The following is a 72,089-nucleotide window of genomic DNA, read 5'->3' as shown; positions in this document are numbered from 1 at the left end:
TCTCAGAAGGGCACAGATAAAATTCACCATGAAGGCAAAGCTTAGTCCATTTGTACTTAAAATAATGAAATCATTTTGTTGGTTTGATGTTATTCCTGATCGAGCTGAAGTTGTTTTAAATTTACTTTCAATAAAACAGAAGCATTCAAGTTGCAACACATGAAAATTCACCATTTTCAATGTACACATCAATGAATTTACTGTTCTATGTGAGAATGAAACCCAGAGAGAAAGGCATGATTTCTTCAATAACACAATTTGCTCCATGTAACAATGAGAAATAAATAAGAAAGGCATTTTTTGGGGTCACATTATTAATAAATAAATTAACTCCTCTGAAATGTGCCTTGGAGCACTTTTTAAACAGCTAATTATTAAATTCTACTTTTGTGGTGAAGCTGTCAGTGAATCCAAAAGTGAAACAAGTATTTTAGGTAATTTTGTGACTCCAATGGATCCCAATTTGAGCTGAAGAGAGAAGCTTACTGTTGCATAACTCGACATTCTTATTTACCATCAACAATTTAAAATATTCAGCAAGGATTGGTTGACATTAACAAATCTAGCATGCTTTTACATTTATAATTATGAATTTGCAAGTGTGTGTGTATCCATATCTATTTATCTATATCGCTATGGGAAATGGTAGAAGCCATTAAATGAATTTTCCAGTTGCTTGAGATTGTGTGTTGAATGGTTGGATGCCATCTGTAGTTAGTAAGGGATTACTTAAGGTGGTATGTGAGTGAGGAAAAGTAAGGTTGAGAACCACTGCTCTAAATTAAAAATGCATATACAGTTTTGTCAATCAGTAAAAAATAGTTAGGTGAGGAATTGAAATAGATGGAGCTGGCTATATTTTTCAAGCATTTATTGTTAGCTAATCCTAAAGAAAGTTTCTACAAATCAAGCATGATCACAGACCTTCCTCTGGGCATGATAGAAAAGCAGCAGCGATCATCAAAGATCCACAGGACATGCTTTGTTCTTCTTGCTACCCTCAGGAAAAAGGTACAGGTGCCACAGGACTTGTATCTCCAGGTATCCTTCAACCATCAGACTCCTGAACAACAGGCAGTTCCATTTCACTTAAGGACTCTTACCCTGATCAACATTTATTACTAAATATTTATTTTGAATCAAAATATAGTCGATACTTGCCTTATTCTAATGTATCCTAATTTCAAAGTATCATCTTCCAAAGCATAAGCAACAATATTCCAAATTTAGGTTTCTTTAATCCAACAAATCAAACTGTAGTTTTAATTCATTGATAAACATTTTGCATAGCATCACATTAAGATGTTCAAAATGATGAATAATAAAGTATTTACTGTATAATGATACAATTATATATAAAAGCTTTTAAAGAGATGCACAAACTTTGAAGAGATACAAGAAGTATTTAAAGAGACAAAAATTCAAAGAAAAAATGCTCATGCTCATGCTTCCTTCACATCTGGTTGAATAAAGAACAAGTCTTCAGTATGAATCTTCCCTTTTTAGCTTTAACCTGCATGAGAACTATTGAGAGGGTTTTATCACCAGCCCCAGTAAGACTGTTTGTCTGAACTGAAGCTGAAACATACCTTTTGCCAGTGAATGAGGCCTGAAATACCTTAATAGAGTCTTCTTCTAGCTTTCTAGTTGAAGCTGCTTCTTCTTCTTCTTTGGCTACTGGCTCCAAGCTCCTGTTAAGCATTGTTGGTCTGCCTTGCTGGCTCAACTCTCAATCAAACAGTTCTTTGAGAAGAGCTGTTTGCTCAAGATCTTTAGCCTGATAAGACTTCTTCTTATCCATCTTGGGTTCTTCACTCTTCAACCTGGCTTCTCCTGGTTCCTGGGAACTGTAAAAGATTTTTTTTTGTATCTTACTTTGTCCCTTTAAGAGAGTTGCTGCTGGCTGTATTTTCTCTGTGATTCTGCACACAAGTTTCCCTTTTCTTCAAAGGTAATGCTATACAGTAATGACCTTCAACAGGTTTAACAAAATTTGAAACTAAATCCAAGAGCTGCTTTTCCTCCTTTGAAGGTTCTTGAATATCTGTGAGGCACTCAGGAAAATCAATTTTAAACTGTTGTTCCCACAGATCATTAAGTTTCACAACTGAAATTCAGTTGACATTCACGTTCAATGTCTCCTGATCATTATTCATATTTCCTCCTAATGGTCCATTATCGTCTATTCAAACAACATTCCCACAGCATAAGGTCTGTGGTTTTGACTCCTTATTACTTTGAGGTTTGAGAGCTTTTGGTACATCTAATCCAATTAACATCTTAATATTGGCATCAATCTTGGGTAAGCAAACATCTTTTAGATGACCCCACTGTTGGATATCATCCTGATATGGAATATTCTCCTTATTCACAGGCATAGTTTTCAGAGTATATACACTTGGAAGATCGCAAAATTCATTGCTATTTAATCCAGCAATCTGTAAACCTGAAACTATATTAGTTTCAATGTTCCTTTCATCTGTCTTCAATAAGATCTGTGATCTTTTTCGAGTTTGTTTGCCTTTCAATATCTTGTATACATTTCTTTTTTCTTGAATACCGTTCACGGTTACTAGTAATTAGAAATTCTGCTTGGCTTGCAGGAAGATTAATCTCAGGGTTGTATGTGATATCATGTATATACTCTGATAATAAATTTGAACTTTGATTTTGACCAGCAACCTTTGTTTCTCAGCTGGCGAGTAGGCCATAGTCTTCTAGTGTAGTGCAGCACAGATCTCACGGAAAGGTTTTGATCATTGTTCGAGCCCCCATCACCTGGCTGACAGACTGTTAGATTGACTGTCGCTGAAAGTTTATGAAAGACTTTAGAACTCAAGATTACTTGGAACTATCGAAAAATATTAAAAAATATTAAACAGTGAAAATAATTTTTTAAGTTTTAAAAAAAGAAGCACTTGCACTTAAGATAAATTAAAAACAATGACCTAACCAAGGGCTCAGGCCAAAAACAGTTGTTGCCGTTTTACTTATTATGGATGTTGCGTTACCTGCCGAGTTTGTGCATTGCAGTCAACCCCAGCACCTGCAGATTTTCCGGTTCCTCAATAATTAAACTGACTTGTTTTTAAGAAACAAAGCTCTCATTGATCTTCTGCCTGGCACCCAATGTCTAGATTCATTTGAATGGGACTGCTGCATGTGTTAGGGCAACAAACTCAGTTGACTCCCCAGCCTGCGAGCTAAAGAGGTAGCTGAAATTTGCACTGATCCTTCAGGCTTTCATTTAGGTTAAGACTGTCAGCCGTAAGAACAGGAGGCACAATGGAAGATATCACTGCTATCTAGGGCTCATGCTTGTGCAGAATCCAAATCTTCCACTTAGAAGCTTGGTCCGTCCTGATATATGCCCTGGTGCCAAAGAGAAATTCATCAAAATGTGTTTGAAATATATAAAGAAATACAAAATGAATTAGTAATTTTTTTTTATATATATAAGTGAAAAAGCAATTTGGCCAAAAACTAAAGCTTGATATATTTTCAAAATTATTCCAAAGATGTTAAAATGTACTCAGAATAAGTATTAAATTTACATGATGAGAGGATGAGAGTCCTTCATTCAATAGCCTATAGAAACAATTTAATTTATATTGTCTGTTTCTAATATATGTTCTTCTCATTACTAATTATTTTTACAATGAATGTTTTGGCAGCACTAGTAATGGTTTATGCAGCACTAGGGTTCGAATCAGCCACTATCGGTATGGAGTTTGTACATTCTCCCAGTGCCTGCCTACATGAGTTTCCTCTGGGTGCTACGGCTTCCTCCCACTCTTTAGAATGTACTGAAGTTGTGGGTGATATTGGACAGCAGGGGTTGTGAGCTGGAAGGGCTTATTTCTGTGTTGTATGTCTAATTTTTTTTTCGTTAAATATGCTTCCATCTGCAATCTCTGCTTTGTCCTTTGCTAGGGCCATCTGATTCTTTAAGGGAGCAGGGTCAAATTTCTGCCAAGTACAATAAATTAACCATTAAGCCTCAAGGCTAATATTCTAACCTAGCAGAACAAATTTTATATGCAAACACGATTAAATGGATGACAGAAAATGTTATGGAGAAATGTATCATATTCAAGATTCAATTTATTGTCATAGTAATAAAACAGTGTCCTATTACATGAAATTCCCTTTTGCCTGTTGCAAGGCAGACAGAGTTGTCACTGGCAGGAATTACTTAGGCATCTCTTACAGACAGAAGAAAAGCAAAAGAGAGTCCCCCCAGAGTTACCTAGTGTCCATAGGTTTGGCTCCAGTGCTTCCACATCCACCTAGAGTCCAGACCAAACCATTGGCAACCCGAGCTCCAGATCTGAACCTCTGGTTCCGATACATAGTACCCCTCCAGTCAGTTTGAGCCAGTCTCCAGCAGTCCACAGCCCAGCACGAGTCTCATGACAGCAGTTCCCAGCAGTCTACAACTTCCATGGGTTCCTCGCATCCTCAAGTCTCCAGCAGCTCACCACATGCACTGGTCCCTCAGCCTTAAAGCCTCCTCACTGGTCTGCCGTTGTGGTCACTATCCCCGTGGGTCATCTCCTTTGCTTCTCCCTCTCAGACAGGGGGTGGTCTTCCTGTCATCTGGTGTCCTGCTTCAGTCCTCGGCTTCCTCGGTGTCTGCAGCCCCTTGTGGCTGCTGCCGATTAATAGGCGCCTCTATATTGGGCACAGATCCATGGTCACGAGATTTCAAATAAAAAAACCCCACCAGCTCCCTCAATGGGCTGTTCAAAGCTTGTTTGGAGCCAATGGCAGTTGACTGGGTGGCTGGACCCCATGGAAGCACTACATCTCCACTCCCCATGGGTCTGCACAGCAGCAGCGCTACAGTTGTGGTGGCTCCAGCTGTGCCGCTACCTTGATTATGCTGCCATCAGATAAACAGAAATGCATTGAGATAAATGTACACGTGAATAAAAAAATGGAAGATTGCAAAAACTAAAAAACACAGAAGTTTCAAGAATCGATTTATTATTGTAGTAATAAAACAGAGTCCTATTACATGAAATTCCCTTTTTCCTGCTGCAATGCAGACAGATTCGCCACTGGCAGGAATTGCTTAGGCACCTCTAACATTTCTTAGTCAGAGGGAGTGAAACAAAAGTGAGTCCCCCAGAGTCACCGAGTGTCCATAGATTCACCTCCAGCACTTCCACAGCCACACAGAGTCCAGTCTGAATCATTGGGAACCCAAGCTCCAGATCCAAACCCTTGGCACCCTCAGCATTTCTTCACATCCCAGTTCCGATACCTGGTACCCCTCCAGCAAGTTAGAGGCAGTCTCCAGCAATCCACAGTCCGGCATGAGTCTCCCGACAGCAGTCTTCAGCAGCTTCCATGGGTTCCACACCTCAATTCGACAGAGCCCTCTCACTGATCCACCTCCCTGGTCACAGTTCCGCTTCTCCCTCTCAAACGGGTGTTGGTCTGATGTCCTGGAGTTAAGCAGACATGTACCAAGGAAGCAGATGGAAGACAGAAAAAGGGAAAGTATTCAATGTTGTTTACATTGAAAATGCCATTTTCATGATAGAAATGGGGGAAAATCACGATCAATTCCATTGACTTTCAGAAAAAAAGAAATTGAATTTTGATAGCATATTACAAATGAAATAGTTAATAGAAATACCTGGCTTTTGTTGATTTGGAAATTTAAAACACAACTACAAGACACTTATTGCTGGTCTGTTCACATGCACAGACTGACAGTTTGATACAAAATCTAACTATTGTCAAATATTTGTAGGTGACATTCTTTTTCAGCTTCGTGCCCACAGTTGGGAAAGGAAGATATGGCTACTTCTGCTGAACCTTGTCAAAACATGAAATTGTGGTTTATCGTTACGATGCTGCCAATCATTTCATGGCAGGTCTTGCTGTAATCCTGGAATGTCAGGGGACAGTCTGTTTCAGGAGGTTATGTTGTTAACTAGTTTAGTTTCAGATTGCCAGTCTTATCTGATGACCCATGAGATACATTTATTCATGAACAATGATAATGTGTTGACTCATTGTTTAAGTATCCCAATAATCTTGGACTAAAGTAAGGAGAATTACATTCTTGGAATACTTCTGAAACATAAGTTATTGAAAACATTCCTTCTTCACACAATTGTGTAATTTATATTATGATAATTTGTCTGAATATTGTATTGCTCTTGGCAGAATACGATGTGGAAACAAATCAATATGGAATATAGAATTAATTTGTTATTGCTAAACCATAACTGCAGTGTAACAAATAAGTGCTGAAAATATGCATTTCTGAGGTGAATTTGCTTTTTTTCCTCTCTTGGGAATACTTAGCAGTTACTGTAAAAAAAATTGTTCAAGCTACCATGTAACGAGTTACAGGAAGTTTGGTCCTACGTGAAGTTAAACATCTTATGATTGCTGGTCAGATTAGAGATGAAAGTTGTTAATAAATAGAAATATTCAAATCTGACTCTTGCTTTTCTTTGGTGGATTTTAGCAAATATAGTTGGGAAAAAAACATTGATGACAATTCTTGGTCTATGGAAGGGACACAGTTGTTTTATTTTATCTACTTAGATCAATGATAGTATGCAGCTCTGAAATGGAAGATGATGGATTTTTGCCCGTAATGCACGAACTTCGGGTGCACTCAAACAGAATTTTAAGACAATTTCATTCTGGAGATGCTGGTCTAGAAACTCAATTACAAGTCACATTTACTTATACACTTGATTGAATGTTCTTATTCATCTAATTACAAAACAAAAGAAATTAAGAGAAGTAGTAAGGCTATTCAGCCCTTCGAACCTGCTCTACCATTCAATATAATATGGTTGATCATCTAAATTCAGAATTATTTCAACCTTTTCCTTATAATCCCTTGATCTCTTCAGCCATTTGTCTGATATTCATCTTTAATGTAGTTAATAATCTCTCTTCAACTGCTTCCTGTGCTTGAAAATTCTACAGGTTCATCAGATTTTTGGTGATGTAATTTTTCCTCAATTCATTCTTAAATAACTTGCTCCATATCCTAAGGCTGTGACCCCACCATTTTTTTTTCATCTAGCCTGACAAGTTTCATCAAGATGTTACAAACTTAAATGAGCTCCCTTCAAATGTCAGTCCTATGTCATCCAGGTGATAACTCCTAGTGAACCTTTGCTTTTGTCCCTCCATCACAGGAACATTCTTCCTTTGACAAGGTATCCAAAGTTACACCTAATATTCAAGGTATGCTATCACCAAGGCCCTATAAAATTGCAGCAAGATACCCTACCCCTGCCCTCATTTGCTCTTGCCTTAAGCTTTCTTAACTCTGGCTACACCTGCATATTTTCACTAACTGGTGCACATGTGTGAAAGCAAAATCAGCTCAACGGAGGCATCAGATGATGTCATCTCATGCCATGGATTGATGACCTTGACCCCTAGTGCAATCCTTGGTGTCTGCAGATGCTGGTGTTGCAATCAGGCAAGTGTGAAAGGGGTAACTGCATTGTGGGTTTGAAATGATCCAAGTTTTTGCATGAGTAAAGGAAGAAAGGATTAAAATGAAGGTATAAGCTTTTCGAGAGGAAAGTCGCAATGAGGAGAGAGAGAGGAAATAAATAGCAATAAACAGCAATAGTGGACAATTTTTAAACACTGTGGGAAAATTGGTAGCGCTATAGCCCACAATTTATAAAGACTATGAGGGAAAAACAATGGCGGACCTGACTTCACAGAATGCCATGCGGCAGAGAAACCCCTCTATGAATAGTCCATGTATGCAGCCGGGCCTACAGCCGCATGGAATTCTAGGAGGGTGGGTCCGCCATCGTTTTTTCCGCAGTATTTATAAATTGTACACAATAGCGCTACCAACTTTTCCACACTGTTTAAATTGTACACAATAGTGCTATCAACTTTCCCACCCTGTTTAAAAATTGTCTGCTATAACTATTTATTGCTCATTCTTTCCCACTGTCCCTTATAAAGGTTTATATTGGTTGGCATTAATAACACCAGGAACTGAAGGGCTCATACTGTGCTGTACATAAAGCTTAATTATGTTATAATTAGGCATGATTAATTTTGTTCAAATATAAGATCATAATGCATTGATTAGGATTTAGGGCAGGTTCACCATCACTCGATGCATCATGGCATCACCAGTAGAAGTCAGAACAGTCCTAAACTGGGGATGGCTCCTTCCAAGTGTGAAAGTGCTCAGTGTCAAGTGTGAAAACATTCCATTTCCTAGCCCAGGTCATTGAACAGCCAATTTACTGGGATGCAAGTGTGAAAGTGGCTTTAATCTACCTTACAGTAGAATAAAGAAAATATCAAATAATATCACATTTTTTTCTTTTACTACATGAAAATAAAATATTCTTGAACCTATTTGGAAGCACGGAACACTGATGTCAACTAAACTGATATTCTCCTCAAGGATAATTTGTATATTTAATTGTAGTCATTTGTTTAGTTTATATTTTTAATTTTGGATGAATCATTTGGGGATAAAAAAACAATGCTTCAAGTCACATGAGAATTAAAGAAAGCACTTTAAAGTTGTCATGCAGTTTGGTAGGTGAAATGAAGAACCATGTCTATTGAAGGCAATTCCATTCAGGCAGTCTTCCTGGTTTTGCTTAAAGGGATGAAAAAAAATATCAGAACACTGCTTTGGGGTCCCAAAAACTCTTTATTTGTTGTGAGAAAAAAAATATAACATTTTTGTAGTTCTGAACTTTCTTAAATTTTTTTGGTAGATGTTTTTATCCAATCTACACTGAATTGAGAGGTCTAAATCAGACTGAGTTCAAGAATGAAAGAAAGACAAGATGCAATATCTTAATCAATTTAACATTCAATAAGATAAAGATCATCAATTATCTGTGTGGAAACTTCAGTCTTAAACTAGGCCATTTGAGACGCTTAATACAAAGTCTAATGAATACATTGCCCCAGTTCAACTTCCATGTCATATTTTCAAACAAAAATTACCCATAATTAAAGGCTTCAGAAGGAACTAATAAAGTAAAATAGTATGTGTTCTTTGTAATGATCACCTCTAGCTACTTCACTTTGATTTAACATTTGTTGGTTCAAACTATGTTTAAATACACTTCAACTCTGAATCACAGTCGGAATCAGAATCAGGATTTATTGTCATGAACAAGTCATGGAATTCAGTGTTTTGTCGCAGCATCACAGTGCAAACCTACATATTATAACTATCTTACTACAATTATATATTAAAAAAAATAACAATAATAGTGTACAAAAGTAACGCAGTGTCTTTAGTTCATTAATTATTCAGGAATGTGATGGCAGCGGGGAAGAAGCTGTCCTTGTGCCACCAATTCCTCATCTTTAGGCTCCTGTACCATTTCCCTGATGGTAGCAGAGTGAAGAGGGCTTAGCCTGGGTGGTGGGGGTCTTTGAGAATAGAGGCTGCTTTTTTAAGACACCGCCTCATGTAGATGTCCTCCATAGACTGAAGTCTGGTGTCTGTGATGTCACAGGTCGAGTGAACAATCCTCTGGAGTTTATTCTTGTCCTGAGAGTTGGCAACTCCATACCAGGCAGTGATGCAACCAGCCAGAATGCTCTCCACAGTACACCTCTATAAATTTACAAGAGACATACCAAACCTCCTCAGACACCTCACAAGTTATAGCCGCTGGCGATTGCATCAATGTGGAGGCTCCAGGACAGATCTCTGGAGATGTTGACATCCAGGAAATTGAAGTTTTTGACCCTCTCCACTACTGAACCATCAATGAGAATTGGGTTGCATTCCTCTCAATTCCTCCTGAAGTCCACAATCATCTCCTTGGTTTTGCTAACATTGAGTGCAAGGATGCTATTGTTACACCATTCAACAAGCTGTTCTATCTCCCTCCTGTATGGTTCCTCATTGTCATTTGTGATTCTACCGACAACTATGGTGTCATCGGAAAACTTATAGATGCCTTTGGAATTGTGCCTGGCCACACAGTCATGGATGTATAACGAATAGAACTGTGGGCTAACCACGCATCCCTGGGGTGCACCTGTGTTGATCAGTGAGAAAGAGATGTTGTTTCAAATTCGTACTGACTGTGGTTTTCCAATGGAAAAAGTCAAGGATCCAGTTGAAGAGGGGGGTACAGAGGCAGTTTGTAGCTTCTAGACCAGCACCGAGGGAATAATAATATTGAAGGCTGAACTGTAATCTATGAAGGGCAGCCATATGTATGAATTGCTTTTATCAAGGTGATGCAGAGCTGAGTGGAGAGCCAACGATATTGCTTCTGCTGTGGAGAGATTGTGATGATAGCCAAATTGCAGTGGGTCCAGATCTTTACTTGGGTACGTGTTAATTCTGTCCATGACCAGTCACTTGAAGCATTTCATCACAGTACAAGTTGGTGCTACTGGGCAATAGTCATTGAGGCAGCTCACACGACTCTTCTAGGGTATCGAGATGACTGATGCCCTTTTGAAGCTGGTGGGAACCTCTGACTGCAGCAATGAGAATTTGCAATATCCATTAACACTCCATCTAGTTGGTTGGTGCAGACTTTCAGCGCCCTGCCAGGTATGCAGTCAAGGTCTGACATCGGCCTCAGAAACAGTCATTGCTAATTTCAAAACTCAGAGAAAAGAACAAGCTTTTGAACATTGGTTTGCATAACCACTTTTATCTGAAGTATTATCCCACATACTCAAAGATGATAAGAAATCATTTTGCTTTATTTATTCTAAAATAGAATCACAATCAATTATTTTTGAAGTTGATGTTTCTATATTTATGTGTTATTAGAATTAAGCATTTTTGCAAGAAAGATTCCATCAATGATCAAGAGAAAGCTTTGCAGCCTTTACTAATTTACTAGAGAAAATAATAAAAAAGTATTTAATAGGCCAACTCAGTTCTAATGGGCAAAGTATGGATACATATTCAACAAAATATCATTGTTAGTTGTCCATCACAGGTCAGTTAGAAAGGACCATTTGGACCCATTTGAAAAAGATGAGGAACAATGCATTTCCTTAATAAGAGCCATTGTTCAGTGCAACTTATTACATTGTAAACTGCTTTTGAGCTCACAACAGGAAAAAAATGTGAAAATATCAATATTCTGCAAAAAAATTACCACAGTTGTAACATCAAGCTAGAAAGAAGTATGCAATTTTGTGCTTAATGATAAGAATGTGATCATTTTTCCTGATGCATGTGGTTGATAAGACTTGTACTGCTCCAAATGATTTTAAGGTTGAAATTGCTTCATTAAGAGCTTAGCCTTCCATCCCACATGATAGAGCAAGCCAAGTATAGCTGAAGGAACATAAAATTAATCACCATGTTCTTCATGGTTCCAGTCATAATTGTGCTCCTTTACTTCAAGAATGTGTTCAGTTTTATTTTTGCTATTTATTTTGGCAAATTCTGTCCATTTATCCACAAAAATCAATTGGAAGAATGGAAATAAAATCCAGCAGAAGTGCCTGAATCACCTTAATTGGAACATTGCATAAGTATTTGATAGCAAGTATTTCAAGGGAATGGATTGGATGATAAGGTAAACAATGTTATTTTGTGGCAATTTCTGCCTGGTGTAACCCATGCAGATTTGGCCTCTGCATTTTAATCCAATTATGAAGGTTTTGTATTCCACCTTCATAAGCTTCAGCTACTGGGTGATTCCCCTTTGAAAGGATCCATTGGGTCACCGAGGACCTTTTGAAGATAATGGAGCCACCTATCTCTGGGCGACATGATATTCTACAATGGATTCCAGTTCTTTTATTTTGATTATTTTGTCAATTCTGTCAATTAACACTGGGATGATCTGGATGGAGATGAAGCAATATTGTTTGAGAAATCTTCTAGTGAAAGGGCCTTGGGGTGTTTCTTGTCAAATAAAATCATCTGGTTCATTGTTTTAGACCAATCTACAACCAAATATGCATATGCCTCATCCACCATGGTAACATTGATGGTAATTTATTGAACCAGAAACAAAGTCTGGATACCAACTATGAGAGCTGGGAAGTTAAAATTTTGATTAAATACGACTAATAAAAGTTTATCTATATGAGATTATGTTATTACAGAAGTGCTTCCAATATCCTTCTGTAAAAGAATTCTGCCATCTGATTACATGTGACTCCAGACACATAACAATATGAAACAAAACTTGCAGGTTTTTAATTTTGGAATTTATGGATAGAGAAGTGTTGTACTTCATGCCATCCAGTTTCAGAAATGAGGTGCAAATATGGCAGAACAAGTGAAGCAACGAAGTCCATTGTTGTCCATTTATCCAGTATTATAGGCAAAGTGCTCAAGCCAAGTGACAACTGCATAATGATGCTAGCATTTTTTTTCCATCTTCATATATTATTATCGTTTCTCCCTTATATATTAAGTGCTGTGTGGTCTTTATATCGCTGGAAAGCTACAGCAAGCAAGACTTCCATTGCATCTGATCATTGCACTGAAAATAAACTTCATTCATGATTCTATTCTCATTGCAAATCATTTTTGTTGTATCTGAGAAGTTGTCGCACTGAGTGAAGGACATCAAAAACTCAGAATTCAAAATGTAAAAACTCATAAAGAGAATGTTTTATTTCTAACTATCCTGCCTGATTGTGAGCAGAATAAATCTGGTTATCTTGAGGTAAAGCAAAGGTTGCCTTTGCTCTAAAATGAGAAGATATACAATCACACATGTAGTATTTCTTGAAATGGATCTGGAATCCACTTGCTAGAGTTTCTGCACCTGGCATAAGCTAGATTGTAGTCAAATAAACATTTACTCTGTGTGTCGGTCAAGTTGAATGGAAATTTTAAACGAGGGGTAGGCATTCTATGGCCTAAATTTATCTGGGCCGCCACCCAATGCAAAAGTACCATGTGCACCAGCCCGCCAATACAAGTAGTGCAAAAAAAGTCAAATTCAAGACTTATTGATTCAAATTTGCGTCATGTTGTATCAAATTCATGTCTCATCAAATTTGCGTTGTGTTGAGCTGCGTCATGTCAAGTCAGAGTTGAGTTGCTTCGCGTCACGTCAAGTCAGAGTCTGCTTGGCAGTACATACATGTCTGAACGAACAACTGTTCTCAAAAATGAAGTATATCAAGAACCACTTGAGAACAAATATGATGTGTTCCCATTTGGATGTCTTGCTATTGGCATCAATAACTATGTCACCCAATATCGAAATGCTTTTAAACAACAAACCAAATCAGGGTTCCCTCTGATTGAGCTGCTGTCTGTTTTGGGTTTAATTATTTTCTTTTCATTGTGACTCATTTTTCTTCTTTTTGACTTTTATGTTTTTTTATTGTGTAATTTTAATGACCAACTCATGATTTTTGGTGCATTTCCAAATTTGAAGATACTTTCTCTGACTTAAAAGGCATCCTTGTAATTTTTTGGAAGGAATATAGTTGATCTTATTGCTTATACTTTTTCTATGGTTTTAAGATAAATTATTGTTCATATATTGTTCATAAATTAATGTTCATATATTGCACATTACATACTTTAAGCAGAGACAATCAAAAATTTAAATTACATAATATCTGTGTTTCAGTATTTAATACATTTATTGTAGCATCAATGTAGCCCAGTGTTCAACCATTTAAAACATACTGTCCTCAGCCTTACAATTTACGGGAGATTATCAGTAATTCAAAATATCATCTAGTGAAGTGACAGTTAGGTTTATCATAATTCAGGTCTGCAAAATACTGAATGGAAGGTTTTAAACTCATGTTGCAGACTGAGAATTCCTCAGCAGTAAATGTTTGTGGTATGCCAAATATTATTGATAGATTCTGATTTCAGATTTAATGTCAGAGTACATACATGACATCTCATACAACCCTTAGATTCTTTTTTTCATGGGCCAGGCAGAATTACCACTTCTTGGTAGTGCAAAAAACAACTGTACATAATGTACACATGTGAACAAATAAAGAAATGTAAATAACAGACTGCAATACAAAGAGTCAAAATGCAAACAAACAATAAAGTGCAAAATTAAGAGTCCTTAAATGAGTCTGTACATTTTGAATGTCCCTTTTGCAGGACTTTACACTTGGGAGTATTAGTGTTTCCATACCAGACTGTGATGCAGCTGGTCACCGCACATTCCACCACACCTCTGTAGAAATTTCCAAGGGTTTCTGGTGTCATAGCAAACTTCCACAAACTCCTGAGGTAGTAACAGCACTAGTGGGCTTTCTTCATTATGCCATTAGTGTGCCTTTGAGATGGTGACTCCCAATAATGGAAATTTACTCACTTTTTCCACCTCTGATTTCCCCCAATAATCACTGCATCATGCACATCTGGTTTCCCTTTCCTAAAGTCAACCATCAGCACCGTGGTTTTGGAAGTATTGAGTATGAGTTTATGGTTGGTGCACCATTCAGCCAAGTTTTCAGTCTTCTTCCTGTACTTTGACTTATCACCTTTCTTTATACAACCTACTACTAAGGTATCAAATTTGAAGATGGTATTATTGTCATACTGAAGCACAGTCGTAGGTGGAAAGTGAGTAGGGAAGGGGGATAAGAACACAGCCCTGTGGTTCTCCAGAACTGATGGAGATTGTGGAGGAGATGTTCTTCCCATTTCTCACTGATTGTGATCTGTAAGTGAGGAAATCAAGAAACCATTTACTCAGTGTGGTATTGAGGCCCAGGTCTTGGAATTTTCTCATCAGTTTTGAGGGGATGATGGTGTTAAATGCTGAACTGTAGTAGATAAAGAGCATCTTGATATATGCATCTTTGCTGTCCAGGTGTTCCAGGACTTTGTGTGGAGCCAGTGAGATGGCATCTGCCACAGATCTGTGCTATGATAGGCAAATTGGAACAGATCTATGTCGCCGCTTAGACAGGAGGTAATATGTTTCAACACCAGCCTTTCAAAACACTTCATTCTTGATGTGTCTCTGGTCGACAGCCATCCTGGCAGGTCACCACACTCTCTGAAGGCACCTGCATGATTGACGCCTGTTTGAAACGGGTAGTACCACATCCTGCCTGAGTGAGATGTTGAAGATCCGTGAATACATAGGTAAATTGGTCAGCACAGAGTTTTAATATTTGGCCAAGTACTCTGTCCGGACCAGATGCTTTACGGCAGCCCACACATCATCCTTGGATACAGACAGTAGACGATTATCTGGGGGCATGGAAGTGAACAGTGGTGATTCTTTCTTGAATCTCATTTTCAGCAAATGATTTTGAATTGATCTGAATAGGCTCATTAACTTAAGTTCACAGCCTCCTATAGCATACATACAAATACCTTATTACATAGGTGTGCCTAATTTTGTTGAGTGTGACATTGGGTGCTTTGAATGCTTTTGCATAATTGCTATCACATGCCAGGTTCATTCTGTGTAAAGGTTAGACTTTGTATATCTGATGTTTGAGATATTAGACTTTATTTATAGATCAATTTGGTTAATTCTTGATATGCACATAAAAATATATAACAAATGGAATTATCAATTAATTTCTGAACTGATTCCTGTTAACAATGATCACATTTAAAAAAAAATCAGTCTATTTTGTCAGCTTTCTACATCAGTTCATCTACAAGATGGAATAACAGAAAAGCTATCAGCAGATTATTACAATTCTAGCAGTATTTTTGATGAGTGCATTTATGCAGTAAAAGTTGAAAATCCAGAGGTGCTACTCCTTCATAGGATTTTATTGAAAGATTTGCAATGTAACGATCGATATCAAATTAATGAATCAGCACGAAATTCAATGTGTGCAAAATATCCTTTTGGTTCAGCAAACTGAAAATGGAATGCTCCAGTGAATAAAATGTAACTAAGTAATTAATGCCATATGATGTGGTACAATGATCAGTTCATGCACAGCTGGAAATTGGGAGAGACACAGAGAACTGTATGGACAGGAGGCTTAATAGGGAGACAGACAGGAGACACTCAGGAGATTGGAATCTGAAGCTTAACACTCCCTGCTGGATAAACTTGTCAGGTCAATGTTTTGAGTCAAGGCCAATTATTGAGACTGGAGGAACATAGGAAAAAGCAATGTAAAAAGGATAAGGTGGGAGAGTTGCAACATGGTCCCAACATTTGATTGATAAACATGATGGGGATGAAACATGATGGACAGAGGCAGTATTGTAGTTTGGCAATTTCTATTGTAGACAGAGTGAAGATAGTCTACAAAATGGTCTCCAAGACTACATTTGGTCTCACTGTTGTAGAGAGCTACATCGGGACCACCAAATGTAGTAGGTGAGGTTAGAGGGGTATTTGTGTATATTTGTCTCATGTTTGGGACCCTGGATGGTGGTGAAGAGGTGTAAGTGCAAGTGTTACACTTCCTGAAGTTACAAGGGATAATGGAAGGTAGGCGGGGAGGGATGAGTGGACAAGGGATCACAGAGAGAGCATTCTCTGCAGAAGAGGGAAAGGAGTGAAGAAGGGTAGATCTGTTGGGTGATGGGGTCAAGTTGTATTTGGTGGAAATTAAGTGCTGATTGCAGACAGTGATGGAGTAAGCAGAGAAAATCCAGAAGTTGGTTCTATTGAGGGGAAGTCATGTGGCATGAAAAATAAACATTTCAGATACCCTGGAATGGAAGGCCTCATATTAAGAGCAGATCCAGAGATGGCAGATAAACTGGGAGAAAGGGATGGTACCCTTAAAGGAGACCAATTGAGGGGAGATGTCATCAAGGTAGCTGTGAATCAGTCTGTGGCGTTTGTCACTTTATAGCATGTCTCCTGAGATGGTGACAACAAAATCTAGAAAGGGTAGAGAAGTGTCCAAGTGAATTTCAGAGCGGGACAGAGGTTAGTAGCAGAGATGATAAAATTGGTGAGTTGTTTGCAGGTGCAGAAAGCAGCTCCAATGCAGGCACTGATGCAAAACAGCTGGAGGGTGACGCCAGGGAAGGTTTGAACAAGAATGCTCCACACAGCCAATCAAAAGGCAGGCATATCTGAGGTACCTATTAAAGCCCAAGGCTACAATTATGAATTAAAGTAAATGAAAGGTGAAAACGGTGAAGCTACATAGAGGTATGGATCATCTAAAAGTGGAAAATTCATTACTAGGATTATGGCTGTCCAGAAGGAATATGATCTGTTTGTATTTGGGTTCACCCTGACAATGGAGGAGGCTGGGGATAGGTATGTCTGTGTGGGAATAGTGAGGGGGGAATTGAAATCGTTGACTACAGGGATCCTAACTGAAACCCATAGACTGAGTGCGGGTGTTCAGAGAAAAAAATTGTTCCAGCTTTCCATTCATTTTACAAAGATAATATTTTTTTTAAGCTTATGATTCATTTTGAAAAGATCTTTTTACAGCATTTCAGGTTGTACTCTATCCGAGTGCAAGGCCAAAATTATTTTGCTAGGAGTAAAAAATGTCAAATGGAGAACATTTCAAATGTTTTATTTCTTTGCTCTTTGACAGCAATCCAAAATATTGCTCAGCCAGCTTGAACCTGAATATTCAAAATAAGAAAGAGAAACAGTAATAAGACATTCTACCTACCCCCTTTATATTCTGAACGAATAGTCAAAACGATTCTGGCTGATCTTTTACCACAGCATTGCTTTCCTGCACAAAGCCCAGATCCCTTGATTCCCTGAGAACATGAAAATCTATCATTCTGCATGACAGAACCTTCTCAGATAAGAATTGCAAAGACTCACTACATTTTGGGTGAAGAAATTTCTTATTCATTTTGTTATGCATGGACAAATGCTCATTTCAGACTGTTACCTCATCTTCAAACATCAACATCATCCCAATGGAATACATTTATTCATTTCTATGTACCATTGCTGTATTCTCAGGCAATCTTCTGATTTCCAGGTTGACATTATACATTTTTTTTGCTACAGCTAAGACTATCATCATAAATCTTTTTTGTGCTTCATCCAAATCAAGGCCAAGTTCTTTACTTCTTATATTACTTAGAAGAAAGATCTCTGGATTTTTTTGGTATGTTATTTTTTGTGATTTTATTTAATACCTGATTTAGATCTTCCCAAAACTTTTCCACTTTCTCACATCCCCAAATTGCATGTACTGTTGTTCCCGTTTCCTCTTACAGTGAAAACATCTATCTAATACTGTTGGATCCCATTTATTTAACTTTTGAGGTATGGTGTATAGCCTGTGTAACCAATTATATTGTATCATGCGTAACCTCATGTTTATTGTATTTCTCAGTTCTGGAGCATAGCTTTTCCCATGTTTCATTTTTTATCTTTATAATTTAAGAAATAACATCACAGTATTCGAACAAATTTGGGAACCATACATGGAACACAACAGAGAAGTCCTACCGTGGACCACCACCACCTAAAATGACAGAATGAGAAGAAGACGAAATGAACTGACCCAGTTTGTAAAAGTAGATGTCTCAATTTTCTTGTTTATTTTCATTGTGTGATGACATTTTTTTAATGGGTTTGATGTATTGTATATGTTGAACGTTTAGTGGGTGGGGAGGGGGTGGGAAGGAGGGAGGGAAGGGAGGGGGGAAAAGAGGAGAAAATGACACTGTGTATATTTAAGAGGGAAATGTTTATGTGTATTTTGGTCAATATGGTTCATAGTGCGAAAAATAAAACATTTAAAAAAAAAATCAACATCATCCCAATCAGGCAAATCACCAGGTCAGGGTGCATCCTGTTAAGCCCAGTAAGAATTTTTACAATTTACTCAAATTTTCTTTCATTCTCCTCAACTCAAGAGATGCCTCAAAAAGGCAGCCAATATCATAAACGACCTCAACAGAAAAGTCTGCAGATGCTGTGATTGTAGTGCAATGCAGAAAAGTGCTGGAGAAACTCCGCAAGTCACACAGGAAATAATGTGTAACAAGGTATCAACGAAAAGCAGGTAGGCACCTGAATAAAAAGGTGGGGGTAGAAGAGGAGAGGAAGGGGCAGAGAAAAGTACAGAAGAAGAAGTATGAGGTGATAAGTGGATAGAGGTGGGAGGGTAGAAGAGAAGAAAGAGAAAAAAAACGGTCTCCCTTTTTCTTTCCCTCTGTCTCCTTTCCTCTAGCTCCCCCACCCCTTCTTTCTCCATTCATAGTGCTCCCCCTTCCCCCCCTATCGCCCTGCCCTCTGAATCTCTTGAACAGATTTTGCTTGATCTTTATTCGACCATTGCCAAAACATCTGAAGTTCTGCACTGCAAAATTTTCTCCTTAACCTTAATACATGACACAACAGTTGTAACAATTGAAAAAAAAATCTTAATTGTATATTTAATGCATAAGCTTTACATTTATGAGCTTTCCTGGAGTTCTTGTTGCTTGCAATCAAAAGAACTCAGACAAATGAAAAAAAAAATGCTTGTTGCTCCTCAGAGTTTGTCATGCAGAACTGCACCATAAGGATTCATAGCATTTCTTCCAGGGTGGCTCAGTGCTTAACTGGATCAAGTATGATGCTTCAGCATTCCTGAGGATGATGTTGGATGGTATTGATTATTATTTTAGCAAAACAAATGTAATTTAATTTAGAGACACAGCATGGTAACAGGCCTTTCCAGCCCAGAAGTTTATGCTCCCAAATACACCCATGTGTCCAATTAATCTAGTAAGCTGTGCGCTTTGGAATGTGAGAAGAAAGTGGAGTTCCCAGAGGAAATGCAAATAGTCATGGGGAGTATGTCACACAGACAGTGCCGGATTTGAACCCAGGTTTGTTTGTGCTGTAATAGCCAACACACAAACTGACATGGTCTGTTAAAAAATGTTACTATGGTGCGCTGTTAGACAGAATCCGACACACACAAGGTAAAGACTGTACAACAGGCTTTAATCCACAAAGACTTCCACAGAGCCAGGCTGACTGTGGCTGCAGCAACTCTGTGTGAGGCTTCGGGAGCCCGGTGCAGGCTTATATCCCAGAGGGTGATTGACACCCGACCAGGTGGGGCTTGATCCATTCAGGCCAACTGATAGACAGCCGGCCAGGTGTTGTCCTGTCCCCTTACACTCCTGCAGGTACAGAGGTTGCCCCCTGCAGTAGGCCGGTGGTGTACCACCACATTCACCCCCTTCTTTAAAATTGTCCAGGAGGAGGGGGGCAGTAACAAGGAATCGCACCCACTATGTACAAACAATATTTACAGTTGAAACGATTCGGCGGCCACCAGGGTCTCTGTGACCGTCGTAGGACTGGTTCCTGGTCACTGATCAGAGGGGAAGTGGGGGGGGGCTGGAGGCAGGGGTGTGTGTGGCTGGTGTGGTGCCAGGGAGGCCGGGGTCGACGTATGCAGGTAGTATTGCATGGGTGAGGGGGCGGGTTCATTTCCTAAGGCTGAAGCGGGCCCCTGGTGGTCAAGGAGGCCCTGCATGCCCCATAGCTGTCTCGGGACAAGGATGTATGCCCATTCAGCATCGTCCTGGGTTGGAGGGTGGCTTGGTGTGGTGGGTGCTCCTGCTGGTGCCAGGCCCCTGGTTGAGATGGTGTCCTCCCTGTCACTGCTGAACCTAACGTAAACGTAGTTATGGTTTGCATGAAGAAGGAAAATCTGCTCTACCAGGGCTTCGGCCTTGTGTGTCCGTACATGCTTGTGCAGAAGCACCGGCCTCGGGGTTGTGAGCCATGCTGGGAGTGACATTCCAGTTGCCGACCTCCTGGGGAATGAGAACAGACGTTCGTGAGGGGTCTCATTGGTAGCTGTGCACATCAGTGACCGAATGGCATGGAGTGTCTCAGGCAGGGCGTCCTGCCAGCACTCAACGGCCCACCCTTTTGACCTGAGAGCCAGCAGGACTGCCTTCCAGACCACCCATTCTCGCGTTCCACTTCCCGTTGCCTCTCAGGTTATAGCTTGTTGTGCGATTGGTCGCAATGCCCCTCGCCGTCAGGTACTGGTGCAGATTGTCATTCATGAAACTAGACCCCCCCACCAGTCACTGTGGATAAAGGTGGGGTAGCGAAACATGGTGAAAATCTGCTCCAAGGTCCTGATGATGGTAGCCCTGGAGGTGTCCGGACAAGGGATGGTAAAAGGAAAGCGTGAGTACTAGTCCACTACCGTGAAGAAGTAGATGTTTTGGTTCATGGAAGCCAAGGGCCCTTTTAAGTCCATGCCAAGAAGCTTGAAAAGCCGAGTAGCCTTTACAACATGGGCCTGGGGGGGGTTTACATTCCACACAGACCCGACAGGCCTCGGTCATGTCCCTGACGTCCTTGATGGTGTACGGCAGGTTTCGGGACTTAATGAAATGGTACAACTGGGTGACGCCCCAATGGCAGAGGGACTCATGCAATGTCTGCAACCTGCCGTCGTGCATAGATGCGCAGGTGCGAGAGAGGGCATCAGGGGAGTCGTTAAACTTCCTGGGGCGGTAATGGATGTTGTAGCTGTAGGTTGCCAGCTCGACTCTCCAGCACAGGATCGGGTCGTTCTTGATCTTGCTCTTGTGGGTAGTGTTAAACATGAACGCCATGGCCTGCCGGTCCGAGAGGAGCATGAATCTCCTACCAGCCAGGTAGTGGCGTCAGTGGTGGACCGCTTCCACAATCACCTGGGCTTCCTTTCCAATAGCAGTGTGCCCTAGCTCGGAGCCGTGGAGGGTCCTGGAGAAGAAGGTGATGGGGTGCCCCCCTCCCCTTGGTTGAGGGTAGCAGTGAGGGTCACCTTGGAGACATTGCTCTCCACCTGGAAGGGGGAGTCCTCATCCACAGCCTGCATTGTGGTGTCCGCGATGTCTTGCCTGATGCAAGTGAAGGCTGTCTACGCCTCAGGTGGGAGGGGAAAAGTTGTGGCTTGGGCCAGTGGGCGGACCTTGTCCAAGAAGCGAGGGACCCACTGCGAGTAATAAGAGAACAGGCCCAGGCACCTGTGGCGGGCGTTTAGCTTGGGGGGGAGGAATAACTCCATTAATGGGCAAATACTTTTCGGATTTGGGCCGATGACTCCATGGGCCACAATATACCCCAGGATGGCGAGTCGGGTGGTGCTGAACACACACTTCTCCTTGTTCTAAGTGAGGTTCAGCTCCGCAGCCATCTGGAGGAATTTTTTCCAGATTAGAATCATGGTCCTGCTAGTCGCGGCCCCAGATAGTGACATTATGCAGATATGGGAACGTCACCTTCAGCTTGTGCCAGTCTACTATGCGATCCATCTCCCACTGGAAGACGGAGACCCCGTTCATGACCCCATAAGGAACCCAGTGGAACTGATACAGGTGCCCGTCCGCCTCAAAGATGGTGTAGGGCTTGTCCTTCGGTTGGATAGGGATTTGGTGATACACCAACTTCAGGTCATTTATGGAGAAAACCAGGTAGCGACCTATCTCATTGACCATGTCGGCGATCCTCGGCAAGGGGTAGGCATCCAGCTGTGTATACCGATTAATGGTCTGGCTGTAATCCACAACCATCCTCGACTTACTTCCCCCTTTGACCACCAGGACTTGGGCTCTCCAAGAGCTGTTACTTTCACCTGGAGTCGCCGCAGCTCTGCCTTGATGAAGTCCCTGTCTACAGCACAATAGCGCCTATTTCTGGCAGTGATCAGCTTGCAGCCTAGCGCCAGGGTGGGGTGATGCGCAGTGTGACTGGAGGTTGGGGCCCTCCGAAGGCAAGGGTGACACTCTCCAGGTGGCACTGGAAATCCAGGCCCAGGAGGAGTGGTGCACAGAGTTTGGGCATGACCAGGAGCCTGAATCCCGTGCAAGTCTTCCCTCCCACCATTATATTGACTAAGCAGCGTTCGAGGGTATCAACACTCTTACCCTTGGTGGTGAGGGTGATCGAACAGGTGGTGGGGTGGACCTTTAACCTTAGGGAGTGGGCCATGCTCGGGTGTATGAAGCTCTCAGTGCTGCCACTGTCCAACAGGCACTTTGTTACCTGCCCGTTGACTCGCACATCCATCATCGAGCACCCGAGATGGTGAGGTATGTCCCTGGTCAGCATGGTGGCGGCCAGGACCATCTCAGAGTCAAAGTCATTGCTATCTGGAGAGATGGGGAGCGTCGGTAGGGCAGCCTGGTCATCGCCCGTGTTGACCACGTTGCCGTCGGTCACTGGGTGTGGTGTGCGGCAGCTGATGGCATCCAGAGGTGAGGGGAGCTTCGGTAGGGCGGCCTGGTTATCGTCTGTGTTGACCACGTAATTCTCAACATTGTCAGGGGCCCTCCGTGACTGGCGCTGCCTGGCCCAAGATGGCGGCGGCACATGGGAAGCCGCTGCATGGCTGGCCTCCTTCCCCAGCCATGTCTGCTGCGCTGGGGGAGTGACGTCATCATGGCCAGAGACAGTGACGTTGTTACGTCAGCCAGAAGTGACATCACTGTAGTTTTCAGTGAGCGGTGCCGGCGAGGGTGGGGGCTGGTGCAGATGCTCGTGGCGCACACTGTGACGGTCGCTGGTGGGGCTGGATGTTTCATGGTCGAAGTCGGGGAAGGGGGAAGTTGTCGTGGGGACAATGGCGCTGCCCGGCATTCGTACATGGGGCGGTCCGCTGGGAAGGTGGGGAGCACATAGAGGGCCGCTGAGCTGCTGGCAGGTTTAGAGAGGCAGAGTTTTGCGAAGTGGCCTTTCTTGCTGCATTGGGAACCATACTAGTTCCTACCTGGGCAATTTTGGCGCGATCGTCAATCTGACCCACACCAGGACCCACAGTACTTACAAGGGCACCTGCTGCCTGCTGCAGCGACGTTCTCCTCCCCGGTTTGGCCTGGGGCTGCAGCTGCAGTGTGAGAGGGCCATGAGGGAGCCTGGGTGAACCTGGAATTGAAGGCTTTGACCAGCAGGGCTGCTGCTTCCAGGGTTTGGACCACTTCCACAGTCCTGGTTAGGCCATAGATGTTGTCTTCCAGCAGCTTCTGCCGGATGGCCCTCGAGCATAGCTCTCGGACGAAGGCATCCCGAATTAGCCTCTCGACCTCCTCTACACCTACCCCGGGTTCAGCCATACACGGTCGGGCCAACTCTCGCAAGTGTCCCAGGTAAGACTCAGCCGTCTCCCTGGGTTGCTGGGCTCGGGTGTTGAGGAGGTACCTTGCACAGACCACATTCCTGGGGGGCTTGTACAAGTTCTCGAGAGTGTCCATTGCGCTCTTGTACGTGGAGCAGCCTTTGGTTACCTGGAAGGCGCGGGGACCCAACTTTGACTGGAGTAGGACCAACCTCTTCTGATCAGAGTCCAGGACATCGCCCTCATGTGCCTCAATGATTGCCTCGACTGCGTGGTGCCAGATCTCGAAGCATGTCTGGGCTTCCTGGTGGCATGGGTTGACCTCGAGGCTCCCTGCGCTCAGGAGATTTTCCATGGCAGCCGCAGGAAAATTTTGTGGATTAAATTGTGGTGCGCTGTTAGACAGAATCAGACACACACAAGGTAAAGACTGTACAACAGGCTTTAATCCACAAAGGCTTCCACAGTGCCAGGCTGACCGTGGCTGCAGCAACTCAGTGTAAGGCCTCGGGAGGCTGGCACAGGCTTATATCCCGGAGGGTAATTGACACCCGACCAGGTGGGGCTTGATCCATTCAGGCCAACTGATTGACAGCCGGCCAGGTGTTGTCCTGTCCCCTTGCACTCCTGCAGGTACAGAGGTTGCCCCCTGCAGTAGGCCGGTGGTGTACCACAACAGTTAGCTCTAATAGAGACATGGCCAAAACTTTCAATCTCTCTCCCCCTACCTACAACTCCCATTTTCCAATTATTTTTCACCCCCTCCCCCAATCCCCATCTCCTTTCCTCTATTTCTGTCTCTTTCTTCCTTTTTCCCCTCTGTTTCTTTTCACAGAGCCATGGTTATTTCTTACTTTTCATCTTGGCATATCCAATTAACAACTTTTGTTTGTTGGTTTGGACTCCTACCCCTCCCATTCTTTCCGCTTTCTCTCTCAGTCTTTATTTAAACAATTGCCTGCATTTTGCTTAAAGCTGGAAGCAGGGCTCAGCCCGAAATGTCTGTGTATGTCTTTGCCTTCGATGGACGCTGAAAGAATTACTGAGTTCCTCCAATGTTTACTGTATGCTTTATTCAAAAATTCCAAAGTTCCCTCTTCTTATTTCACAGTTAACTCTCGTTTCCATTTGTAAACAAAGGGGCATGGAGCTTTGAGGTTGGCCTGCAATAAAAGAGGTAAAAAGGAAATAAAGTTTGTCTTTGAAGTCATGTTTGAGAATTTACGTAATACATTAATCGCCAATGAGTATTACAGGTCAGTATTTAATAGATGAACTCAGAAATTGCTTTCCTGCTGAGGTAAACACAAGACACAACTTACTTTTGTCTCAATGCCAAGTCATGACTTAAATGCTCTCTACAAAAAGTAGTCCTCCAGCACAATCTCTTTCCTTCATTGCATAAGCATAAAAGGTTTGAAAATGTAACCATGATAGACAGCATCTGCAGAGAGAGAAAGGGAGTTAGGATTTTTGAATTTCCTTCAGAATGATGGTCTTGTATCAGAATGGTAAACTTATTTTAATTCTAAATAAGGATAAACAGCCTAAAATGTTAATTTGGTATTTTTCTCCATGAATTCCACTTGGCACTTTTCATTTCAGATTCCTATCATCTGTAGTTTTTGTTTGCCCTTTCCCTCACTGATGTTATAATATATTAATACTAAGAAAATGTTTGATCTTGGCAAATATAATTGAATTAGCATAATTGGGATGAAAAGCATTGATGGAATTCAACAAGAAAGTCTGTTGTGATTGTAGTTGAATACACAAAAGCGCAGGAGAAATTCAGCAGTTGATGCAATGTTCTTTTTTAGCAAAGTTATGTAACCAATATTTTGGGTCTGAGCCCATCGCCAAGGTATGAGCAAAAAGCAGGCAGGTACCTGAATAAAATATACACAAATGTGCTGGAATTCAGTCCCATTGTAAAATTTTAGAAACTAACCCACTTGATGTTAAGATATTAAAAATTACACTGGACAACAAAAGTGACATCAGGGCAACTGGAATCCGTCAAAGCTGGCCAACTATTTATGGACACTGACATCAGATGCTGAGTACAAATGAAAATCTGCGGCAAAACATTTTTAGGCCAGTTGTACTAACGGAATGTGTCAACATCATTACATAATTAAACATGCTAAATTCAGCAAAAGTTAATTTAATGTTTCTCCAAATTTCTACGTGATGCAGAAAATCCAAAATTATATTTGTGTTCATTCAGCTTAAAATTGTTTATCATAATTCCCATTTCTTTTTCTGGAAGCAAACTTTTTCGGGGAAAAACACCCAGTGTTATCAGTGAACAAATTTTCCTTTTTTTTGGAAAGTAAAAGAGCATTTAGTCCAGCCATTCTCATTTTTTTTGGGCTAAGGCCCCCTTAAAACACTGCTCAAACTTTATGGCATTCCTTCCCTGTAAAGCAGTTAAGTTTTGGTTTATTCATTACTTTTCTCCTACTGACTACATAATTTAAAAAAAATCTATTTTACATGAGGTGAAAAGACTAGCCTTTTACTTAAATGTACTGTGGCCCCCATTGAGAATGGTTGATTTAGCTTGTTAGCTTCACAGAATCAAACAGGTTAACTTTTCCTACAAGTTCCTGTTGGCCTTGGAAAGAGTTAATCATCTAGAATCATTCTCTGATCCATTCTGCATGATGATAAACTATGGAACCATAAATGTATTCCTGTCACTTCATTTCCTTCATAAAGGTTCAGTTTAAGTTTAACTTTATTTGTCACAAAATACTTAATGCAGTGAGAAGTGTTCTTCTGCTAGTGGACTAACAGGCCCTTTTCACACAGGCTAACCAGTAAATTGGCCGTTCAGTGAACCAGTTAAAGAAGCCGTTCTTGCTGTTCTCACTGGACCACTGTTAAATGGTTCTCTGCTTCCTTTCACACAAGGTACCCCGGGAATATGGGATTATATCCTCCACCAGTGACATCTGAGTGACGCACCGAGTGTTGGTGGACCTGCCCTAAATCCTGATTAATGTATTATGATCTTGTATTTAAACAAAATTAATCATTCTTAATTATAACATAATTAAGCATTATGTACAACACAGTATGAACCCTTCAGCACCTGTTGTTATGCCAATCTATATAAATCTTTATAAATTTATAAAAGACCTTGGGAAAGTTGTAACAGAAATAGCACACAATTTATAAAGACTGTGGGAAAGAACAATGGCGGACCTGCCCTCCCAGAATTCAGTGTGGCAGAGAAAGGGCTATATGCACGGAGCACTCATGGTCTTTCATAAATTTATAAAAGTTTATTTAGGTTGACGAAGTATATACCTTCTTTTGAATCTTTTGTTTCCTTCACATTCTTGCACTCATGGAAAAATGTCATCAACGTGTCACTACTTTGACCCAGGATAATCCATGTCCCTTTCACACTGGGATAATCGACACATGGGCATCAGATGACCCTGGGGATTTAACAAATTTCCAAGATGATTCATCCCTGGGATGATTTGATGCCTGTGTGCCAATTAAGGAGCCTTCACACTGGACCCTTAACCAGTAGATTGGCCATTAATTATTAGGACAAGGTGCCAGTATGAAAGAGGCTAAATAGTCATACAGCTGTGTAAAGAACACAATCATAGAGTACAGGATTGTAATAGAAAGGAAAATCAATTAACATCAAGCAAGGAGAGCATGATAGCATTTTTATGGGGTTTACTCAGGAGACCGTTGTGTGTGAATGAAGAAATTTCTTCACCTAATGAGTTGTAAGTCTTTGCAATTGTTAACCTAAGGTTGAGGAGGCTCAATCATTCATGTTCACACTTTTAAGCCTCTCTCCGATGGGAGGAGGGAGAGGAGAATGTGTCCCGGGTGTGATTGGCCATACAATATGTTGGCAGCCTTTCCTCTGCAGAAGGAAATTTAGAATTTGTGGAGGATCTGGTAGTTAAGTGGAAATTTCTGTTAAATCTCAAACTTCTGTGAACAATTTCCTTTCCAAGAATTTACCAAAATATCAGCCACATTCGTTAGCATTCAATTATCTATCATTCTGATTCATACTCTAATTCCCCAGCAACCATGTTTTCTTTACCTTTCTCAAATCCCTTTTATTTGAGATGATACCTGCTTTGCAGGTCTTATGCTTTTACTTGACTAGAATTAGCTCTCTTCTGCATTAATCCTTATTACAATCTATTTGCCATTCCTTATCCCACCTACTTCATTATTCCTGAACCCTTTGAGTACTATAAATCTGCCAAGCAATTGTCACTGAGATTGATATTATCAGCATGTAATAATCTATTCCTAAAGCATTAAATCTAGCTTGTTAATATTCTATCCCTGGACTAACATGAAATCTAGTTAGTTAATATTCATTTATCCCTCTAGTCATTTTAGATATAGTATATAATTTTTAATGGATTCAGTTTCATTGTAAACATAAATCTGTTGATTGTGCCAAAGTTTTACTAATGAAATTTGGTAATTTATATTGATTGAGAATCTTAATATTTTGTTTCTATTTCAAGACGATGTATTTTAAAGGAATAATTGTGCCCAGAACTAACTAACTAGAATATTTAAACATTGCAATATTTGAATGTGTTTTTTTAATCCAAAGGGTCTCAAAAAATACTGCACTAATCCAGCTCTGGGTTGAGATGGATTTTTTTAAAACCTTGTTTCCAAATGTAGGTAACACTGATCAGATTAGAGACACGTGAGAAAGTGCAGATGGCTGCAATCAGGAGCAAAGCATAATCTGCTGGAGGAACTCAGGCCAGACCAAGCAGCATGATGGGGAGAAAAGGTGGTCACGGTTTCGGGCAGCACGGAAACAGGCCATGTCAGCCTGGAGAGATAGTTGGCTAATGTGGACAGGAGACAGAGGGAGTTATGGACAAGGGAGGGGTGAAGGATAACAGAAGCACCTGAGAAGTGGAACTTCCATCACGTCTGTGGTGTACTGGATGGGAAGCATGTCAGAATTGTTGAACCTCCAGAGTAGGCAGTGTCTACCGCAACTACAAAGGCTACTTTTCCATCATCATGCTGGCGTTGGTAGATGCTGACTATAAGTTCACGAACCTCAACGTGGAGACTCTTGGGCTGACTCAGATGCTGGCATCTTCAGGGACTGCAGTTTGTTCAAGGCACTGGATGAAGGTCAAGCCAACCTGCCACCTCCTGAACCCTTTCCTGGTGGAGATCAAAATATCTCCTACTTCTTGGTTGGTGATGATGCATTCGCCCTGAGGACATGGATGATGAAGCCCTACTCCAAGCGCCAGATGACCCATGCACAGAGAATCTTCAACTACAGGCTGTCGAGGTCCAGACTTATTGTGGAGAACAGATTTGGCATCTTGGAAAACAGGTGTGCAGCACTTTATTATTTTTCTTTTCCTGCCTCACAGACAGTCATATTTGCCAGACTGTAAACACAGCAAATACAATGACTTTAATTTTACTTCTATTCTTTTCTTTCCGGATTCAGATGCTTCCACACCATGATGATGAGGTGCCCACAGATGGTTGAAAAAGTGGTCCTTACTGCCTGTACATTCCACAACATGATGACAGACATCAGACTCTCAGCTGACAGAGAGGACCCACACACCCATGAAGTTGCCCCTGGAGAGTGGAGACAGCATACCAACCAGTTGGAGGGGATGCAGAGAAGAGGAAGTAACATGCCGTCTGTTGCCAAGAACCAGAGAGAGTACCTGACTCAGTACTACGCTGGGGTTGGAGCTGTTCCCTGGCAAGACAAGATGGTGGGGCCTCTTCCAAGGCAGTACAAGGAGCAACAGCAGCAGCAGGAATGAGTACCAGGTGATAAAGACCTTGACCGGGATGTACCTGTGACTCGGACCAGGAGTGAAGGCATCTCGATGATGCCAGCACACACTCAGTCACGTGGTCTCTAAGTCAAGCAGCGTCGCGGAGATGTCGCCGCATCATCTCCACAACATCTATTCAGTCTCCAGCAGGTCTCAGAGATGTTTCCCCAGTCGCGGACAAAATTAGTCTCCGCGACATTGCCGCAACTGATGGAGACGTTGTGGAGACGTCTCCAAGACTGGAAAAAGTCTCCAAAAAAATCTAGCATGTTTGAATTTCCCGTGACTCCCTGGAGACCCGCCTAGTCTCCAGGAGACATCACAGAGATGTCTCTGCCATCAGGTCGCCACCTAGTCTCCAGGCCAATGAGATAGGCCCTTAAGTGTGAAAATTGATGACAGAAAAATAATTTTATTTATATGTTAAAAAACACAAGAGATGAGGTGGAAGTGAAGTGGAGTGATGTATGGAGACAAAATCCAGTCTGCAATCTGTTAAGAACGTGATAATTGTAGCATAATGATCACTGTGAAGGAAGGGCAGTCAGGGAAAATTCCTAAAACATCCTCATTTTGAACTATCATAATATTGGCTTAAGATGGAACTGATTATCTCAATCATTCATGACTTTGTTGTCAAGTCATTAATTAGTCTTTGGTGTATTCCTGTCAATGTTAGAAATCCCATTATCTGAGGAATGTGAATGATTGCATCCTCCAGGATGCTTCAGCTCTAATTAACAGCACTTCAGCCAGAGAGCAATTGACAAAGGTGCTGGAGAAACTCAGCAGGTTGTGCAGCATCATTAAGAAGTAAAGGTTAATCAATGTTCATCAGGTACAATTGAAAATAGGCAGGTGGGGGTATGGGGTGAGATGAGAAGAGACGGGGGTCGGGGCACAGGTTAACAGGTACAAGGACATAGGAGGATACAAGTAGGAGTGTGGAAGAGAGAGGTGATGGGAAGAAGGTTGAGGGCTAAGAAGTTAGCTCTCTGATAGGAGGGAAAGGGTGGGGAGCTGGACAAAAGGAGATAGAGAAGGGGAAAGAGAAATTGGGGAGGCAATTAATAGAAATTAGAAGTCAACATTGGAGACTGCTGAGATGGAAGACAAGATGTTGGTCAGAGACGCCACCAAGTCCCTGCTACTCACACACCCAACTGACCATCAATTGACCCTCAGTTCCACTTGGGCCTGATCCCTTAATTGATGATCTCCAAACTCGCTGCTGCCAGACCTGCTGATCCCCTGACTCCTCAAGTTGCTGACTCTCTTTCTCAGACTGAGATCTAATTACCACCCCTCCCTCAAAAGATGATAACTGAGCCCTCAATGTCCATCATCACCATTTCTCCTCCCCCCACCCACGGAGACAAAGCAAGAAAAATGGTAATTAGCATTTTTGATGAATATGTCCGTGTTGGAGCCTTGCGTTTCCACAGCTGATTTGTGTAATCAATTCTGAGGACATTTGTGCAGAGTAAATTATCAGCAAGGTTAACTTTGCCTCTAGGTTCTTATTTTGGATGTGCAGTCCTTGCAGAGATGAATTTTTACTTGACTATTACTGGACAATAATATACAAGATTATAAACATCACATTTGGATGACCATACACACAACTATGACCACACAAGGCAAGTAGACTAATAGGCAGATATTGTCATCTGGAGACACAACAGAATACATATGCTGGAATTTGAAGTGAAGAACAACTTGCTGGGGAAGTGCAGCAGATTGAGTAGCATCAATGGTGATGAGAAGATCACATGTTTCTGCTCATAGTCCTTCTTCAAAACAGATTGAGGAGAGTGGAAGTAGCCAATATAAAAGAGGAGAGCATGGTAGGGGGTAAGGTAGCGGACAAGATGGGTTTGGTGAACCAGGGAGATGTGATGTTTGATCGGCAGATGGAGAGCGTGAGGGTAGTTTGGGGAAACAGAGGTAATTAAGTGATGAGAGAGACACACACATCAGGAAGTTTTGAGATCTCCAGTAGATGGTCTTCCAGCAGCAGTTGATATTTCAGCATGTAAAGTCAATGTTCAAACTTGTTGTCAAAGTACATTCTGTGAAAGGGCTGGATGGACTTGAGTTTGTAAAATGTGTGCAGGATTGTTTTTTTTTACAACAATAGGTAGAGGTACCAACTAGAGAAGGGGCAGTGTTGGATCTACTGTTGGGCAATGAGGTAGATCAGGTGACGGAGGTATGCGTTGGGCAGCACTTCAGGGCCAGTGATCATATTGCCATTAGCTTCAATGTAATTATGGAAAGGGATAGGTCAGGGCCTAGGGTTGAGGTTTTCGAGTGGGGGGAAAAGCTAGATTTAAGGAGATGTGAAAAGATTTTAGAGGATTGGGATAATTTGTTTTATGGGCAGGATGTAGTAGAGAAATTGAGGTCTTTTAAAGGTGAGGTTTTGATGGTACAAAATCTTTGTTACTGTTAGGTTAAAAGGCTGGGTCAAAAGTTTGAGAAAGCCATGATTTTCAAGGGAGATTGGAAATTTGGTTGAAAAAAAAAAGAGGGAGACTCACAATAAATATAAGAAATAATGAAAAAAGATGTTTGGAGCTGTTGAAGAAAAAAAAGATGGATAAGTCTCCAGGTCCCGACGGGATTTTCCCCAGGACATTGAAAGAATCTAGTGAGGAAATAGCTGAGGTTCTGACAGTGATTTTTCAAATGTCATTAGAGATGGGTATAGTGCCGAAGGATTGGTATGTTATACTTGCGGTTCCTTTGTTTAAAAAGGGTTTGAGGAACAAGACCAGAAATGATCAGCCTGTAAGTTTGATGTCTGTAGTAGGTAAATTAATGGAAAGCATTCTTAGCAATTGTGTTTGTGTGTGTGTGTGTGTGTGTGTGTGTGTGTGTGTGTGTGTGTGTGTGTGTGTAAAATACTCAACATGGATTTTGTTCAATTTTTTGAAGAGGTGACTAGGAATGTTGATGAGAGTAGAGCAGTGGATGTTGTCTATATGGACATCAGTAAGGCCTTTAATAAGGTTCTGCATGGAAGGTTAGTTAGGAAGATTCAGTTGTTGGGTATTAATTTTGAGATAGTCATATGGATTCAACAGTGGCTAGAAGGGAGATGCCAGAGAGTCACAGTGGATAACTGTTTGTCAGGCTGGAGGCCAGTGACAAGTAGTGTGCCTCCAGGATCTGTATTGGGTCCTTTGCTGTTTGTCATATACATTAATGATCTGGATGATGGGGTGGTAAATTGGATTAGTAAATATTGCACATGATTCTAAAATAGGTGGAATTGTGGATAATGAAGAAGATTTTCAAGGATTGCAGAGGGATTTGACTGCTTAGATGAGTGGGCTGAAAGATGGCAGATGGAGTTTAATGCTGATACGTGTGAAGTGCTTCATTTTGGAAGGAATAATCAAAACAGGACATGCATAGTAAATGTGAGGGCATTGAGGAATGCAGTGGAGCAGAAAGATCTAGGAATAACGGTTTATTGTTCCCTGAAGGTGGATAGGGTAGTGAAGAATGCTTTCAGCATGCTGGCCTTTATAAATCAATGCATAGGATACAGGAGTTTGGAAGAATTGTTGAGACTGTTCAAGGCATTGGTGAGGCCAAATTTAGAGTACTGTGTGCAGTTCTGATCACCGCATTATAGGAAGGATACAACAAGGTAGGGAGAGTGCAGAGAAAATTTATAAAAATGTTACCTAGGTTTCAGAATCTAGATTACAAATAAATATTTAGCAAATTGGGTCTTTATTCTTTGGAGCGGAGAAGGTTGAGAGGGGATTTGATAAAGGTATTAAAGATAATGAGAGGGATTGACAGAGTTGGTGTGGATAGGTGTTTTCCATTGAGAGTAGGAGAGATTGAAACAAAAGGTCATGAGTTAAGAGACAAAAGTTTCAAAGTAACATGAGGAAGGACTTCTTTACTCAGAGAGTGGTGGGTGCGTGCAATGAGCTTCTGGGAGAAGTAGTGGTGGCAGGATCAATTTTTCATTTAAGGAAAAATTGGATAGGTATATGGATGGGAGGGGAATGGAGGGTTATGGGCATTGTGCAGGTGGGTGGGACTAGAGGAGATTACTTAGTTTGGTGCAGACTGGTGGGGCCAAAATGGCCTGCTTCTATGCTGTAATTGTTATATGATTGTTTACTAATATGCATGTATGTGTGTATATATTCTGGGCTATAGCTATTACTTTTTTCAGGGTTTTCTGCTCAAGCCTGTTGGTGTCCCTATATGAGATCATAATGCAGCTGGTCATTCTGCAGAATTTGCTAGGATTTCTAATGTCATACCAAACTTCTGCAATCTCCTGAGAAAGTATAGACAACTGACATGTTTTTGGTCCAGGAAAGTTCTTCTGAAATAGTGACTCCCAAGTAGACCTGTTGGTACAATAGGCAAATTGATACAGATGCCACTCAGAGAGGAGCTGATATACTCCAACACCAGCTTTTCAAAACATTTAATCACTCTTGATGTGAGTGCCACTGGTCAATAGTAATTTAGGCAAGTTACCACACTCTTCTTGACAATGAGATGACTGACACCTATTTGAACCCGACTGGTACACACCCTGTCAGAGTGAGATGTTGAAGATATCTGTGAATATATTGGCAAGATGGTTAGCACAGAATTTTAATACTTGTCTGAATACTCTGTCCAAATCAGATGCTTTCCTCAGATTCACCTTCCTGAAGGCAGCCAGCGCATCATCCTCAAATATATTCAGAACGGGATCATCACGGGATATAGGGGTGATTGATGTATTGGGTCCATGAAATATCCTCTGAGATGGTGACTTGGGTCCATGAAATAACCTCTGAGATGGTGACTCCCAAGAACTTAAATTTGCTCACCATCTCCACCTCTGATCCCTCCATGATCATTGGATTGTAAACCTTTGGCTTTCATTTCCTGGTGTCAACAATCAGCTTGGTTTCAGTGACATTGAGTGAGAGGCTGTTGTTAGTACACCATTCAGCCAAGTTTTCAATGTCTCTCCAGATGGACCCCCAAAAACAACCTATACAGTCCTTTGTTATGCATCACAAAAGGTGGTTCATCACCATGGCAGCCATTTGAAGGGCACTGGTTGAATGTGAGTGAGGTATGTGAAACGTGCAACCTGGTCCTATAGGTTAAGGTCTTGGCGCATGATTAAATGTGCTTATGATAAAGCATTCCACTAAATGAAGGATAGTCCACCCAGGAAATATCTGTTAGGATATATATTCTGCAGAGGACACAAGTTGTACTCCCATCATTGCCTTTTTATGTAGATCAAATGTGTTTGGTTATGCCACTTACAATGTTCCCTCATTAAATCATAAAGTCAAAGTTAACCACACATATATTACTGTGATTTCTGCTTGATTGAATTCTTATCCATTGAATGAAAGATATGCTGTAATCCTGACACCACATATTTAATGATGCCATCAATGACGCCTCTGCAGTTATTTAAAATTGTTCAGCTATGAATTCTATATCAGTAATACATGAACTCTCCTGTAGCATATACTTTCAATTACTTATATAGCTTAATAGTTACTTTAAGACCATTGGTGAAGCTGATAAACATTATCTACATAATATGCTGTATAACTCTTATCTCTTTCCACGGGGACTCACTTAATATTGCATTATTTAATGGCATGACACTGATATAAATTAACATGAGATTACAAGACATAAATATCCACTGGACTTGAAATCACAAAATTGCTGGAGAAACTCAGCAGTTCAAGCAGCATTCTTTATGTAGCAACTGTACATAACTAACTTTTTGTCAAGGGTATGGACTTGAAGGGCCGACATGGCCTGTTTCCGTGCTGTAAACAGTTATATGGTTATATGGTATCAGCAAAAAGCAGTCAGGCGCCTGAATAGGGGTGGGGGGGGGGAGGGGTGGAAGGGGGGTTGTGGGGTGGGAGGAGCAGAGGCCCACAAACAAGAGGTCATGGGCAGATATGGATGAGATGGCAAAAGATAAATAATGGCTGGGAATATAGGGGAAACGGACGCTCTCTGAATAAAGAGGGAGGAGGACGAGAAGGAAAGCAGACAGAGGGATAAGGAAAGAGAGAGACAGGGGAGGAGCCTTATACAGAAACAAGAGAAGTCGATATTAATGCCATCTGGTTGGAGAGTGCCAGACAGAAAATTAGGTGTTGTTCCTCCAATTTGCGGGTACCTTGGTTTGGCAGTGCACGAGTCCATGCTTATTGTTGACTATCTTCACTTTGTCCACTGGCTAACCATTTCAATTCTGTGCCCCACTCCATGCCGACTTATGTGTCTATGGCTTTTTCTTCATACCTTGATGAAGGTTTCAGGCCAGAAACAATGGTTATGTGTCTGCTACATAAAGAAAGTTACATGACCTGCTGAATCTGTCCAGCACTTTTGAGTATTAAACTACAGTCACAATGTCTTGTTCAACTCCACTATACTTCAGGCGTCCATGAAACAGGACTGCGTAAATAATTGTAAATTAACTCGTATCTTAATTATGTATTTTTACTCCTCTTTGATTTACATTTGTAATACTTTTATTCAAATTTTGAGATCTAAAACTGAAAATGTTTGTCAGCAGAAGATTACTGATTTTCATTACTCTTGTGATTTCACTGAGTGAAATTAGTGACTGGATGATACAACACTTTTCAATCACAGAGTGAAATTTAAATGGTCAATATCTGTGACAAAATAGGCACAATTAAATAATGAGCATAGATTGCATCATTCAGCCCTGTGTTTCTTGGAAAAAACGATTGGAGTCAGCAGGGGGTTGTATGGTTTTGAATAAAGTCTTATTGAGAGGAAATTCTCTCCCGCATGAATTATGATTTAATATGGAGAAGACTCTCTCTTTCTGCCTTGCAGTCTTTGACTTTTATGACATAGTAATAAAACAAGTTGACCTTGAAGTTTTCAGCTGGTTCATGTTAAGAGCAACATTTAGACACCAACATAGGTCATTATCAGAACAATATCATCTCTCATTCTCTTCGTGTAGGGGAAGTTGCCAAATCTTTCTTTAATTATTATGTTGTATGATTTTTATCAAAAAAAACATTAACTTTCTTTTAAAGCAACAAAAGTTATTCGTGTGACCCTGTTTTTCTCTCTACCTCAAAAAAAACCCAAAGGAAACCAAAATAGTTTTTGTTCTTGTGTTTCATTTTGTTAGAATGTCCATCCAGCACCTGTTTAATAACTAATATTTTCCTTTTTTACATGTTTATCCAAGCCTGAGTTGATTGTCACAGTTGGAGGCCTACCTTATCTATTTGTGCTGACCTTTATCCTTTTCATATTGTTCATAGCATCCCAAAGATTCACAGATGGGAGCACATCCTGATGGAAAAACCAGGAAATGCCTATCCTTGGCCTTTGTAGTAGAAGCTGCTGAGGTTATAGGGTCAGCAGGAACCAGGAGGCGGGTTAGGGTACATCTAAAGCAACCCTTGCACTGAAAGGGCCTGGACTGCTAGCTAAAACTACTCTTTCACTTCAGGAACAAACCATGGCTTTCTTTCCCACTGCACTTCCTGCAACCAACCAACCTTCACCCATCCTCTCCCAAAACTTGTCAGAGGATAGTGTTAAGGCTACGGTTGTGGCTCCTGTGATGAGATTGTAATATTATTGTAATACCTGTGCTTTTTGCATAATCACTGTGTTTAGCATAGGCGGACATGCTGAATTTATCATAGGAGGTTACAAATATGTTCACTGTGAAGACAAAGGTACTAGAATCCATGGATGATCCATAGGTCTGCCTTCAAGCACAAGTGCAAACTAATTTTCCCAGAAAGAATAGGATAGAATCAAGCATTGACTTTGGTGAACAGGTACTGAAGGTGGGATCCCCAACATTAATTGGAGTAAAAGTCAGACTCCAAGGCAGAAAGAGAGAGTCTTCTCCATATTAAATCATAATTCATCTGGAAGAGAGAGAATTTCCTCTCAATAAGACTTTATTTAAAACCATACAACCCCCTGCTGACTCCAATCGTTTTTTTTCAAGAAACAAGGCTGAATGATGCAATTTATGCTTATTATTTAATTGTGCCTAATCCCAACATTAATTGGTAGAACCCGTTGAGAATGTAAAGCCATTGTCTTTAAATTCTACTTGAACCAATGGCTGCAAGTATTTGAAAAATATTTATTCATGACAAACAGTTCTGTCAAGAGTTTGGAATTCCCTGTGCCCATTCACACTTGCCAAAAAAATCTCATAACAATAAACCGGCAGGCTGTGAAGGTTGGTGTATTGATGTAGGGTGTAAAACTGGACCTGTGTGTCTCCCAGAAAATGCTGTATGAAGAGCTCACAGATACTCTTGCATGGCAATAAAGATGGCCAATTCTTACAGTACCTCTCAGAGCATGACAGGTATCTGAATAGTCAGGATGTCAAAGGTTATGTGGAGAAAGCAGGGGAGTGGAGTGAGAGAATGGATCAGCTCATGAAATAATGGCAGCCCATTCAATGGGCTGAATGGCCCACTTCTATATCTTAAGGTCATAAAGTTCATGGCAGGCACAAAGTAGTAAAAGGAAAGGAGCAGTTGGAAGGAGCAGTAATCTTCATTCCAGCAGTTGGATCAAGCCTCATGTCACAAGTGATATCACAGCACGGCAACATATAGGTTGTTCACTACGGTAGGCATTGCACCACCAGGTATGAAGAAGTATCAAGCAGAGGCTGTGTTAAAGTTTACAGTTGTATTGGGAACATGTGCCAACTCTGCCAGTGGAGTTGGCTCCTTTATTATGCATAATAAACAAAGGTCACATATTTCACCTTGGCACTCCAATTTATTTTGCTAACTGCGGAAATTGCTGCTGCTCGTCCAATGATGTCATTAGCTGTTCTACTGACCCCTGGCAAATGTCAGCCACACAAGGGAGAGCTGCACATAAAGTGCCAGGGCCAATTTCCCAAGGGCTGCAAATTGTCCCAGAAGCAATCACCATTGCAATCAAACCTATGGAAATTCAACCTGTGGAAAATCATGATTTGTGCCTTAAAAAAAAGGTGCGCGTGTGACCCGACCTGAGGCTTCCATGTCTGTGTGTGTTCATCATTATAACTCGAGTAAATAAGCATCAGCTTAAGTTTTATTGGATTTTTATATCCTCTGTGAATGGGCAACCTATTTAAGTTTGCCTGTGTACACACAATGATTGTCAAGCTCATTAAAAGCTCAAGGAGTTGACATCTGCTTTTAATGTCCTGATTTCAAAGGACAGTCACTTTGTCATATACATTTCTTTCCAGCTTATATTTCTAATTATGCTCTCTCCAACCTCCAGCAGTTCCCTTTGCCAGGCAGATAGCAACTATTCATGTTCAAGTAATGTTTCTGTGGTTATTTTAGATGCAAGAGGAAAACTTGAGTTGCTTTTGCTGTGCAAAGGCCAGTTTCTGTTTGGCAGTAATGTTTTTATTATGAGACTGAGCTGCTCTATGGCATGAGTGGAAACTGAACTTTTATTGGAAAGTGATGGGTTTTCTGTTGATCACACAAGTTTAGGGGTGCAGTCTTATTTTGCTTCAATGTCCAGTGTAAGAGTGTTAAAGCAAGCTGCTCATAAAATGCCTCTCTTTTTGTTTGTTATTTTTCTGTTCCTGTTAGGATCCTGTTACCAAGCCCTCCAATTGCCTCTGACATGTATTAATTCATGTATAACTGACCACTGAAAAAGTTCCAACTAGAAGAAAAGCTCCTCATATTCCATCTGGTTAGTCTACAACCCGATGGCATAAACATTGCATTCTCCAATTTCAGGTAATCTGCATCCCGTCTGTTCCTTTCTCTCTCCTGATCTACCCAGGATCTCGCACACATCGTTCTTTCCAGTACACCCCTCCCCCCACCAGCACACGTTTACCTAGTTTCTTTTTTTCCTCTCAGCTAGATCTCGATATTGTCTTGAATTTAGAGGTAGAAGAAGAAGAGGTGATCTCTTTGAAGCATGCCAATATTTTCAGTAAATGCAGCAAAGACTTTTCCCCAGGCAAAGGAGTCCAGAAATAAAAAAAATCACAGTCCCTCAAAATAAAGGTCTAGTTCAGTGGTCACTCACATACCATCTTACGTAATCCCTCACTGGTGATATGACCACCAGTCTACTGCAGGGGGCGATCTCTGTACCTGCAGTAAGACCACCTAAGGGGCTGACTCCACCTGTCAATCAGCCAACCTGAATATAAACCTGAGCCAGCCCCTCCTGACCACCTTAAGTAATCCCTTACTAAACCATCTATCCTATGGCATAGATGTTCTGTGGTTAGTAAGGGATAACTTAAGGTGATATGTGGGTGGGGGGGGGGGGGGCTATAAAAAAGGTTGAGAAACACTGAACTAAGATCTTGAATAGTGGAACCTCTCAGCTCGAACCTCCTCCACCACTCACCATGATCATAGCTGATCTTCTGCCACAACATCATTTTCTAGCACACCTCACAAACTCAGGATTTCCTGGTTACTTTAATGTCCAGAAATTGCTGAGCTTCACAGTCCTCCATGAGAAAAAATTCCAAAGATTCACCAACCATGGAGTAAAGATTCTTTTTTTCGTTGTTTATGTCTGCATTTGACGTACTGTATAGTAATTAGTCTACACTTTCAGAGCTTCCAGCATGTCTTTGTTTTTCTCCCAGTTAGAACTGGCTGGGGTTACCTTTCCCTTTAAGGGGGAAAAAAAATTGAACTTGTATGGACAGTAAATGCATGAAAAATGACATCAAAGAAGCTGAGATCCTACTTGAAAGAGAAATTAGGAAGCAATTTGAGTTTACCAGAGGGAAGTAACCTTGAATATGTGATTACAGATACAATGTTAATCAAAAGATTTATAACAAATATGTATATTAAACTGCAAGAAAAGGAGAATGAGGAAACAAATGGTAAAACTAAACAAAAATGGGAACAAGATTTAAATATAAAGATAAAGAAGGAAACATGGGAGAAATTATGTTCTGGAACGATGAGAAATACAATAAATACGAGGCTACATATGATACAATATAATTGGTTACACAGACTATACATTACACCGCAAAAGTTAAATAAATGGGACCCAACAGTATCTGATAGATGTTTTCGATGTAAAAAAGAAAGGGGAACAACAATTCATGCAATCTGGACATGTGAGAGAGTAGAAAAATTTTGGGATGATCTCAATCAGATATTAAATAAAATAACAGAAAACAATATACCAAAGAATCCAGAGATCTTTCTCCTAAGTAACATAAAAAATAAAGAATTTGGAATTGACTTGGAGGATGCACAAAAAAGATTTGTTAAGATAGCCCTAGCCGTAGCAAAAAAATGTATTATGTCAACCTGGAAATTGGAAGATAATTTGAAAATACAACAATGGTATATAGAAATGAATAAATGTATTCCATTAGAAAAAATAACATATAGTTTAAGAAATAATATTGAAATATTCGAACAAGTATGGGAGCCTTACATTAAATACAATAGCGAAAACCTACCGGGGACAAACATTACCTAAGTTGATGGAAGGAGAAGAGAAGAAAAGAATGGACTCAGTAGAATTTCTGGTGTATTTTTGTTGAATGACAACATTGTCTGACTGGCTTAATGCAACCTAGATTGTATACCTAAAATGGATGAGAGGGGGGGTGGGGGGGTGGCTTGGGAGGAGGGAGTGGGGGGGAGAAAAAGTCACTGTATATGTGTGAAAAAGAAAAAGTGTATATCATGGCTAACGTGATTTATGGTGTGAAAAATAAAAAATTTTTAAAAAAAAGCATTCCCCCTTTAAAGTAACTGTCCTACAAGACTAGCTTCAGCTTTAGAGGCTGACAAAGTGAGTTGGCAGAGTGGCGTTAAGTATAAAACACTTGTAGAGGCCGTGTTTAACAGATGTTAGTCCTCCTATGCCAGTCATGTTCATTGAAAGCTCTTTCCTTTCCCAGAGGCTCGTGGACTCAAAACCCCCTCCAGACAATTGAGCTCATAATTCGCACACTTTAAAATAGAATTTTGTGCGATTGGAATGAAAACCTTTTCTGCACATTCAATTGGATGTTGGGTATTGTGAGGCGTTTTTCCAAGGAATAGCTTGGAAATTCTCCATTACAGAGACTTGGCTGGTATTTCTCACCTAACCAACATTGCTAAAACTAATTGCTTGCTTGTTAACATATTGCTGTTTGTTAAACTTCACTACGTGCAAATTGGCTGTCACTCTGCCTATATTACAACTATGACTCTCTTTAAAAGTACTTCATTGGCAATAGAGCACTTTGGGAGAGTATGAGGTGATGAAAGGCATTCCATCAATGATAGCCTTTCTTTTTCTTTTGAGATCAAATCCCACAGTCCAAACAAATGTCATTTCTTTTGCTAAACCTGTCTAGATAAATATACTTTGCAATGGAACACATATGTGATTGATTCCATTCAAATGCTTTAATGGAAGTTCTCTATATTTTAAAGTTATTAAGCATATTTTCCATTTAAAGTGAAAATGGAATTTTAATTTCTGCTCCAGAATTTTTCAGCCTGGAGCCTCAATTTTTAAAGCTATTTGCGGTCTCTTTAGAACTCTCTTCAGGATCCAAGCTGACCAGAAAATAATGATCACTATTAAGTAGCACTGGAATTCATGGTATGTCCTCAAAAATGTCACAAATTTAACAAAGAGGCAATGGGGAAAAAAAGAGTGAAGCATTGAACTTAGCTCGGGATCTTGGACAGGCCCATTGCAGTCAGCCTTCTGGTGGTCAGCAGACTGGACTTTGGTGACTGTTTCAAGACAGCAGCAAAAGAGAGAGCAAGCCTCCATGTGCTCAGCTTTTTCAATGCTGGACCCATCTACGTAACCTGCGAGAACCAATCGCGTATCAGCCTCACCAGTGGGTGGATCCTAGCCATTGATTGGCACCTGGGGGACCAATCATACATTAACTGCAAGAGACACTCACACAAGCCTCATAGGTGTGCAGATATAAGCCTTGATTGGCAGGTGAGGTGACTTCTGAATAGGTTCCTGTTGGGGCCAAAGCATGGAACAAAAATAGGTGGGAGTGAATCACAAAGATCCACCAGAAATTGGGTCAGTGTGCACGGCACTCCCACTCAATAAGAGGAAAATTTTGGTCATTAGGTGCAAGATGCTCCTGGTTTTGCTATGTGGGGTGCAGGTGTGGCCCATTCCCTGCACCTCTGCCTTGGCTGTCACCAGGTTGGTCTTACATTTCCTATGGAGATTCAAGATGGAAAGGGCCTGAAAGGCTGTCATGTACAATTTGCTGACAACAGAGAGAACGACATACACAAAGTGGCCCTCATCCTGATGAGAACCTTCATGCGAGGCTGCATGGGCTGTGAGTGGTACCAAAATACAAGCAAGATCACCAAGTGCCACTCTGTGCTGAGGTTCTACCTGTCCCAGGTATTGTGAAGGATTGCCCTGGCCCCATTGCCGCGCAATGTCCAGTGTCATACCACCTATCCTTCTTTGAAATATTTTTTTTCCAGCCAAATATCTTTGACCACAAGGCAATGAGGCAGTTGTCCAGACACAATGTCCAGAAGAAGCTGAGAGATGAGAACTCAATGAACATGGTGGGGTGTTTTACGAAGCGGATGATCCAAGTCATCTAGCAAAATGCCTAATTGCCAGGGCTTACAAACAAGCACCAGGATTTGGCCTGGCTGGTGGTGAGTGGATCTCTCCCAGTCAGATCCTTCCTGTACAACCAAAACATCACCTACAATGTACATTGTCCCTTAGATGGCTGTGGTGGAGTAAGACTATTGCCCGTTCCTTTGTAGAATACAGATTCATGAAGAGTGTGTTGAGAAGAATGCAAGGGTCTTCGTCATGGTTCATCCCCAGCAGCAATGTTAGCAGGGGTGCACACAGTCAGAAATCCAGTCTGCGCGACCATTAACTCAGTGAAAGATGCAATTTAGTTTTCCCGAAAATTACTAGTGTTTCAGCGCACAGAGATGTTGGTGCAGGAATGCTGCTGATAGCATATTCCTGGCTGAGGAGAATGTGCTGAGGCATGCACTGAGGCTTGGTGCAGCCAACATGAAGGCATTGTGGGGAAGGACCACAATCTCCTGTTACCTGGCATTGAAGGGCTGAGACCTCAAATAACAGAGTAACAACAAGGTGTCACAGTGGTGGTAAATCTGTAAATAGAAATAAATGTGACAACGTGCAATGATGGGAATGAATGGATATGTCACTAAGCGTGAAAGCGTGGGAAGAAACTTTCAACAGAGTTTCCATTGTAAGTAATTTATAGTGAATTGTTTATTTTTGGGGGGAAAAAAGTTGGTTTTGGATGCTGTGAGACCTGTTGAGTTCCTCCAGCATTTTTGTGTTTTTACTGCAATCTCAGCAGGTCTGCAGATTTCTGTGTCCTGTCTTTCTCATTTGACTGTGAAAAAATATGGTAAGATAATTCCATTACAGTAATAGAGTAAGGGCTCAATTATTTATCAAATGTTTCTGAATGATACATTGTTTATAGACAATATGATTATAAAACCATCTATTTCATCACTATCCAACCAAGAAACCTCCATCCATATTTCTAGAGAGTTTAATGAGTCAAAGCATCAAAGATGAATGCAGATACAATAAAAAGAGGTGACAGAAACATCAAACCAAGTGGCGAGAATTGTTTTATAAAGATACGCATGGGTGTATTTGGGTGGTGCTTCATCTCTAGATTAAATAAATACAATCTAAAAGTTTTGCAATATTCTTTAAGTTCTTATACATCAATTTTCAGATGCAAATATTAATTTTTTAAATTTCCATTTAACATTTTTTTCCAGTCAAAGAAGGGAAGGAACCCATTCTATTGCAAGCCTTAATTTACTAAAACATTAAAGTGCTGTGTGTGTGTGGATATCATTCACAACAGAATAAATGCTTATTAATAAAACCATGTTGGAGAGACTGTACATGATGTCATTTTTTATTTCCACATTCAGATGCATTCAATGAATACTCAGGCATTTCTCTAAAATAAGAGAAAGGATTAGAAGAGTCAACATGAGCAGCTTTTCTCACCTTGAAGAGGGATAAATGGAAACGGAACTATGCCTTCTGCCGTTATTTTTTTTTAAATCCCTTTGGATGATGATGGAAGAGGAGCAATTGTAATTTCCCCCCCCCCCCAGAAAAAGCAAACTCTTCTTGAATTGTTTTTGCTAAATTCCTTGAGTAAATTGCTACATAATGTGGGGTGTGACTGTTTGAAGTAAACTGAAGAGTATTTAATTAATGAAAACTTCATAGTTAACGTGAAGGAAAACAAACTGATTTGGACCTGCTTTAGGGAATCAGCTCTTGAGCTGTAAAACATTATAAATACAAAACTGTGGCGATTGTACACACTATTGTTTATAGTCATACCACACGGTAACGGGCCATTCCAGACCCCTATGCTGCTCAATTGACCTACAACCCCAGTATATTTTGAAAGATGGGAGGAAACTGGAGCATCCTGAGGAAACTCACTCAGACATGGGCAGAAAATATAAACTCTTTACAAATAGTGCTGATCAGAACCAAGGTCGCTGGCTCTGTAAAGGTTTTGTGCCAACTGTGCCACCCCAATAATTTAAAGTTTGTTAAACTGATCAGATAATAACATAACATAACAATTACAGCACGGAAACAGGCCATTAGGCCCTTCTAGTCCGCACCGAACCAAACACCCCTTTCTAGTCCCACCTCCCTGCACAATGCCCATAACCCTCCATCTTCTTCTCATCCATATACCTGTCCAACCTTTTCTTAAATAATACAATTGACTCCGCCGCCACTATTTCTCCCGGAAGATCATTCCACACGGTTACCACTCTCTGAGTAAAGAAGTTCCCCCTCATGTTACCTCTAAACCTCTGCCCCTTAACTCTTAACTCATGTCCTCTTGTTTTAATCTTTCCTCCTCTTAACGGAAATAAAATGTCAGAACAATGACAGATAAAGACAGAAATAGAGTCAATAGAATATCACCCGAAGGAGCCATTGATGAATACAAACTTTATTATAATGGAGGTGATCCCTTGTGGCAAGGCCTTGCACATTGCAACAGCTTTCAACATTTTAACGGGATTACATTGGGTTAGGAAGTGGGGGAATCAATGCAGGGTGTAGGGGTGTGTTGGTGGAGTGCACAACCAGAAAAACAGATGATTATAATACAGCCGAATGATTTCTTCAAGGTTATCTGGTACTCTTTTTGCATTAAAAACCCATATTATTGCCATATACACGACCCGTCTCTGAAAATTCACACAGAACAGAAGAAATGCCAGGTCAGTGAGTCCTTTTACACAGCAGCTGGCTTCCTGGAGTGAAAGAGGCAGAACGTCATATTCCTTTCTCATTTGGATCCGGCCACACAGCTCGCCATTTAACACTTGCACCACTTCGCCTCTGATACTACCTTTCTTGGCAGATAAAAGATGGGTCTGAAATGACCCTTCCCAATCTGCCTTTGTTATGTTTATACAGGAACGTGAGGTGTATTAAATGCAGATTATATCTGGCTTGATATATCAGTGTAAAAAGGGTACTGACCTGTTAGAGTTTTCATATTCTTTGAAAGTCTCTGATATGGTGGCATGGATACTGTAAAGATCAGAGTGACACTATTACAGCACCAGTAACCCAGGTTCAAATCCGGCGCTCCCTGTAAGGAGTTTGTACATTCTTCCTGTGTTTGCATAGGTTTCATCAAGGTGCTCCAGTTTCCTCCAACCTTTTAAAATAAATGTACGGGGGTTGTAGGTTAATTGAGGTATTTAGGCAGTGTGGGTTCATGGGCTGGAGCACCTGTTATCATACTGTATGTCTAAATAAAGAAAAGTAAATCATTCAAAACTGTTGAACTTTTTTTTCAAAAAATTCCTGAAACATAAATATTGTTAAATATTTATATTCATTCAAACAATTACTAGTTAATTTACACTTCCCTTCAGCCCATGAAACACTCCTTCCCAATTAAAGGAATAAGGCAACATTCCAAGCAATTTCAAATTGTTGCACTCTCCACATAAACCGAGCCAATGTGTTTGGAAGAGTGGACCAGTTTTGAAGATCATGGAATCATATAATACTGATTTTAACATGATTGCTTAGTTACTGAAAGATAAAAAGGTAGTGGACTACATAAAATTAAAGGGGGAAAAACCGATAAATTCCAAGCACAGGTGATAAACAAGAAATCTGCAGATGCATGGGTCTGGTACAGTATAAAAAAGTGTTGGAGAAACTCAGCAGGTCATCCAGCATCCATAGGAAGTAAATTGCCAATTGTCTTTTTGCATTCTATAGGTGTTTTTATGGAGGGGCACTGCTTTAAGGCTGGCTCCATCAGCGGAGAAAAATGTACACTTTCCTTTTTACAAAGAAGGCCTAAAAGGCTGCTGCACCGTTGCTTTTATGAAGAGCGGTGCCTCATTGCATCCCCAGAGCCGATGAAGGCGGGGCAACTGGTGCAGTAGCGCCGCCCATCAACATGATGGCATACATACGTGGAAAGCAATGGCTGTCTTCATTACCCCCTACACAGCTGGAACCACTCTGGGTAACACCAAGCAGTTCCAACTGTGTGGGGGATTATGGATAATGAAGACGGCCATTGATCCTTCTTCTGCCCTGCGCTGCCCATCTAGCATGCCTAGGGACTCCGACCTCCAGCACTTATGCAAGGTTACTGCTACAATGACTGGGTTGCATGCTGACGGCAACCAGCCTGAGGAAGGATTGGATTCGGCATCTTAGAGCCACGTGCGGAGGATTTATGGAGGTAAGTTTAGTGACGTGATGGCGTAAAATATTTGCCTTTGCAGTCACATTCTTTTTTCTCTATAAAAGACTCTTATGGGAGCTGCATGACCTGCTGAGCTTTTGTGAACTGTGAATTGTGAACATGTCCTAGTGCACATAAGGAAGTTGTAATGGGCCTCAGCTAACTAATGCAATATCTGCAGATGATCCTTCCACAATAATAAGATATTGACCTCACACAAATAAAGAAAACTAATCATCCACATTTGCCACAGTGAAAGCAAAAATGTATTCACCGTGTTGTATCAATTGCTCGAAAGATCTGCTGCTGTACCCAGCATTAACTAAAGTAATCATTTAAAAGTAACTAAGCCACTGTACAGCATTCTGCAGGCATTCCCCGGAGGATTGATCGGAATTAGTTGCTGTGCCACAAACAGCTGCATTCCTAATGCATCTGAACTCCAATCGAAAGGTACAGAAGTTCATTAAGTTCAGCATTTAACAAAAGCAAAGGAAGCTCAGCTTTCATCAGCTGACCCAGTTTGCAAAATGCAAGCCATTAATGAATTATCTCATACAATCAACTGTATTATTTTCATCTAGTTATATAAAACAAGTGTTCTCCTTGCTCACCTTCTCATTGTGTAAAAATTGCGAGCCCACAAACTGAATCTTATGCATGCCAACAAACACTAGCCAAGAGCTATGCAGAAGTTTAAGATCTTGTGCGATGGTTGATTAATGCATGTTGTGTCCATGCTTGATGGATCACTATTCTCACCCACTTTAAACTACTATGATGTGATTGGAGACCTAGCTTTATTCCAAGTGATCAGTGAAACTCAGCTAAATTTCAGTCTGTTTTACCTCTAATAAAATGCCTCAACAAAAACTAGTTTTTAACACCAGTTCTACAGTGCTCAGCAGCAAGCTCTTCAGGAATTGAGCAAAATCAAATTAGACAGTGGCTTGGAGATTTCCTGTAAAAGCTGGAATATTATAGAAATTTAATGGTTGTGTGTTTCACAGCTGGGTTTTTACAAGGATCTAGTAGTTTCCAGAACACAATTTAATTACCTGCATTTAAATTCTCTCACTACTCTGATGGAATTCAAACTCTTTGACCTTAGATTTAGATTTCAATTTAGATTTATTTATTATTTCCACGTGCACCAAGATTCAGTGGAAAGCTTTCTTCTGCGTGCTATTCCAAGGTTAGCAAAGAGTTGCCATGTTATGGCATCAGAGGCAGAGAAGCTGCATCAATAACCCAGTTCTCTGGATAATCCAATTTGTTACCCCAACCCCAACGTCAGCTATGAAGTGGTAGGATGTTCCAAAGGAAAAATTACAACACGAAATAAAGTCTGAATGGTTTTGATAAAATATTTCATTTTAATTTCTTTGCAATTTCAGATTTACCCACAACAAAATGTTACTGAATTTTGTAAATATCTTCAAGATAATTTTTGGCAAAAATATTTCCCTCAACCAAAAGAAGAGTAAATACAATCAGAGTTAGTAGATAGCTGTTTAAATGTTTACTTACTAGGGTGAGCAATTAAGCTCCATGCAGCATTTGCAGAGAAAAAATGTGGGAAGTTACCAAGATTTGTAAACATAGGAAGCCATAGAACAATACAGCACAGAAAATAGGCCATTTGGTCTTTCTAGTCTGTGCCAAAATATCATTCTGGTAGTCCAACTGCCCTGAACCTATTCTGTAATCCTCCAGACCTCTCTGATTCATGTATCTATCCAATTTATTCTTAAAACAAAAGATTGAGCCCATATTTACCAGGACAGATGGCAGCTCGTTCCACATTCCCACCACTCTCTGAGTGAAGAAGTTCCCCCTAATGTTCCCTAAACCTTTCCCCTTTCACCTTAAAGCCATGTTCTCTCATATTTATCTGTCCTAATCTGTGGAAAGAATTACTCACATTTACTCTGTCTATACCCTTCATAATTTTGTAAACCTCTATCAAATCTCCCCTCATTCTTCTACGCTCCTAGGAATAAAGTCTTAACCTGTTTAATCTTTCCCTGTAACTCAACTCCTGAAGACCTGGCAACATCCTAATAAATCTTCTCTGCACTCCTTCAATTTTACTGATATCCTTCCTGTCGTTAGGCAACTAGAACTTCACAAAATAATCCAAATTTGGCCTCAGCAATGTTTTATACAAACTCATTATAATATCCCAACTCCTATACTCAATACTTTGATTTATAAATTGAAACCAAGTTCTCAAAGCATGCTTCAAAACAAAATGATCAGTTAATTTGGAAGCAGAAAAAATGTAATCGCATTCCAAGTATTGAAATAAGAGAATTTATCTAGTAGAATTAAGTTCCAAATTAATCTAATTTGGAGCATCCATTCTGTCCTTTTAATGAATTTAAAAAAAAGATACATTTAATAATAATAATAAAATCTAAAAAAAAAAGATACAGCCAAACCCCTTTTCTTTTAAAGGTTTTGAAGGAAAACTTTACTAAGATGAGGACACCTATTTTTGCAAAGATGAGGAAATAATTTAGTTCAAGTCAATCAAAAAAGTTTTGGGAACACAAACAGGAACAGTTTGGAAAATATATAAAAACTTGGGTAGGATATTCATCTTAATTATATTAATTTATCCAATTAAGGACATTGAAAGAGGAGACCACTGAGCTAAAGGCTTCTTAACATAATTCATTCAAGTAAGAAAATTCTCTTCAAACCAATCATTATAATTTTTAGTAATACCAACACCTAAATAATTAAATTGACTTTTAGATATTTAAAGGGAAGGGCAGTATCTAGAGAGTTAGAAGACTTCAATACAAACAACTCACTTTTCTGAAGATTCAATTTATAACCTGAAACTTGGCCAAATTGGTGCTGGAGTGACAAAATGGATGGGATTGAACAATCAAGGTCCGAAATATACAACAGATCATCATCAGCATATAAAGAGACCTTTATGATCACTTCTACCTCTTAAGAAACCATAGATGTAATTAGATTGCCAAAAGGCCAGTGCTTATGGATTTAATGCCAAATTAATTACTATTGGGCTAAGAAAACAACCATCTTCCACGGTGAAGATGAAAGGGTTTGGATTTTAAAAAGTTGGTAAAAATTGAGGGAAAAGGAGATAAATATATCAATTTAATCCAATTAATAAATTTAGAACCAACATTGAATTTTTCTAGTACCTTAAATAAATAGTCCCTTCTTTTCTTTCTTTCTTCTTTGGCTTGGCTTCGCGGACGAAGATTTATGGAGGGGGTAAAAAGTCCACGTCAGCTGCAGGCTCGTTTGTGGCTGACAAGTCCGATGCGGGACAGGCAGACACGATTGTAGCGGTTGCAAGGGAAAATTGGTTGGTTGGGGTTGGGTGATGGGTTTTTCCTCCTTTGCCTTTTGTCAGTGAGGTGGGCTCTGCGGTCTTCTTCAAAGGAGGTTGCTGCCCGCCAAACTGTGAGGCGCCAAGATGCACGGTTTGAGGCGTTATCAGCCCACTGGCGGTGGTCAATGTGGCAGGCACCAAGAGATTTCTTTAGGCAGTCCTTGTACCTTTTCTTTGGTGCACCTCTGTCACGGTGGCCAGTGGAGAGCTCGCCATATAACACGATCTTGGGAAGGCGATGGTCCTCCATTCTGGAGATGTGACCCATCCAGCGCAGCTGGATCTTCAGCAGCGTGGACTCGATGCTGTCGACCTCTGCCATCTCGAGTACTTCGACGTTAGGGGTGTAAGCGCTCCAATAGATGTTGAGGATGGAGCGGAGACAACGCTGGTGGAAGCGTTCTAGGAGCCGTAGGTGGTGCCGGTAGAGGACCCATGATTCGGAGCCGAACAGGAGTGTGGGTATGACAATGGCTCTGTATACGCTTATCTTTGTGAGGTTTTTCAGTTGGTTGTTTTTCCAGACTCTTTTGTGTAGTCTTCCAAAGGCGCTATTTGCCTTGGCGAGTCTGTTGTCTATCTCATTGTCGATCCTTGCATCTGATGAAATGGTGCAGCCGAGATAGGTAAAATAGTCCCTTACTACCCTATCAAAAGCCTTTTTCAGCATCTAATGAGATACCATACTCAGAAGTTGAAACAGGAGAAGAGTAAAGAACATTTAATAAATGATGAATATTAAATTGTGAAAAATGTCCTTTAATAAACTCAGTTTGATCTTCAGGAATACAGTAATGAGAGGCATAAAGTTTTCCTCCTTCAGGTCAATATTTTAGACAGAGAATCAGCATTCAAAAGAGAGATTGGCTCATAAGAAGAGCAAATAGGTAAGTCTTTATTCTTTCTGGGGATGTGAAATTGAGGCTTCATAGAAAGTAGTATGTAATTTCCCAAAAGTAAAAGATTCAGAAAGAACTGAATTTAAATGGGGTGCCAATGACTGCAAGAAAGTTTTATAAAATTCAGCTGGAAGACCACCAAGGCTGGGAACTTTACATATTTTATTTGCTACCCCTGTATTACTTAATTTTTTTTCCCACCTTCTGTGCAAGAATCTGTTTTTCATGAATGGCTTAAGTTGGTATCCAATCTTTTCAAGCCTTATTATTGATAATAATTTAGCCTCGTTTGAAAAACTATCTCTTAAGTTTAAACTACCCAAACATCATTTTTTTTAGATACCTACAAAATAGAAGTTTTTTGAAACCTATAGTGTTGAGTCCTTCCTCAGTATCTTGTGAGAAAGAAAATAACTAAAAACTGAATTTTAAAAAAATGATATCAGCTATATATGATTTATTATTAAAACCTTAGGATTAATCTCTAGTTAAGATTTAAAAATTATGGGAGCAAGATCTTCAACTTTCATTTTCAGATACTACATGGGATTCTATCTTAAAATTGGTAAATTCATCTTCTTTGTGTGTCCAACATTCGCTTTTACAATTTAAGGGAGTACATCAAACTTACTTTTCTAAAGTTCAATTGGCTAAATTTTACTCTAGCATTTCCTTAAAACGTGACAGGTGTAAGACTGAAGAAGGTACTTTGTTACATATGTTTTGATCTTGTTCCTCTCTTTCAATTTTTGGGAAGATATCTTTTGTACCTTATCTTTAGTTCTCAATGTGAATCTAATACTTAATCCTATAATTGCCCTTTTCGGATCAACTAAGACAACTGATTTGAATTTAACTATGTCTCAATCCCATGTAGTCTCTTTTGCCTCCTAGATGTTCAATATTGATGAGATGGAAAGATGCTGTCCCACCTTGTAATGGATTTAAATTTTCTAAATTTATGGGGTCCTTTTATTAATTATTTTTGTAATTTATAAGATCACTTAGTATTATTTTGTGAGTTTGTGGTTTCTTTTAATGGTAAGTGAAATTATATGTACTTACCAGTTAACTTCAGAAGGGTGGGGGGTAGAATTTGTAGAATAGTATACTATTTACTTTTTAAAAAATCTTTTTTTTCAATTAGCCATATGTCATAATTGTTTGTGTTTATTAATTTCTTTTTGCTCTGTTTGACTGAGTTTATACAGGTACTCCCCGACTTACAACAATAATTCAGATCGAAGGATTGGTTGCATCTCGAAATGGACGTATGTCAGATTTGAGTACATTTGTTAAAAAAAATAATAAATATATATATATATATATATATATATACACAAGATTTATGTGGTTTATGTTGTATATGACAAACTATAACAGGGATCCAGGGCAGGTAAGAGCCAAAATATATATACTTACCTTGTTAGTCAGTATCCCAGGATCTGTAGGCTAGGTGTGGCATCTTGAATTTTGTGCACATGCGCGAGTCTTTGATTACCGCATGCACAGTGGGTTCGCATATTGGAGTTCGGTTGGTGCCTGCATGAGAGTTAAGCGCCCTAACAATATTGAGTTTGCGGCCTTAACTCTTGCACGTGCACCTACTAAACTCCAATATGCAAGTTGTGTATACGCCAAGTGAAGACTCGCTCATGCACACAGGAATCAAGGTGGCTGTGCCTAGTCTACGGGATGCCAACTAACAAGGTAAGTACGCACATTTTGGCTCTTACATGTTCTCTATCCCTGTTATAGTTTGTCAAATACAACATAAATAACGTAAATTTAATATTTTTCTTTATATTTTTAACACAGGTTGCAAGTCAGGGAGTATGTGTATAACTTTTTTTGTGTGTATTTTTTTAATATATATATTACCTTGAATTAATGGCTCTATTTATGTAGTATTTCTTCAAAATCCAATAAAAGTATTGAAAATATAAACTTTGATTTATGAAGGCCAAGATGCCAAAAGCTTTCTTTACAACCCTGTCTACCTGTGACACCACTTTCAGAGAATTATGTATCTGCATTCTCAGACCCCTTTGTTCCTCCACATTCCTCAGCGCCCTACCATTTACTCTGTATGTCCTACTTTGGTTTGTCCTTCCAAAATGCAATACTTCACACTTGTCTGCATTAAATTCCATCTGCCATTCACTTGCCCATTTTTAAGCTGGCCCAGATCCCTCTGCAAGCTTTGACAGCTTCTTTAATGTCCACCACACCTCCAGTCTTAGTGTCATCAGCAAACTTGCTGATTCAGTTTACCACATTATCATCCAAATCATTGATATAGACAACAAAAAAAAATGCTCCCAACACTGAATCCTGAAGTACATCACTAATCCTCCAGTCTGAGAAGCAATCATACTACCACTCTGTCTTCCCCCATTAAGCCAATTTCATATCCAGTTTACAACTTCTCCATTGATAATTAGTGTCTGAACCTTCTGAACTAACCTCCCATGTGAGACCTCGTCAAAGGGCTTATTAAAGTCCACCTCGACAAAACATCCACAGACTTTTCTTCATCTACTTTCTTGGTAACTTCCTGAAAAAAAACTATAAGATTTGTTAAACACGGCCTACAACACACGAATCCATGTTGACTATCCTTAATCAGCCCTTGGTTGTCCAAATACTTGTAAATCCGATATTTCAGGACATCCTTCAATAATTTACCTACTACTGATGACAGGGTCACCAGCCTATAATTTTCTAGTTTATTTTTGGAGCCTTTTTTTTAAAACAACAGAACAACATGAGCTACCCTCAGATCCTCAGGCATCTCACCCACAGCTCAGGACAATTAAAATATTTCTGCAAGGGACCCTGCAATTTCTACACTAGTCTACCTCAAGCTCTAAGGGAATATCCACCCTTATTTGCTTTAAAACAGCAAGCACTTCCTCCTCTTTTATCACTATATGTTCCATGCAACTACTGCTTGTTTACCTTTCTTCCTTATATATTATGCTAGTTTCCTGAGTAAATGTTGATGCAAAATAAAAACTGTTCAAGATCTTCCCCCATCTCGAGGCTCCACACATAATGACTACTCTGATCTGCCAGGGGACCAATTTTGTCCTTTACTATCCTTTTACTCTTTGTTTAATATTTTATTCTTGGATCCAAGATTCCGCCCTGCTCCAGCTCCCTCAACAGCCCCTAAGGCTAGAGCTGGATGAGGTTCCCACCCTGGATGAGACATATAAGGCAATCGAACAACTGAAAAGTGGCAAAGCAGCAGGTATGGATGGAATCCCCCCAGAAGTCTGGAAGGCTGGCGGCAAAACTCTGCATGCCAAACTGCATGAGTTTTTCAAGCTTTGTTGGGATCAAGGTAAACTGCCTCAGGATCTTCGTGATGCCACCATCATCACCCTGTACAAACACAAAGGCGAGAAATCAGACTGCTCAAACTACAGGGGAATCACGTTGCTCTCCATTGCAGGCAAAATCTTCGCTAGGATTCTACTAAATAGAATAATACCTAGTGTCGCCGAGAATATTCTCCCAGAATCACAGTGCGGCTTTCGCGCAAACAGAGGAACTACTGACATGGTCTTTGCCCTCAGACAGCTCCAAGAAAAGTGCAGAGAACAAAACAAAGGACTCTACATCACCTTTGTTGACCTCACCAAAGCCTTCGACACCGTGAGCAGGAAAGGGCTTTGGCAAATACTAGAGCTCATCGGATGTCCCCCAAAGTTCCTCAACATGATTATCCAACTGCATGAAAACCAACAAGGTCGGGTCAGATACAGCAATGAGCTCTCTGAACCCTTCTCCATTAACAATGGCGTGAAGCAAGGCTGTGTTCTCGCACCAACCCTCTTTTCAATCTTCTTCAGCATGATGCTGAACCAAGCCATGAAAGACCCCAACAATGAAGACGCTGTTTACATCCGGTACCGCACGGATGGCAGTCTCTTCAATCTGAGGCGCCTGCAAGCTCACACCAAGACACAAGAGAAACTTGTCCGTGAACTACTCTTTGCAGACGATGCCGCTTTAGTTGCCCATTCAGAGCCAGCTCTTCAGCGCTTGACGTCCTGCTTTGCGGAAACTGCCAAAATGTTTGGCCTGGAAGTCAGCCTGAAGAAAACTGAGGTCCTCCATCAGCCAGCTCCCCACCATGATTACCAGCCCCCCAACATCTCCATCGGGCACACAAAACTCAAAACGGTCAACCAGTTTACCTATCTCGGCTGCACCATTTCATCAGATGCAAGGATCGACAATGAGATAGACAACAGACTCGCCAAGGCAAATAGCGCCTTTGGAAGACTACACAAAAGAGTCTGGAAAAACAACCAACTGAAAAACCTCACAAAGATAAGCGTATACAGAGCCGTTGTCATACCCACACTCCTGTTCGGCTCCGAATCATGGGTCCTCTACCGGCACCACCTACAGCTCCTAGAACGCTTCCACCAGCGTTGTCTCCGCTCCATCCTCAACATCTATTGGAGCGCTTACACCCCTAACGTCGAAGTACTCGAGATGGCAGAGGTCGACAGCATCGAGTCCACGCTGCTGAAGATCCAGCTGCGCTGGATGGGTCACGTCTCCAGAATGGAGGACCATCGCCTTCCCAAGATCGTGTTATATGGCGAGCTCTCCACTGGCCACCGTGACAGAGGTGCACCAAAGAAAAGGTACAAGGACTGCCTAAAGAAATCTCTTGGTGCCTGCCACATTGACCACCGCCAGTGGGCTGATAACGCCTCAAACCGTGCATCTTGGCGCCTCACAGTTTGGCGGGCAGCAACCTCCTTTGAAGAAGACCGCAGAGCCCACCTCACTGACAAAAGGCAAAGGAGGAAAAACCCAACACCCAACCCCAACCAACCAATTTTCCCCTGCAACCGCTGCAATCGTGTCTGCCTGTCCCGCATCGGACTTGTCAGCCACAAACGAGCCTGCAGCTGTCGTGGACTTTTTACCCCCTCCATAAATCTTCGTCCGCGAAGCCAAGCCAAAGAAAGAATATTTTATTTAAAATTTGAAATCACTTAACATAACATTGATTACAGTACATGATGTGATTAGATATATTAAAAAGAACAACCTCCCCAACCACCCCACTAATACCTTCCCTCCTTCCTCACCCACCTACAAAAGAAAGAAAAAGGAGGTCATCAGCGAATACAATCATATTCAAACTTCGTGGCTGCGGAAGTGGTGACATCCACTGAAGCAGATCAAGAGATCAAATTTTAATACCAATAACTTTAAAATATGGGATCCATATTTTAATAAAGACAAAGTATTTATCTTTCAAATTCTATGTAATTTTTTCTAAAGGAACACAAGCTTTCATTTCATTATGCATCTTTTCATGCTTAAAACAAAATCAGACTTCCATGTAATAGTTAAAACATTCTTTTTTAGAAACAGCCAAAACCAAATGTAAAAATTCAATTTGATACATAGTCAATGTCAATCCTAAAAACAAAAATGGATCAAAAGGTAAATTCACTTTTAATACCTGTTCTAAAAACAATTTAATTTGTAATCAAAAACTTTTAACTTTGAGGCAAGTCCAAGTCGAATGAAAAAAAGTACCTATTTCTTGACCACACTTAAAACACAAATCTGAAGAACTAAGTTAATTTTTTTTTCAATTACTGAGAGGTTAAATACAATTGATGTAAGAAATTATACTGCACCAATCTATAACATACATTTATAACCTGAGTTATACTATCCAAATTTCTCCAAAAACTTTCAATTCAAATCCAATTCCCATTTCACTCTTGATTTATGAACATCTAATTTGGCATTTTATTTTGTAATAACTTATACATCTCAGAAATAAATGTACTTGAATCATCCTTAGTAAGTAATAATTCCAAAGAAGACTGCCTAGGTAATTTTAAACTGTGATCTAATTGTTCCGATAAAAAATTTTTAAACTGATAATAAGAGAAAAGTATTCGAAGGGATTTGAAACTTCTCTTTCATTTGATTAAAAGACAAAAATCTCTCTGCTTCAAAGCTGTCTTCAACTTTTTAAAACTATCTTTTAACTCTTAACATGCTTGTGGAAACCCTTTGGGTTTACCTTCACATTATCTGCCAAAGCAACCTCATGTCTTCTTTTTGCTTTCCTGATTTCCTTCTTAAGTATTTTCTTAAATTTTCTAGATTCTTTTAGTACCTCATTTGCTCCTTGTTGCCTATACCTGCTATACACCTCTCTCTTCGTCTTCACCAGATCACCAATATCACTTCAAAACCAAGATTCCCTATGCCTGTTAATTTTGCCTTTAATCCTGACAGGATCATTCAAACGCTGCTTTCTCATATTTTTGCCTTTGAAGGCCTTCCACTTACTAAGCACATCTTCGCCAGAAAACAACTCATCCCAATTCACTCCTCCTTGATCCTTTCTCATTTCCACAAAATTAGCCTTTCTCCAATTTAGAATCTCAAATCGAAGACCAGACCTATTCTTGTCCATAATTAACTTGAAACTAATGAAATTATCATCACTGAACCCAAAATGTTCACCTACCCATACTTCTGTCACCTGATGGTTGTATAACCACACCTGACTAGTCTGGTTCCCTAATAGGAGATCAAGTATTGCATCCTCTCTATATACTGATTTAGAAAACATCCCTGAACACAAATGACAAACTCCAAGCCATCCAGTCCTTTTACAGTATGGGAGTCCCAGTCAATACATGGAAAGTTTAAAATCTCATACTATCGCAACTTTTTGTTTATTACATTGGTCTGCTATCTCTATGCAGATTTGCTCCTCCAATTTGCTCTGAATATTGGGCAGTAAATAATATAACCCTATCAGTATGGTCACACTTTTCCCATTCCTCAGCTCCACACATATGGCCTCTGAGCTGTACTGTCTGAGCACAGCTGTGACATTTTCCCTGACTAGCAATGCCACTCCTCCCAGTTTCATACCCTCTATCATGCCTGAAACAAGAGAACCCTAGAACATTGAACTGCCAGCCCTACCCCTCCTGCAACCAAGTCTCACCAATCGCTGGCCTCAAGGTCGAGGGTTCACCTGAAATGGCCTAATTTCTCTCTATTTATCTCCACTGTTCCTTTTGCATTACTACCACTCTCTGCCCTAATATGCTGGTAATATGACTCCTGGAAGAGGCAAAAAAAAACCTGTGGCCAATTTCAGGGAAAACTTTGAGAAATTCCTTCCCAGCTCCCTAATGGGAATCAAGCAGAGCTCCTGGAAATAATGAAATTACCAGCAATGGTAATTCTAATTCTTATTCTAATTGTTTAAATATCAAAAATCAAAAATGGAACTTCCCTTTGCCGCTGCTCCCACTGGACTTCACGACGTCTGGGTTGTGCTCCTCACCACTATTCCCACGGGCCTCACCTCACCGAGTCCGGCACCACGCCACTGCTCCTGCCAGACCTCACCTCGCCAAGTCCAGCTCCCACCACTGCTCCCACTGGGCCTCACTACTGCTCTAGCTGACCCGTCAAAGGTGCCTCGCCGAAGTTTCATCACTGACCCATCAATGGCCGAAGATTTAAGTAACACTTTTCCATGTATTCACTGACCATTTCTACCCAAGGATGCTATCTGATATTGAATTTCTCCAACATTTGTCTGCTCAACATTCCAGCATCTGCAGTTTTTGCTTTTCTCTATTTGACAATTGAGCCTTTCAATATCTGCTAAACACCATGGTACAACATCCTTATTATCATCCCTCTCTTATACATATCCTCTTAAAACTGTTTAGGGACATTTAATGGGTTTATCTTTCCTCGCCAGCATTCTGATGACAATATCTTAGTTTTTATCCAAGTAATTGAAGGGCTTCCATCTTCAAATCAATGTCAGGCAAGTTTACGTGATTATTAACTCAAAATGAAAGTACTACTTTGCTATTAATTATGACTAACAAAGAGTTTACCATTGTTCATTTTGGGATATTAATGTTTTATGTTCCTGAATGTAGAATTATACATAATTTTATGATTTGTTGGTATTTCAGCCTTTAAGTTGCATTGCATAAGTATTCCATTTCAAATAAAAAAAATTCAGATAAACTAGGGAAACCCAAATCAAAAAATAGAACCTTAACACCAGGCCAGCGGAATTGTCTATAACAAGGCTCTTAAAAGCAAGGATAAATTTAGTTGTTATTGGATCTCTAAAATAATGGGTAAAAATTGGTACTTAGTCATGAGACAATCAACCACCAAATTCACACATCTCCTATGCACGGTGTCCTTGAAACTATCTTACAAGGAAGAACCTTTGAGCTGACAGTTAATTAACCGGTTAGTGCAACACTATTACACTTCCAGCAACCTTGGTTCAAATCTGGTGCTGTCTGTTGAGAGTTTGTACGTTCTCCCTGTATTTGCATGGGTTTCCCCAGGTGCTACAGTTTCCTCCCACCCCATCAAGCATACAGGGTTTGTACATTAATTGGTGTATTTGGGTAGAATGGGCCCATGGGCCCGTTACTGTGCTGAACATCTAATTAAAACAAAATAACCAAAAACTGGAAATTTTAAAGCACTGAAAATCCACAATTGTTAATAATAGAGATGTAATTAAGAAAATAAACATTCAATGACGGAGGAAAATGATCCGTTACCCAAAGAAACAGAAGAGGCTACCTCATTAAATATATTTAATATGGAATTAGATATATTTTTGCATCTGTAGGAGAAATGAGTAATGGGAAAAGGCAGCTTGATGGAACTGAGTCCATGGCCAGATCAGCTGTGATCTAATTCGATGGCAGAGCAGATGCAATGGGTTTTAATTATTCCTTTGTTCTTACTGTTTTGGAGATTAGAGTATCAAAATATAAAATCTTGCTGAAATTTTATTGGACGCATCCAATATATAATCTTTAAAGGACTGATATAGTCTTTAAAGGACTGATATCTGAACAAAGATATCCTAACCTAAATTTAGTTTGCTTAGTTTGATTTCTGCATGAAGAGGCAATCTCATGGCTACAGTTATTGGAGATGAATAGATTGTGAGATACAAGATTCCAAGAAGGACTGACAGGATAGATGTTGAGAGATTGTTTCCTCAAACTGGAGAACCTACAACTTGAGAATAACATCTCAGGAAAAGGTGACCGTTTCGGACATAAATAAGGAAAAATGTATTTATTCAAAAGAATGGGAATGGTCACCTGGGCAAAATAACTGAGCATTCAGGACTATTGTGGAATAATAGCAGCCAGCCAGAGAACCTTGCATCTTACCACCACAACTCTCACACCAATCTACAAATCAAATTACAGTGTTTTATGGACCTTGATTACACCAGACAATTGGATCAAATTAAATGTCAATGCAATGGAAATCTTCCTATCTTTGTGCAGAACAATGGAAAATTGTGAAGAAGCTTTCAAGTTTAACTGCAGATTCCTCCCTAATCTTGACTTGGACCCTGCCTTTGGGGTATTTTGTTCCTCAGGCACTACCCTCACATATTTAAATGCTTCAAATTCCATATTCTATGTAGAACCTTGGATTGATACCCAAAGTTTCCTTACTTTCACTGATATAGTCAAATATTATTTTAGGATCTCTGAGCCAAGAATCATGAAAGACATCAGGCTTGCAAGAATTCCAAAGGGGGACTTCCTTTCAAGAGAGAGCTCAAAGTCTTTTCTAGCCATATCCTTTGCAATACAGCTGCAGGACTAATTGATAAAGGCTGTAAAGTACAAAAGCCGAATTTGTCAGATTCAGATAATAGTTTACTGCTATCTAAACCACACTACAGAGAATTGTCCCTTTCTGCATTATCAGTGCTGACTCTCTCCTGCTGGGCAGTTAATGTGTGCTGGCTGGGCCAGCCTGTTCTGTACCCTAGAATCTTGCACTTTATGGATTGTATCCAACTGTTATTAATTTAAACCTCCTCCACCCAATCTCCCCAACGTGGGGAGAGAGAAGAGAGTTTGTCCAAGGTGTAATGGGCCGTTCAGTGTGTCTTCTGCACTCCTTGGCACCAGGAGATGTAGATGCTGACTACATGTAGATGCATGAGAGGAAATTTGTACAATCTTCTGAGTTGTATTCACCACCTTCTGAAGCATCCTCCAATTTTGAGCAGGGCAGCCTCTATACGATGCTGTGATGCATCCAGCAAGTGTTCTTTCGATGGTGGAGCTGTAGAAGTTGCTGAGGGACATTTGGGAAAAGTTAAGCATCCTTAGTCCTCTAAGAAAGCAGTGCAATATTGTGGTTTCTTGACTATCACATCAGCATGGTTGCTCCAGGTCAGGTCACTGGAAATGTTTACTCCTAAACTGAAAACTTATATTGGTTTTATAATTCCATTAACATTATAATTATGAGATTACAATACATACATTTTCAGTGCAAATTACATCAGTTTAATATTTCTACCATTAGCTGATGTCTGAAACTCTGTACTTAAACTTTGCCAAATGCATTCATCTTCCAATTTCTTTGGCTGAACATATTAATAGCATTCCCAATTTTTAGCTAGTTATTATTTGATAATACTCCTGTGAATTATAGCGGTATATCTGGCCTGAATGTTGGTGCTACATGATAATTTTGTTGTCGGCTGAGGAAGAGGATTTTTTAAACAGTAACAAGTCACTTGGACACTATATTGAGGTGAAATGTGAGCAAGTGGCAAATTAATTGTTTAATTCGTGAATGTTGGCATTTTAAAGTTTTTTTTTTAAATTTAATGTTTTAGTGGAAGTGCATTAAAATACTGGCATCATATACCATGGTCAAACACAAAGCTACAGTTCTGTTCTCTGTCAGCATTAACCACACATCCAGTGGATGAAACAAGTGTATGATGGTGACAGCAGCCCTTGTTAATGCTAAGGATATTTTCACACTGAAGCACACTCAATGCATTCATTGGCTGAAGTGCTAAACAGCATGCTGGTGAAGACACAAGACAAAGCATGACATATGCTGATAAATGTACGACAATTTGCAGTGCATGATATGCTTGATTAATACACTATATAAACTGAATTAATGGAAATTTTACCTTATCATTTTACATACAAATCAAGATTGTTCTTTTCATTTATTGTTCCTGCTTTATTCCATTTTTGGCCGGTGTTGAAAACAGTTCTCTTGACCCTATCAGCTCTGGCCCAAGTGCTTATTCCTCTCTATGAGTTTATCATTATCTTATGAGCGTTGACAGATTATTTGACAAAAGTGTATCACAGCTATGCCAGATCCAGTTCTATCAGCAGGTACAAAATATAAATAACATTAGGACAGAGGACTCCTCTATTTTGATGTCGAGTCATTAATGATTTGCTCACGTACCAGGTAATTAATGTGCACACATTGAAAATGTTTGCTTCAAATAAAAAAGGTTAATTATTCCAAATTGTTCTAAATGCACATTGTACACAAATAAATATATAGGAGCAGAAGTAGGCAGTGTTGCCCATCAAGTCTGCTCCACCATTCCATCATGAGCTGATGCATTTTCCTGCCTTCTCCCCATAAACCTAACTGTCAATCTCTTCCTTAAATACACCCTAACAACTTGGTCTCTATAGTTGCCCGTGATGGCAAATTCCAGAAGTTCACCACTCTCTGGCTAAAGAAATTCCTCTGCACCTCTTTTAAATGGGTGCCCTTTAATCCTGAAGATGTGCCCTCTTGAGCCAGTCTTCCCTACCATGGGTAACAACTTTGCCACATCTACTCTATCCAGCTCTTTCAACATTCAAAATGTTTCTATGAGGTCCCCCCCCACCCCCTCATTCTTCTGAACTCCATGGAGGACAGTCCAAGAGCTATCCAACATTTCATGGACCCTGTTTTTAAATTTTTGGCATACCCAGACCATATTCTCCACCTAGATCAGATTGGCAACTTGTGAAAAGAAATTCTGTTTATTCAAGTTGCTTTCAAATTCCTGTTATTGAAAATCACAATTTTGTCAAGCCAACATATTTTCAACCACTATTGCACTGTTCTTTTTTTCATAGGTTCATAGATTCATAGCATGTAAATGGACCTTTTGGCCAGCTCTTCCATGTCAACCAAGTTGCCCATCTACACCAATCCATTTCTCTGCATCTTGCCCATATCTCTTTAAACCATTGTGATCCATCAACCCTTTCAAACGTCTTTTCAATAATTGTTATTGTACTTGCCTTTCCAACCTCCTCTGGCAGCTCATTCCATTCCCCCACTCCCTGAAATCCATGTGAAAAACTTGCCCCTCATTTTCCCTTTCAAATATTTTCTTGGTCATATTGAACCTACACCCTCCAGTTTTAGTGAAGCAAGAAAATGTACAGATGCTGTGACTGTCATTCTTGCACGAAAGTGCTGGAGACACACAGCAGGACCCATAGTGTCCATAGGAGGCAAAGATATAACAACATTTTGGGCCTGAACCCTTTATCTAGTTTTATACTCTCCAACCCTAGCAAAAATACCATGACTATCTGCCCAGTCCATGCCTCTCACAATTTTATAAGCCTCAATAACATCACTTCTGAGCCTACGTTGCTCCAGAGAAAGCAATCCTATCTCCCCATATTGCTCAAACTCTCCAGTCCAGGCCACATTTCTGCAAAATCATTCTGCATTCTTTCAAACCTAATCACATCTTTCCTTTGGCATAGGGATTAGAACTGTACATAGTACTCAAGTGTAACCTAGCCAAAAATTTGTACAACTAACATAGTAACCCAACCTATATACTCAATATCTCAGATGATTATGGCTGGCATAGCAGTCGTGAATAAAGTTTTCAATCTCAAACACTGACTGTCCTTTTCCTTCTTTGGATGCAGCCTCACTTGTTGAGTTCCTCCAGCCCTTTATTTCTCTGCTTTAAATTCAACTATCTGCATTCTCCTGTCTAAAAATAATATCATACATCTTCTACACCACCTTGTCTGCATGTGTGTTACTTTTTACAGGTAACAATGTGCATGTACCCCCAGGACTTGCTGTTCAATAACACTCCCCAGGGCCCTACCATTCACTGAGTAAGTGCCGAAATGCATCACCTCACTTTAAATTCCATCAGCCATTCCCTTGCCCATTTTCCTGTTTGATCACAGTACTCCAAGTGCAGCCTAACCAAGATATTAGCTAGCTGCAACATTACTTCCTCACTCTTATACTCAATACCCAAACCAATGTAGGCAAAGATGTCATATCAGCCCATCTACTTGTGTGTATAGACTTGGATCCCCATATGTCTCTGTACAAAAGTGCTGTTGAGGCTCCTGCCATTAATTCAAACAAACACAAAGGTTCTTATAACTGTCATTAATTCATACTTAACTATTTTGATCTCCCAGACTGCAAAACCTTATACCTGTCTAGATTAAAATCCATCTGCCATTTCTCTGTCCATATCACAAATCAATCTATACCCTGGTGTATTCTTTCATAGCATTCTATGCAGTTCACAACACTGCCAATCTTTGCCTCATCTGCAAATGTCCTAACCCACTCACCTACCTTTGCATCCAAGTCATCAACATATATATCACAAACAACAGGGGTCCCATCATTGGTCCCATGGAACATGACTCATCACAGACCTCCAGCCAGAATAACATGCCTGTACCACCTTGACTTCTGTGGGCCAGCCAATTCCGAATCCAGACATTCTAATCATTGTAGATCCCATGCATCTGTGCCTTTTGGATCAGCATGTCATGCCAAATGCCTTATCAAAGTACACGTTGATGATATCTATTGCCTTACCCTCCTTTACCATCTACTCAAAAACATTAGTAAAGTTTGAAAGACATGATCTACTCAGACCTTACCCTTCCAAATGCTTGTAAATCCTATCTCTCCGCATCTTCAGCAACAGCTTCCCTAATTCTGATGAGAGTTGCTATTCCATCTTGGCTTCCCCATTCACCCAAAAGTTAAGCATATCCACAGTCTCGAATGGGCCAGCCTTTTGCATTGAATTCAAATCATAGAGTCTTATGGAAAAGGATTGTGGGCCCAGGTGGTCAACACTAAACAACATGTCCTCCTTCATTAGTTCCAACAGCCAATGGCCCAAAGCCAAGTACAGGAAGGCTGGAGAGTCCAGTCCAGGTAATTTTCATCTGTCCCACAGCAAGATGTGCACTAATGGGTGAGGCCTTGATTGGCAGTTGGGGTGTCTTCTGACTAGGTAGGGGGCAGTGCTGTCATGTGAAAGCCACAACCTTTCCCAATACACCATCCACATGTTGATAGATTCTATCTCTCAGAGGCGTCTCCAGCAGTTTTCCAATCACTGACATTAGACTAACAGGTTGTAGTTGACCAGATTATCCTTACAGCCTTTTCTAAATAATGGCATCACATTTGCCATTTTCCAATCCTCCAGAACTTCCCTCTCTTACATGATGAGTCAAAAATGTCTGTCAAGGCCCAACAATTTCCTTCCTGCCTTCCCACAATTTAATTGATAGTTTAATATTGCATGTTCCAAGATAGATTTCTAAGTCATGTTTTACATGCTATCCAGGCAAGTCCTCATAACTGCAGCTAGTTCGATAACAAATAAACAAAGGAACAAACAAAAGTGAATATACAATGTCAAATAGAGCAGAGTCAAGAGAAAACTATTAAAATGAAATGCAGGTTTGTAGTCTTTATTAAGTGGCTGATCCCCAACAGTGCAGGTTACAATTGTCCTTCACCTTCCTAGTCTAAGCATAAGCCAATTTAATCAGAGTTTTCATATCTGAATTGCTTCCCCCATAACTATTCACCCCATGTGAAACCTTACAAGGTGAAGGGATTCCTTTCATTGACTTCATCATTAAATTAACTGCTCGCATTCATTGCAATTTCTCTCGTAAACTTCAGCCTGTATTACAATGAGAAATGAATCACACTTTGAGTGATAGTGCATGAGAGCTAATTTTCAAATATTTTTGAAAATAGCAACCACTTATTCCATCTCATTACAATAAAATAATATGCAACCATAGCTGCTTCATTGCATACTCTCCACTTTAGCCTGAACAATCTCTGGATAAGATTCCTATCTTTCACTACATTGGGAACAATGGAATTGTAATTTTACATAATTGTGTGCACAATGAAAGAAAATTGCAGGCCAAGCATTGTTCTCATGTGCTTTCTAATTGCAACCTTGAATGCAAAATTTAATTTTCAACAGACCTTAATGAAATGTGAGTTAGTGTGTCCTTGTTGAATATCTATCTGCCTGTGGAATCTATCAGAGAACTTTGAGCTATAAAATCAAGTTGGAAATCCTCCCAACCATTCCCAGACCTATATATCCTCAGTGATGTGAATCATCTGGTTCCAATAAATGCATTAATTTCAAGAGACTCACAGCAACATGTCAATGACCCCAACTGTGTACTGCCTTTGGCAAGGCTCTGATTGGGCTGCTCTGATTGTCAAGACTGGCAGCTGAAAGCGAGAATGTACACAAGCGAGGTTAGTTGGAAGAAGAGGAATTTCAAGAGGTCAACAATCCCATCGCCTCAGCTGTTTTTCCGTCATTCATATAATTGCAGCTGGAGCAGCAGAAAAATGAGCCTGATGTTTATTTTCCTTGTCCTCTGTCCAAGTGTCCATATATACATTCTTAATAGATACCCAGGACATTTGCAGCAACTGCCTGCTATACTATGGGCAATAACACTGAAGTTTTAAAAAACCGCACATTGAACCAGAAAGTAGAAGCCATTAACATTATGGACTTTGGAGTTGAGATCTTGGATGAGAAGTTTATAATCTGCAGCATTGTGTGAAACAGCCATCTGGTTCACTTTCATAGAAAAATTCAAAGTAATGTAAGAGAAGCATCATTACTGTATACAAACCATGGAAGATAACAACTTCCAAATGTTTTCACAGCTGTTTCTATCTCAGTTATGCATGCTTTATAGAACACATAAAAAGGGTGGTACTTGCAGAAGAGGAAAGTTCATGAAGAGATCATACCTGATAAGTCCAAAGAATGTTTGGGTTAATTGATATATTTTACCCTGCCAAATTATTCCAGAAGATTTTTGGAGAATCTCTTTAAAATGAAAGTTTTTCAATAAATTGTGATTGTGGTTCTACCAACTACATCTGCAGGGAAATTAATAATATGCGATATTGTAAAAGTTTGAACAGTTATAAGAACCTTTGTGTTTGTCTGCTGTAGGATCAATGAACAGAATGAAGATAAGTACATAAGAAATAGGAGCAGGCAGGAGTAAGCCATCCATCCCATCGAGCCTGTTCTGCTATTCAACAAGATTAGAGCTGATCTGATGATAGGCTCATCCTAACTACTTGCCTTTTCTATATATACCTTAATCCCCAAGCTTTGTTAAAATCTATCCAATATATTTACTGAGGCAGCCTCCACTGCTTCAATGGGCAGCAAATTTCACAGATTCATCACTCTCTTGGAAAAGCATCTCTATCCTAAATCTACTACCCTGGATCTTGAGGTGATGTCTTCTAGTTCTAGTCTCCCTCACAATTGGGAACAACTTTCCTACCTCTATCTTCAATTTGTCATTCATAATTTTATCTTCTTTCTTTGGCTTGGCTTCGCGGACAAAGATTTATGGAGGGGTAATGTCCACGTCAGCTGCAGGCTCGTTTGTGACTGACAAGTCCGATGTGGGACAGGCAGACACGGTTGCAGCGGTTGCAAGGGAAAATTGGTTGGTTGGGGTTGGGTGTTGGGTTTTTCCTCCTTTGTCTTTTGTCAGTGAGGTGGGCTCTGCGGTCTTCTTCAAAAGAGGTTGCTGCCCTCCTAACTGTGAGGCGCCAAGATGCACGGTTTGAGGCGATATCAGCCCACTGGCGGTGGTCAATTTCTAAAAAATCACTCATTCTTCTAAATTCAAGTGAGTACAGCCCCAGATGGCTCCATCTCTCTTCATAGGCTAAGCCCTCATCTCTGCAATCAACCTGGGTGGACCTCCTCTGGACCACCTCCAAAGCCAGTGCATTCTTCCTCAAGCAAGGAGACCAGAACTGTATGCAGTACTCCAGATGTGGCCTCGCCAGTATTTTGTACAGTTGCAGCATAATCTCCTTGCTCCTAAATTTCATCCCTCTAGCAATGAAGGCCTTTCTGTTAACCTGCTGCACCTGCAAACAAACCTTTTGTGATTTATGCACAAGCATTCCCAAGTCTATCTGCACACCAGCATACTGTAATCATTCGACATTTAAATAATAATCTGATATTCCATATTTCCTTCTAAAATGGATAATCTCACATTTACCAATATTGTACTCCATGTGCCAGACTCTTACCCATTCACTTAATCTGTCTATATCTCTCTGCAAGCTCTCCATGTCCTCTACACAATTTGCTTTTCAAATCAATTTAGTGTCTTCAGCAAACTTAGATACATTACACTTTGTCCCTTCTTCCAGATCATTGATGAATATCGTGAACAATTGTGGGCCCTGCACTGTCCCCTGTGGAACCTCGCTCACCATAGATTGCCAACCAGAAAAACACCCCTGGTATCTCAACTCTCTGTTTTCTATTGGTTAACCAATACTCCATCCATAATACATCACCCCCCCCCCCCCAACTTTATGCATCCTTATCTTATGTATAAATCTTTCATGCAGTACCTTCTCGAATATCTTCTGGAAATCAAAGTAAACAAAGTCCATCTGTTCCCCTTTATCTACAGTGCTCATCATATCCTCAAAGAAATTCAGTGTTTGTCAAGCAGGACCTGGTTTTGCTAAATCCATGCTGCATCTGCTTGATGGATCCATTTAGCTCCAGATACCTCGCTATTTCTTCTTTTATGACAGATTTAACCATTTTCCCCAGCACAGATGTAAAACTAACTTGCCTATAGTTCCCTGACTTTTGCCTGCATCTTTTTTTAAAAATAATCATTACATTCACCATCTTCCAATCCACTGGGACCTTTGCAGAGTCCAGGCAATTTTGGTACATTATCACTAAAGTCTCTGCTCTAACTGCTGCCTTTTTTTTACAGTACCCTGAGATGCATTCCATCAAGACCAGAGGATTTATCTATCTTTAGACCCATGTTTGCTTATTACTACCTCTTTAATGATAACTATTGCATCTAGGTCATCACCTCCCATCATATCCATAGCATCTCTCTTTGGCATGGTTGATGTGTCCTCCACCATGAAGACTGATGAAAAATAGCCATTCAAAGTCTCAGCCATTTCCTCATTACCCAATATCAATTCCCCCTTATCATTTTTCAAGTAGGCCATCCGTCCCGTCGAGCCTGCCCTGCCATTCGGTGAGATCATAGCTGATCTGATGATAGGCTCATCTCTACCTACCTGTCTTTCAAGGGACCAAGCTTCACTTTAGCCACCCTTTTGCACTTCATATAATTATTTTAAAATTTAGTTCATTTTATATTTTTTGCTAACCCTGTTTTATAATCTATCTTCCCTCTCTTTATTGCTCGCTTTGTGGTTCTTTGTTGCTTTTTATAGTTTTCCCAACCTTCTAGTTTCCCACTGCTCCTGGCGACCTTGTACACACAAGCTTTTTGCTTGATTCCTTCCTCTATTTCCTGAGCTATCCAAGGCTGGCTGTCCCCACCCTTTACTGTCCTTGTTTTTAACTGGAATATACTTTTGTTGAGTACCATGAAAAAATCTGTGATTTAGCCTCCACAGTGTAGAGAATTCCAGATTCATGATCTTGAGAGAAGAAATTCCTCCCTATTTCATTTTACCTGATATATAATATTAGATAGACTTATCTAATATTATATCTCCTTGTTCTAGATACTTGCATCGGAGGAAGCCACCCCACGATCTTATTTTCATAAGATCAATCATTCTTCCGCATTCCAAAGAGTATAAGCCTGACGTGTTCAATCTTTCCTCATATCAATGTTTGCATCACAATCACCAGAAACTTCTTTGACTTTTGCCAATACAATATGCAGAACTAACCTAGATCTAATAGTGCATCTTCAGACTTACCAGTGCCATAATATGTGGAGTCAACATTTCATACTTTAATATTAATTTAGAGCACAGTAACAGGCCCTTCTGTAATAGTGGGGTACTAACTATTACACTAGCATGCCTATTCAAGATTCCTTTATTGTCATGTAATAATACAAAAAATGTAATATTACACAAAATGTTCTTATGCCTACCGTTAGGCAGATAAAGAGATGCTATATGTATTGCCCGGCACCCCTTACAGTAAGAGAAAGAGAAGCAAAATAGAGTACCTTCAGAGACAGTGAGTGTCCCTGGATTCATCTCCAGTAGTCCCGAAGCCTCTGCAGCTTCATGGACCCCTGCTCTATCTATTGGCTACCCAAGCACCAGATCTAAACCACTGATATGAGCAGGAAGCCTTCAACACCCTAGGTCCTTCAGGAGCGCCTCTTTCCCTCAGCAACCTCTCCAATCTCAATTCCAGCATCTGGTTTCTATGAGCCAGTCTTCAGCAGCCCGCAGCCAGTGAAGGTCTTTCAGTCACTGGTCCACTGCTGTTGTCACTGTCCTGCTGGGTCGGCTCATTTGCTTCTCCTTTGTAATGGAGGGTGTTCTCCCTGTTTTTGGTGCCCAACACCAGTTTGCTAATGCCCCAGAATCTACAACCCCTCAAGGTCACTGCCCAGTGCAGGCACCGCGATCACGGGCACAAACCGAACAGTGGGAGGATTTTAATCAAAACCACCATTGTCTCCTTTAAGAGGCTTTTTAATGCCTATACTGAGCTGTAGACATCAGGACCAGGCAGCTGGACTCTGCAGAGCAGCGCTGTGTCTCTCTGCTCCCCTCTCTTGGGTCCACAACTGCAGTAGTGCTGCCATTGCAGCTCCAGCAGGACCACCATTTTTTTTAATGCTGCCTTATGATTACAATATCAAGAGAGAGGCTTAATTCTGAATAATAAAAATACAGTGGTCATTAGATTAAAAAAATACAAAAGTGGGATCTAGTAGATGTTGCCAGAATGTGTGCAGCAATGTAACAAGACAAATGAAGCAAGATTTGTTAAGATTTCCAAAACATGATCTTGTAGCGGCAGCTACACTGCTACTGAAAGAACACACAGCCAGACGGATTGAGCTCAATGAGCAGAACTGATTTATTGCAGGCTGATGGGCTGGACTTGTACTCCCAGCCCGGACCTGGCTGACAACCACGCTGCGGGGCGC

The 72,089-nt window shown here is 40.4% G+C and overlaps 3 long non-coding RNA genes across 7 annotated transcripts in view; 1 reads left to right on the top strand and 2 right to left on the bottom strand.

Moving 5' to 3' along the window:
* LOC138736787 (uncharacterized) overlaps positions 1-1,099 on the bottom strand; it is an 11,106-nt gene extending 10,007 nt beyond the window's left edge. Inside the window, exon 1 of the long non-coding RNA XR_011340573.1 lies at positions 925-1,099. This is a non-coding gene — a long non-coding RNA (uncharacterized lncRNA). The remainder of the gene's footprint in view (positions 1-924) is intronic.
* Positions 1,100-25,008: 23,909 nt separating this feature from the next.
* On the bottom strand, positions 25,009-34,877 carry LOC138736785 (uncharacterized). 5 transcript variants are annotated; one of them, XR_011340568.1, is made up of 4 exons: positions 34,486-34,877; positions 34,314-34,397; positions 25,278-25,399; positions 25,009-25,118 (listed from the first exon to the last, which is right to left on the bottom strand). It is a non-coding gene; the product is annotated as an uncharacterized lncRNA (long non-coding RNA). The 5 variants fall into 5 exon arrangements; XR_011340569.1 differs by having other exon boundaries at positions 34,371-34,397; positions 34,486-34,860; XR_011340567.1 differs by having other exon boundaries at positions 34,314-34,853.
* Positions 34,252-45,043, top strand: LOC138736786 (uncharacterized). The gene is made up of 3 exons (XR_011340571.1): positions 34,252-34,905; positions 39,449-39,601; positions 44,807-45,043. It is a non-coding gene; the product is annotated as an uncharacterized lncRNA (long non-coding RNA).
* Positions 45,044-72,089: the final 27,046 nt, after the last annotated feature.

Source organism: Narcine bancroftii, chromosome 6 (genome assembly GCF_036971445.1).
Source record: "Narcine bancroftii isolate sNarBan1 chromosome 6, sNarBan1.hap1, whole genome shotgun sequence".
Classification (NCBI taxonomy): domain Eukaryota; kingdom Metazoa; phylum Chordata; class Chondrichthyes; order Torpediniformes; family Narcinidae; genus Narcine; species Narcine bancroftii.
The sequence above is the reverse complement of the archived record's forward strand: the minus strand, read 5'-3'. Positions and strand labels throughout refer to the sequence as shown.